Source organism: Nansenia antarctica (assembly GCF_963989245.1).
Source record: "Nansenia antarctica genome assembly, chromosome: 4".
Taxonomy (NCBI): domain Eukaryota; kingdom Metazoa; phylum Chordata; class Actinopteri; order Argentiniformes; family Microstomatidae; genus Nansenia; species Nansenia antarctica.
The window spans coordinates 19710809-19770367 of NC_137689.1; the positions used below are offsets into that span (position 1 = coordinate 19710809).

At 42.9% G+C, this 59559-nt stretch overlaps 5 protein-coding genes across 7 annotated transcripts; 2 read left to right on the forward strand and 3 right to left on the reverse strand.

Annotated features, from left to right (window-relative positions):
- Positions 1–6170: 6170 nt before the first annotated feature.
- LOC308155852 (fibroblast growth factor 18-like) lies at positions 6171–9244 on the forward strand (the record flags this gene model as incomplete). The annotated part of the gene is made up of 7 exons (XM_080529222.1): positions 6171–6317; positions 6751–6847; positions 7203–7296; positions 7934–7973; positions 8078–8255; positions 8738–8844; positions 8957–9244. 7 exons carry the CDS (start codon positions 6171–6173, stop codon positions 9242–9244), a joined length of 951 nt encoding a protein of 316 aa, XP_080385348.1.
- Positions 9245–11658: 2414 nt separating this feature from the next.
- Positions 11659–22469, reverse strand: fbxw11b (F-box and WD repeat domain containing 11b). Its single transcript, XM_080528623.1, has 13 exons — positions 22416–22469; positions 20673–20735; positions 19804–20023; positions 18886–19072; positions 18597–18687; positions 16555–16692; positions 16357–16475; positions 15897–16146; positions 14112–14230; positions 13784–13894; positions 13445–13523; positions 13147–13311; positions 11659–12671 (listed from the first exon to the last, which is right to left on the reverse strand). The coding sequence occupies exons 1-12, from the start codon at positions 22452–22454 to the stop codon at positions 13150–13152; spliced, it is 1578 nt and encodes a 525-aa protein (XP_080384749.1). The 5' UTR covers positions 22455–22469; the 3' UTR covers positions 11659–12671; positions 13147–13149.
- Positions 22470–22989: 520 nt separating this feature from the next.
- Positions 22990–29379, reverse strand: etf1b (eukaryotic translation termination factor 1b). 3 transcript variants are annotated; one of them, XM_080528698.1, is made up of 11 exons: positions 29230–29379; positions 28710–28832; positions 27494–27669; positions 26774–26913; positions 26372–26510; positions 26092–26282; positions 25860–25989; positions 25570–25743; positions 25071–25135; positions 24641–24788; positions 22990–24439 (listed from the first exon to the last, which is right to left on the reverse strand). In XM_080528698.1, exons 2-11 carry the CDS (start codon positions 28793–28795, stop codon positions 24357–24359), a joined length of 1332 nt encoding a protein of 443 aa, XP_080384824.1. In that variant the 5' UTR covers positions 28796–28832; positions 29230–29379; the 3' UTR covers positions 22990–24356. The 3 variants fall into 3 exon arrangements, with proteins under 3 accessions (XP_080384824.1, XP_080384822.1, XP_080384823.1); XM_080528696.1 differs by having other exon boundaries at positions 25564–25743; XM_080528697.1 differs by having other exon boundaries at positions 25564–25743; positions 28710–28828; positions 29230–29371.
- A 1237-nt stretch (positions 29380–30616) lies between these two features.
- Positions 30617–40373, reverse strand: LOC308155086 (short transient receptor potential channel 7-like; the record flags this gene model as incomplete). The annotated part of the gene is made up of 12 exons (XM_080528329.1): positions 30617–30747; positions 32726–32801; positions 32892–32972; positions 33109–33330; positions 33698–33893; positions 34003–34267; positions 34475–34708; positions 34873–35089; positions 35292–35456; positions 35827–36009; positions 37555–38317; positions 39982–40373. The coding sequence occupies 12 exons, from the start codon at positions 40371–40373 to the stop codon at positions 30617–30619; spliced, it is 2925 nt and encodes a 974-aa protein (XP_080384455.1).
- A 2734-nt stretch (positions 40374–43107) lies between these two features.
- Positions 43108–48622, forward strand: avd (avidin; the record flags this gene model as incomplete). The annotated part of the gene is made up of 4 exons (XM_080529223.1): positions 43108–43146; positions 45352–45565; positions 45997–46117; positions 48541–48622. 4 exons carry the CDS (start codon positions 43108–43110, stop codon positions 48620–48622), a joined length of 456 nt encoding a protein of 151 aa, XP_080385349.1.
- Between the last annotated feature and the right edge of the window lie 10937 nt (positions 48623–59559).

Consider the following 59559-nt stretch of genomic DNA (forward strand, 5'->3'; position numbering starts at 1 on the left):
TCGGTATCGGGACAAACACATTTACGGATAAAAAATAATAATACAAAGGGCTTAGTCTACACCCCCCCCCCCCCCCATCCCCTTCACTCACACACACACACACACACACACACACACACACACACACACACACACACACACAGTTGTGATCTTTAATTACTGCAAAGCTCTAAAGCTGCAGTTGTAAATGCAGTTTAAGTAGGAGTATATATAGTAGGCGTGTTTAATATCAGAGTGTATCTGTTTTCGAAGTAAAACTTCAGACATCTGTAAGAAATGAGGCCTACTATGAAATGCCCCATGTCAAATGAAACGAATAGGCCTAGTTTTCTGTCACTTATATAAGTTGTCAATAATGATTCCAACTGTTGTCGTGCATCGTGTCTGTGTCACCTGCTAATACCAGTGAAAAAAATATATTGTGGGAATTGGGAAATGCGAGGGGGCTGGAAATCATATCCCTGCGCCACCTGGCGTATCAAAGCAAAGAAGCACGTTTACCTTTCATGAAACCTGCGGTGCTCAGTGGTACTCGCAGTTGGGTGTAGGCCAAGCGGTAACTGTGAAATTATTCTGTGGGCCAGTAGAGGGAGGCAGAGACTTTCGATTAGCTTGATTAATCTGAATCTATGGGAAACTCTCTCTCCCTCTCTTGGGGTGTGGAGATGGGGCAGGGTGCCACAGACAGGGAATGTCAGGAATGCCAATGGAATTTGGGCACTGCCCCCCCCCCCACACACACACACACACACACAACACACACACACACACACACACACACACACACACACACACACACACACACCACATACACACCACACATACACAGAGCACATGTACAAACAATTCTGAGATCAAGCAAGCATACATGTAGTGTTAGGACTACGCCCACTATCAATCAAGATAATGCCTGAACAAACTTGTTTGTGAACTTTATGAGGTGTGTGTGTGTGTGTGTGTGTGTATCTGAGAGAGAGAGAGAGAGAGAGAGAGAGGGAGAGGGAGAGAGAGAGAGAGAGAGAGAGAGAGAGAGAGAGAGAGAGAGGGAGAGAGAGAGAGGGAGAGAGACAGAGACAAGGACAGTGAAAGGGACTTAGGATTCATAGGACTTAGGGCTCTTCATTATTTCAATAAGTAAAACCTTCATTTTAGAGGAGGGTTGTCTTACGGAGAGGAGGCGAGGAAGAGCAAGGAGGGGGAGAGGCAGCAGGACCAGGGCAAGAGAAGGACAGTGAATGATGGTGGGAGAAAGGGGTAGATAACGACCAAAGGGCCAGATTATGGGAGAGGGAGTGGGAAAATGAAAGGTGGGGGTTGAGGTGGATGAGGGTAGAGGACGATACAAGCAGCCACAGCACCTGTTACTCAGCTGTGTAAACGTGTGGATTCCCACCGAAAAAAGGACAGACACATAAATAGGAAACTGGTTGAGCGCAGCTATCTGTCTCACCCCCTGACACAGCCAAGTCTTACATACTATGATGACAGAGAGCATGATGGTGGATGCATTCAAAACCCATATGTGTTACACATATGTTGAACACATATGTTAAACAATGTCCTTAAATACACTCTGGTAAAGATACAATACAAATACAACGAAAGGTAAGAGTATGATATTTAAACAGTATAATATTTTTAAAGGGGTGTGTATTTAAAAATGGTGCAGCTTGCAGCATTACAGTCGATTTAATGGTAACACTTGCAATTCAGTGTGCAATTCCACCGTGTCCCTCATAGTGGCAGCACTAATACCTGATTCATTGTAGTATTGAATGTTCAATTGTTTGTGCGTACAACACTCCAATGCAGGTCCTGTAATGCCTCTAGAGCAACACAGCCAGTCTTTGACACTAAGATATTCACAAGAACTCTGTTCAAGGCCGAATACAATCCAAGGCCAAATGCTCACCTGTCATCTGGTGTCCTGACCCCCCCCCCTCCCCCCCGTGTGTGTAAGTATGTGAGCAGTACAAAATGGCTCTTAATCTTTTTTTATGATATGGCACTTGTATACCAACACAGAGCATACAGTAGGAGGACATGGTCTCCCACTATGTATGGCACGAAACTCAAAGTCCTGTGTTCCTCCGCAGACAATGTCTTCATAGATGTCGACATATTTCCCACTGTGATCTCACAGTGTGCCAGAAGTCTCTCAGTGCTATTAGTTTATTTTAATTTGTTAGTTTTGTCAGACCATAAAAAAGTAGTTTCATCTACCATCCTACGCAAGGATCTGTTGATTTTATCTATCTTGAGTCCATTTGAGTCCACACAGTCACATGATTTACTATCTTGAAGGTTGAAACAACCTTGAAACAACCAAAGCAGTAAATCATAGCATTGTGTTACTCTGGCGTGTGTGTGTGTGTGTGTGTGTGTGTATGTGTGTGTGTATGTGTGTGTGTGTGTGTGTGTGTGTGTGTGTGTGTGTGTGTGTGTGCGTGCATGCGTGCATGCCTATGTGTGTGTGTGTGTGTGTGTGTGTGTGTGTGCACGTGTGATGTGTTTCTCTGAAGACCTGCATTCTACTATATCTATGCATTTATTTTGCGTATGTTCCCCTCCTATTACCTACTTGGATGTGTCGTCCTATAAAAGGCTTTGTTCTACCAAAGAACACATGCAGCACTGGCTACAGAACAGCTCAACTCGGCCCAACAACTCCAGAGCCCAGCATCAGAATACCTTTCCTCAGTAGAACGAAGGACCACAACACCAATAAAAAGCACAAGGCGAAACCTTACTCCACAACAAAGGTCCTTACGGTAACCTCACAGAGCAGTGCAGTTCCACAACACAACCCTACATCCCAGCAGCATGGCACAACTTCCTTTATGAAGGTGGGAGCCAATAGCTCTTGGCCAATCATGTCGTGGCTCTAATAAGACATGACTGACAGGAGCCTTCCTTGCCAAGACCCGACAGAGTCAAGGAATTCAAGCTGCCAGAGTACGTGCCTGTCTGAATGTTAAACACATTTTCCGCAAAGCTGAAAGAAACCTCTACCATTTATTACCAATTCATAAAATGCTTCTTTTCCTTTGCCTTTTCGTTTGAACTTAGTCCAACAGATAAATAGCAAACATGTGAAATGGGTCCAGTGTATAGGGTTCTGGTTCCTGTCTTCAAGGGTGTTTTTGATCAGTGGAGCTTATTCCTGTTGTCATGGTCATGCAGAGACAAACGCACAATTCACCACACATGGTCGACCAACGCATTTCATATCTCACAATATCTTACAATTTATCATCCATATGCTGCCTGTTTGACTCTTAAGGCCTAGTCCAAAGTTCCAAGTGTGTGTGTGTGTGTGTGTGTGTGTGTGTGTGAGAGAGAGAGAGAGTGTGTGTGTGTGTGTGTGTGTGTGTGTGTGTGTGTGTGTGTGTGTGTGTGTGTGTGTGAGAGAGTGTGCATGTGTGTGGTGACCCTGAGGACAGGTCTGTTAAAAGATGATTGATAAGCCAATTGACAAGTCTGTGTTTCAGGACAAGAAAGAGGTGTTCAGGACTTGAGTCAATTGATGCATCGGGTACTTTTAGTCCATCTCTTTCAGCTCTCGCAAGACCCTGTTTCCCTGTACCTCATTATGTCTATCTCTCTCTTACTTGTTCAGCTCACCCCGTCACTCTCGGCTGCTAATCTATTCCAGAGAAAAGGCTGCCATGGAAAATGCATAACAAGTGCACATACTTCTCCTTGAGCCAAGAGTGAAATAACAAGGGGAAGGGAAAATGGGAGTGGGGGACAGACAGAAGGGGTGGAAGAGAGAGAAATTGTTTATTCTAACTCAAAGTTTGGTCTTTTGTTGTGGTGGGGACCTGTCTTATATTAGAAGTCTGAACTGCCTTCAAAGTCTGGAAAGACAGAGGATGAGCCAAGACAGACTGTCTGAGAGTCTGAGAGTCTGAGAGAGAGAGAGAGAGAGAGAGAGAGAGAGAGAGAGAGAGAGAGAGAGAGAGAGAGAGAGAGAGAGAGAGAGAGAGAGAGAAGAGAGAGAGAGAGCGAGAGCGAGAGCGAGGGAGGGAGACAGAGAGACAGACAGAGAGAGAGACTGGTCAATGTATCCCAAAAGCTACCCTGAAACACTGCTTTGGCACACTGATAAACTCAGCAAGGTAATATGTAGATTTAAAAATAGGTTACAGTCCTGAGATGATAGACTTCTAACATCACAATACCTTTTCGAAAACATTTGTAAGACATACAACTCTACTTTGAGACGTAGAGGCTTGTAACACAGTGAGGAAGCTTACACACATTCACCTTAAAAAGCACATTCATCACTCTTTACACAGTGGAATTGGAGCTTGTTTAAAATGGGTCCAGTTTTCCATTGTTTTTTCATATTTCAACATTTCAAAAATAACAATGTCTGGGGCGGGGGACCTCTAGTGAACAGACACAGAGACAAACAGAGCAGGCGAGACAAGGGGGAGACGTATCATTTGTTCGCTGGGACAAAAGGTTGTCCAACCACAGCACAGGTGTCAGGTAGAAGCATGACAACCCAAATGAAAGAAGACAGAACGCGGGTAGATGGTGCCAGGCTCAGTACCATGAATCAGGTCAGTTCAGCCAGGCCCAGCAGCCTCATATGGAACCTGTTAAGCCCATGAATCTCACAATGCTCACTGTTCTGCTGCTGTTCCTGGTGGTTATGGTGGTGTGGAGGGTATGCGATTATACACATGCCATTATTTAATCTTACTCACATTACTGAGCATAACTTATGGTCTCATTTAAACAAAGATCATACATGGATCATACAAACATACCAGTTAGTTATTTACTGTATAAGGGTAATGGCTTTATGTTTATCACATTATAGAGAAACCTGTTAGAACATGACATGTACATTTATCTAAGTCTTATAATACATTATGACATGAGATGTGTATGAGGTCAACACATTATGTTTTACTTTTTAAACGCATTATAGTACGGACTTTGAAAAAGACACCCTTGTCCTTTTTCTCACCTCAAACTCTAAATGGAGTGTTATCACAAACTCAGCTATGTTAAAACAAAAACAAAAAAAACTGCTACCATAGTGACCCTGATTTAGTGTCATATAGCTGCCAGCTATAATAGTTTATTACTTTATTATCACCAAAATAACAAATATATGTGTGTGTGTGTGTGTGTGTGTGTGTGTGTGTGTGTGTGTGTGTGTGTGTGTGTGTGAGAGAGAGAGAGAGAGAGAGAGAGAGAGAGAGAGAGAGAGAGAGAGAGAGAGAGAGAGAGAGAGAGAGGGAGGGAGGGAGAGAGAGAGATCGATAGAGATAGAGAGAGAGAGACAGAGAGGGAGAGAGGGAGAGAGAGAGAGAGGAGGGGGGAGGGAGAGAGTGAGGGGAGGTGGGGGGCTATGGTTGGCTGACCATTAGTCTGCGGTTCTACAGCGGTGAGGGAGTGAGGAGCTGGCGGTGTAGTTAAATCCCTGAGAAATGTTCATTTTGGATCCCCTTCTTTGCTTACATACCTTATGCACACCCTCCCCCTCATTTCCAATTTTCTCATTCTCTTGACTTTTCCATTATGTATTTCATAATTTAAATGGAACTTACATGAGAGGCCAGCCTTATATGGTCCAACTCTGCACATGATGAAATGAGCAACACGTTTTTTTGTTATAGCATTTTGGTGCCATGTGGGGCAGGGGGGTGTCTGAGAGAGAGAGAGAGAGAGAGAGAGAGAGAGAGAGAGAGAGAGAGAGAGAGAGAGAGAGAGAGAGAGAGAGAGAGAGAGAGAGAGAGAGAGAGAGAGAGAGAGAGAGAGAGAGAGAGAGAGAGAGAGAGAGAGAGAGAGAGAGAGAGAGAGAGAGAGAGAGAGAGAGGGAGAGAGAATGCAGGTGCATGGTATCCGAACTGGAAGGGAGTCCTCACTTTCTGTAACACTTGTAAGCAAATGCAAAACCAAAGTAGACTGTCTGATAGCTTATCTAGGATAGTGCATGTTCAAGGGGGCGTTTGTTTCGCACCGTGACGGTGCGGTCAGCCAGCAGTGTCACTGCTGTCAAATCATTTTCACCCCAGCATTATAGTCATCTCTGCAGACTGCAGTCCATGGAGTACCGGGAATTCTGAAGCTCTCTATGGGATGCTGCTGTTGCCTCCTTTGCACGTTCATATGACATAATCCATCGCCTTTCTACAGGGCTAATTGCAATGACGGAACTACTCGGGACCACCTATATCATCACGGGGGTCCCACCAGGCGCCTGCTACCTACACCTACCCCGCCTGCACTCCCCACGTGCCCGTCTCTCACTCCCTCAGCGCAGCAGACGCCCGGCCGTCCCACTGGAGATGGACGTTTGAACGACCGTGACAGCTCACTTGACCATGACCTCTCATAAAAGGAAAAAGTGACATGATAGAGGGAAAAGAAGATCATAGGAGCATGCATATGTGGGCAATGGCAATAATAGTTGACAAGTTCAACTGAGTTGAGCATCTTCATTGGAATGTAGCCTTGCCTACAGATTATCTGTTCAGAATGCAACATCTGTAGCCTATTACCTGTCTTCGTATAGGCTATTTAACAGGTAGAGTTAGTAGGTCAAACCTGCGAAAAGATCATGTCATCCTTTGGAGAATAGAGGTGCTGCCTGGCCAGGACATTATAGGCTGCAGCAAGCGCGCGCTGGCTGTATAACGGTAACATCATCTTTGCATAGCAAACCCATTCACCTCCGCCAGCGTTCAAACCCGATGTGCCCGGTGTGCGCTGCCGATGCCCCCGCAGGAGTTGTTGACGTCTCCCGATCCCTCTTCCAACGGACGGATTACAGTCAGCGCCGGCGAGACCCCCGGTAACGGTGAGACCCCCGGCGAGACCCCCGGTAACGGTGCCTGACTTTCCCTGGCCCGGATAGCTGCTCGGGACGGCGGCGGTGGGATGAGAACCCTCCTCCTCTCTACACTGGTCGTGTTGTAAGTGAAATGTGCCTTAAACTCTGCAGCTTTCTGGAGTGAAACGAATGGAGTTTACGTTAGCCTTCGGACTTAATATCCCCTGACAACGGCAGTTGTCTTTGACATACACTATGTGTGCCTCAGCTCAGACCCCCCTCTCCCACCTCCCTGTCAGTCTGTCTTTTAACCAATTCTATTAATCGTCTACACTACTAAGCCTTTGTCGTGCAACACACTTCTGTTTCTGCTTGCAAACTATCCCTGGCTGTCACTCCCCATTAGGATCCTGCATCTTTCATACTTACTGTCGGATTCGCAAACAGGCAGAGATCACCTCTGATTTGACCCCCACGGTTTCTTCAGAGGTAACACAGAGGTAAAACTAAAAGTGGTGCAGAGAGCATAAGTGGAGCAAACATCTGTGTCTGCTTTGGGCCAGCTGTAGGCTGCGTTCCAGGCATCTCTACTACATCTGGACAGCACAGGGGGTAAGGGGGTCCCCTAATGAGCACACGGCCGGGCCGGGGGGCATGTGGTGGAGATGAAACACTTTTCTATTGCTAACGTCTCTCAGTCTCTCCTGCTTCTCTCCCCCCTCTTAAATTAGAGTGGAAATCACCATTATTTATTTATGGATGTAACCGTGTTCGTACTGTAGTTATACAGAGAGGGATGAGTGCATAGTATTACAATCTTAGATGGATAGATGGATAAATGGATAGATAATTGTATACATAAGTGAATGTTGATATTTGTCTACCACATAGATAAGAGCATTGCTTTAGCTGCTCTCCCTAGATAGGGCAGAGACAGTCTGGCTGCTGTGTTTGTTGGAGTCAGGGTCTAATAATTGTTTTCCTTTTATAAGTATTATAGGGGTTGAGGAGGCTGACAATAGGCAGGAGCCAACTAAATCTAGTAGCCATTAGCCAGACTGCATTTTTAAGATGAAAAATATGAATCATCTAATCATGTAATGATCTCAATCCAGTTCCATTTCTCCTTGTTCTCAGATCTGTCCAGGCTTTACTGGTGGTCTGCAGCCCTCTACAGGTAAATATGTGTACATGCTGAGCAGTATTTAATCAATTTGCCATTCATCCTTTGAATAAAGTAATTCTAACCCTATGCCCCTTTTTTGTGTTATGGTGATGTAGGTGTTAGCTGTAGACAATGTTAATTTTGGTGTTCATGTGGAGAATCAGACACACTTTCGAGATGCAATGAGTCGACGGCATCACCGAGTGTACCAGCTGTATAGCAGGACGAGTGGCAAACACGTGCAGGTGATGGGGAAACGAATCAGTGCCAAGGGAGATGATGGGGACAAATATGGTAAGATATTTCTGCTTCTCGCATCTACACAAAATGACACTAATCCAAAAATGTCCAACTCCTAGACAACCAAACAATATTCCTCTTATGTTTTCTAACATACATGAATTCTCTAAATGGTCCTCAAAAACATGGTCTTCAAAATCTAACTTAGTAGCAAACGTGCTTTGGTGTAATGATGAACAGACTCCAGAAAATGAGACATAGTGAGGGAGGAATGAGAGTTATTGATGAGGTCATTGATTTTCCAAGTGCCCTGCTTTGTGTTCCTGTGGTTGAAAATGAAATAGGTGGCAGTTTTAGAGGGACGGGTCATGGGGGGGGGGCGGGGAAGGGGGGGGACATCATGTTATTGATTCAGTTTGACCCTTGCAGTGGGTAGGGTGATCTATTGGCATTTAAAGAGGCACAGTCTGATGTTTTACAGCAACTCCATAACCCCTCTTACAATCTGTCTCTTTGTGCTTCTGTCTCTTCACAAGCCCAGCTTGTTGCAGAGGCTGACACCTTTGGGAGTCAGGTCAGGATCCGTGGTAAAGAGACCAACTTTTACCTCTGCATGAACCGCAGAGGCAAGCTCGTGGGCAAGGTGAGACAATGTGTGAAACTAATTCAGACTCTCATTACACTTAACACACCTGGCCAAAATTAACATGAAATATTCCAAATTATATATATTTTTGTGTGTGTCTGTATTCCAGAAGGCTAGCAATCGTAGTGCAGACTGTGTTTTCGTTGAGATGGTTTTGGAGAACCACTACACGGCACTGATGTCGGCGCGCTATTCCGGGTGGTATGTCGGCTTCACCAAGAGAGGGCGCCCTCGCCGAGGCTCCCAAACGCTACCCAACCAGCAGGACGTCCACTTCATGAAGCGCCCCCTCCCTGGGGAACAACTGGACCTGCAGCCGTTTCGTTTCACCACAGTCAGCAAGAGGAGCAAGAGAGTGAGAGGGACCAGACCCACAGGGACTAAAGCCCCTTCATAGTCAATCCCTCTCCCACACCACAGACCTTACCCAGACCTCCCCTCCGATAGTTAAACTGTTGGGATTTTGCTGGACGGAGCCAAGGTGAAAAGCTAATTCAGTGGTGCATGTGCACTTAAAGACTTTGAGGTAAACAATCTGACCACATTATGTCAGTTAGCTTGTGATGTGGTGTGGTTAGTGCCGTGGAAGTGACCCAGGACGATCTAGTCCTTGTTTATTCCTCCCCCATTCAGGCCCATACCAAACAACAAGCTTTTACAAAGACTGATGAACTACAGAGCAGTGCTGAACATTTAACATACACAAAACAGCTTAACTCTATGTTCCGTACCAAAAGGACTGAAGTTCGGGAACTTCTAAAGACGAATGGACAACAGCTTTAAGTTTCATTTTCTCAAGCTTCCAAAGACTAATTACAGCGTTCAAAACCAACAACTTTATTCACTTTTTTTTTAGCTTCCAAAGACAACTGGTTATTCAACTCAGTGACGAACACTATTGACAACTGGACTAGTGTTCATTACAGAACACAGGGGCACATCAAGGACACATCACTGTCTCTCACTTTTTGTTTTTATAACTGACTCTGGAGCTCTGTTCCTGCCTGTTCACTCAATACATGATGCTCTAGTCAGCACAATATCTGCAGTATATCTCATGCAAATATATTTAAAAATTATTAAAATTATTTATTTAACATGTTGTAGCCATGTAGCCATTCGATGCTTACCGTAACTACTGTTGCTATGTTTGATGTCTGACACACACACACACACACACACACACACACACACACTACATGTCTGTCAAACTATACCACAAAACAACTGACATGTCAAGCACCATGGTCACACATGGTTCCATGTTACCCAAGAATAGAGAACAAGTGCCATCTGGTGGTCACTGGAAAAGGGGGCGTCTGCGCAGAATCTGAAATACTGTAAATCCATTCATCCTTGACTAGATCATTCTTCTTTCAATAGGGCCTACACAGCATCACCAATAGTATCTCAAGGCAGACGGGTTGAAACCCACCATGTTATTTTGGGTTGATAACCGAGGGGTCAAAGAGCTAAGCCTCTCAACACTGTTGAGACTCATGGCTTAATCAATCTTTACTAACTCCTCTGAGTGTAATAGATTGAGTATGCGAGAGGTAGAGAGAAATGTGAACTTCATCACAGGCCCGTCCAGAGCCAAGCAGGGCCACAGGCTAGAATAAGAGACTCAAAAGAGGTTCCACACTTTTATTTTTCAAATAAATAACAATGGACCCTCCAGATTCCCATACAAAATAAAAAACAGGTTACAGCAAAAAGAATGAAGAACAGCAAAGAAGTGACCAGCTGATGGCCTTGCTGTTGCATATCTGTGCTGGATCTCCTCCTTTGCGAGCTTTGCAGCCCTTCCATAACTGGGTGGTGGTCTCCAGTCTTCGACAGCCCCACCCATAATCATGTCATTTCCTGCGGCCAGAACATGTTCCTCTGCCTGCATGTCTCAGGCATGTGGGCCCTGCGGAGGGGGGAGCAGCGGGCGGGGACTAGGGGTATAACCTCTCACTGCAGAACAACTCTGTGGAAAGTTTCCTTGAACTGAAAATGTGTGTGTGAGAGAGTGGGTGTACATGTACTGCGTATGTGTGGAGAGGAATCTGGGTTTCAGAGCACTGTTGCATTCCTGATCACACTCTGGGCTCCAGCAACAGCATTCCCTGTCTGCACACCCACTTTGATCCTCCCTTCATAACATTACACACACACACACACATACTCTCTCTCACTCTTTCCCTACAACAGTCACACAGGCAGACACCCATTCTGACTGAACAATAAATCATGCCATAAGTACCTTCTAACTGTCACAGCTACACACACACACACACACACACACACACACACACACACACGTATTAATCAGACCCATATATACATAATTTGGCAAACTATCCTCAATCTTGGCACCAAATATTCCATAAGCTTGATATTCTAACATCATGGAAATTGTAAATGTCAAACAGAGCTTGTTAAAATGAATATCCATGGGTCAAGTATTCAACATAAAATACACACCTCCACTCCCACACAGTGATGTACATGTCTCTATGATAAATATCTCCCTTTCTGCTTCCCTATTTTGGACACGCACGCACTCACTCACTCACTCACATACTTCTTTAATAGACTGGCCATTTGAGGACTTAAGTGATGGTACTAGCATCATAGATAAATGTGGCACATAGAACAAGGAACAAACACACTGCTCATACAAGCTGGTTAACACTCCTTCACAGTCAAGTACTTTATTCTTAATAATAATAATAATAATAATGTTTTTTTTTCTTTAAAAAATCATTTCAATATACAACACCATTTTAGACGAGACAATTCTGTTTACAACTAATTTCAGCTCAGTTAGGGGTCATTCAGAACCTAGACAGGCAGACAGCAAGAGGGGGGGGGACAGAACAAGACAGAGGGAGAGAAAGTGAGGGGTAAGAAGGGGAAGGGAACCAGGGATGAGAGCAATAATTTGAGAGGGGTTTGGAGAGAGAATAAACTACAATTCTTAGTACGATGTAACAAAGAAAGCTAAATGAATTAAAAAGACCCAAATAAAAAAAGGAAATAAAAAGAAATTAAAAAAAGAAAAGAAAAGAAAATAGAAAAACAGATATAGGTCTGGGAGGGTTTTCCGGCTACAGTTTGATGAGTTCCAGATCATCAGCCGTTCTCACGCACACTATTGTCCCATCATTCATCCATGCAGTACAGTCTTCTGGGAAGAAATATACACTTCAGCTTTCTCTCTTCCACAAAGTCTCTCTCTTTTTTTTTTTTTCTTCCACCAAACAAAGAATGAGAAAAGAACAGGATTGATACAGAGTCCTTCGGCCCTGTGGGGGCCCGGCCTGGGGGGCATCTGTCACTCAGTCTGGTTGAGAAGGGTTGAGCCTCGGCCCTTCCTCCTTCCGTTCCTCCCAAAGGGGGCATTTCTGACAGAACGACTTGATCCCCCCTGTCTCCACCTCTTCTGCCTTCAGCTTATATTCCTTCATGACCATGTCTCTGCCTCTGCCTTAGGTGAGCAGAGTAAGGGGAGGTGGGGGCTTTAGAGTGGGACCAAAAGGACTCTGCTCTGTGTGTGTGTGTGTATGTGTGTGTATGTGTTTGTGTGTGTGTGTTTGTGTTTTTTGTGGGGTGGGGCAAAGGGCAGTGTGTTTGAGCACTGAAGATCAACTCAAAATGAACACCAGGAGGACAGAGATGAAGAGATGGTGCGAGGAGGAGGATGGAGGAGTGGGGAGAGGGGAGAATGGGTCCGTTCTTCGACCTGGCATCGACCTGTGACCCTGACACATTGACACAGAGACTTGGCCATCAGGACTGTCCCCGCACACACACCACATTCCAACGGGCCTGCCCTGAAGAGAGAGAGAGAGAGAGACCAATTTAGTATACTAGAATCTTGTGTATGTGTCAGTAAATGTGTGTATGGAACAGAGGGTGTATGTGTGTGGGCGCTATGACTGTTGGGAAACAGGCTTATCAGGCCAACCATTTGGAACTGCGTTTCACCACACCCAGTGAAGGTGAGTGATGAATGTTGGATGTGGCAAGAACTATCAAAACAATTAACATACAGGTTTGTATGACATGGAGATATTCATGCTTTTTATACTGCTGCAGACTAGGGGATAGATCAAAGGGTTAAAACACTACAACGGCTCTCCCTCTACTCAGTCCTTGGAATATGGACTGGCTCTGCTGCCTGATTATACCGAATAAAAGATTCCTTAAAAACACGTTTAGTAAGTTGTCACTGTGCTTTATTTTCTTACACACTACAGTGTAGGAGCATGGAGGAGATCCCTCCAGAGTGTGAGGGCATGCGTGTACCTGCTATCTGGAGATGTAGGTGTACGTCCGGGAGGGCGACCGGCCCTCTGTCTGTCCATTGGTTGACACGTTCAGGAAGTCCCAGATGAGGATGGTGTCATCATGAGAACTGCTGATGATCTGGAACTCGTCAAACTGTAGCCGGAAAACCCTCCCAGAGTGCTCCTGAAAGACAGCGCCCATCGTTAGCATCGGCATCTTCACCATTACCACCGATGTGGTCTCCTCTTTATATAAAAAAAAATTAAAAATGAAAAGAAAAAAAGACATCTGTTTTCACAACCCAGACTACACTCACCACTAGTGTGCGCAGACAGAGAGTGCTGGCAGGGGCGCGAGGGTCCAGGGCTGCTTGCAGGTCCCATACCTTGATTTTGCTACAAAGGAACAGCACAGGGTTACCATCTGGTGCGTCAACGACAACAAACACAGCTAACAGTGTTCGAGTCACATTATTGGATAAACTGAGGCTATATCTCTTACCATGGCCTAAAAAACCGAAACAATTAAAGGTCAGGGGATTAACAGTGGGTAAATGCAGGATTAATGGACCAAAATAAACACATTAACAGACCCCATTAGTAGTGAGGATCAGCTCAGACTAACGCCCGTCACAGAAGGATAAACCCACTCTTACCCATCATAGGCTCCGCTAACAATCCTTTTGTTGTCAAACCGGATGCAGCGGACTAACTCTTCATGTCCCTCCAGTACTCGCAAACACGCTCCACACTCAATGTCCCACAACCTAGAGGGGGAGAGAATGTGTTGAGAAAACAACCAATCATAATTCAAAACCCAATTGGTGGTAATTGATCAATGGTGATTTTTGCATATTTCACACCACATGTATACACAAACGCATTCACTCACACATACACACACACACACACACACACACACACACACACACACACACACACACACACACACACACACACACACACACACACACACACACTCACCGGATAGTGTTGTCAGAGGAGCCACTGACTACTAGCCTGTCCCGGTACTGCAGACAGGCAATTCCTCTCTTATGGCCGTTCAGCGTGCGCACAAACTCACACGTGCTGGTGCTCCACACCTGCAGGGGACACCATGAAAAACATGAGCAAAAACACCATGCAGACAGATCTACACGCTGTAGACAAGAGAAGAACATTTATATATAAATCAACCATTTTCAACAGCCTTTCCTTTTCTGAAACCCAGTCTTTCCTTCCCCCCCCCCCCCCCCCCCATCTACTACTAATCACTGTGGACTCGGCAACGCGGCGACTAAGATTAAGAGAACATCTTTGTGGGCCAGAGGAATACTCCAGTCACACTCACACAAGTATGTGTGTTTGAAGGAGTGATATTGTGCAGATGCATCAACACATGAATGTAAACACATGAGTAAAGACATACATAACAGATGTACTGTATGTAGGTCCACAATGACACACACACACACACACACACACACACACACGTCTGCCGTCCCTCCCTTATTACTTTGGGAATGTTTTCAGAGAGCTGGGGCGTAGAGTGCGGGAGACGGCTCGGTGCGGAATGCTTTGGCCCGCCTCCCAGGGCGATGGGTGGGCTAGCCAGGGTCTCTTTGTTCCTGGAATCCTGGCTGCCCACAAATCCACCGTCTGGAAGACAGGGGGGAGGCGCAGCGCCGGGGCCGAGGTGAGGAGACAGGCCAGCCAGCAGTTTGGCCCGAGGAGGAGTGACGCCAGCGGTGAACTCAAGAGTTCACGGCTTCCCACAGCAGGCCTTACTATCGGAGCAAAACTGCTCTATGCTGCTCTCTACTGGATGCTTCATATAACATCCCAAGTACCAAGGTGAGTGGGGGAGCTGGTCGTCTCCCAAGTCAGACCTGCTGCCTCCCACAAATGACATAGCTTGCGTCTATTCAGTTTCGGTGTACTTTTGATGGAAGAGGATGGACATGCAGACGCAGGAAGTCGGGCTGTCATTATTCCTCCGAACCTCTGATTACTCCATTCCTTCTGAACCCTGCCTCCACACGTGTGATTTGTCAGGAGAGGTCAGTTGTCAAAAAAGTGACTCATGCCTGGAGACTCGGGACATGGGAGACTGGGTCGCTTTGGAACTAGCCGTCTTTCATTTCACGGTTTTGGGAATGAATAATGAGAGGCAGCGATGGGGAAACAAAACCAGTTCCTCGTTTAAACAACTCTGGTTGTACGGAGTAGAGGAGGGCAGGGTCTCAGTTCCATGTCTGTCTACTGCTAACACCACACACACAGGCGCACACACACCCAGGGTTGGGTGGTATCCAATTTTTGACACCGTAAAACTGCCCCCCATATTTTACTGGGAAATGTCAAATCTGTACGGTATTACCGCAGGATTTAAAAATCACATTGTAGGGCCTTGAGGGAGCCGCCAATTTCAAATAATTAATTTGTGACAGTGGCTGGTGAAAGGTGGACCAAAGCCCTAGCTCCGGCCTTTCCGTGAACATGCTCCAACACTTTCCGCAAGCAGCGCCGGAAAATGCACCAAAACCCCCCCCAAAACAGATACTCTTACGCCGTTTATTATATATATGCACATATTGCGCAGCCAACACATTTTTATGACGGTATTTAAAACGGACACCGTTGCTATTTTTCTAATACGGTATTACCACCCAGCCCTGCCCTACCCTAACACACACACACACACACTTCTTGGCACGTAAGTCATAACTGAACCACCAAACATCTACTAAGCAATCCACAAAGACTTGCCTTGATGGTGCGGTCCCCGGACGCAGACACAATGTACTTGTCGTCAAAGTCCACTACGTTGACCGCCGCTCGGTGGCCCACCAGGACGCGGCGCAGACTGATGTCAGTGGGAGAGGCCATGTCCCACACGGCGATGGAGCGGTCCTTGGAGCACGTCACCATCAGACCGTTACAGAACCGCAAATGGAGGACCGCCTCGTTGTGATGGATCAGAGTGTTCAGCACCTCACCAGTGTTCACATCCCACACCCTGAGAGAGAGAGAGAGAGAGAGAGAGAGAGAGAGAAAGAGAGGAAGACAGAGAGAGAGACAGCCAGAGAGAGAGATACTCAATACCAGAAGAGAAACTCAATATAATAAAAAAAAAGAAAAACTGAAAAATACTCTCAATGGACGCTTAAAAGCTTCTGTTAGCACTGCTAAGTGACGTTGGTAGAGAGGAGGGAGGGGAGGTGCTGACCTGACGGTCGAGTCTGAGGAGCCGGTGACAATGACCCTCTCATCATACTGCAGACACAGCACTGATCCCGTGTGACCCGTGAGGATCTTCAGACACTCCAGAGACTGTTTATCCCAGATCTGCACACATACGAGAGGATGAGACACAAACACACAGACACATACACACACACGAACGCGCGCACGCACGCAAACTCACCTTGATTGAGTTGTCTCTGAGACCGCTGATGATTTTGTCATCGTCGTACTGCAGGCAGTAAACCCCCTTACTGTTTTCTGAGCGACACTGGATCCGCTGGAGATTGTGCCGACCACACCTCCAGTTGGCCTCGATGGTCTGCAGGAAGAGGGGGGAGATGGTTAATGTAGGCAATATCAGTGAGAGAACGAGGGGTGTAGGGAAGACTAGTGAGAGGAGGGAGGAGGAGCAGCGGGTACACCTGTAGGCGGATTCGGTGGTGGTGCCAGCTATTTGATTTACATGTGTGATCAATAACCTATTTACAGTTGAATGAGCTTGCCTGGCGGACATCCTGAAGAAATCAAGCCTTATCATTTGTCATTTCCTTTGCCATTGTAATGTATCTCACACCTACGTCCTATTGTTGGGAATGGTATTTAAGGAAAAGGACAGCAATGTCCTTTGAGTTATTCTCCCTTGTTATCCTTGACACACATTAAACGTATGTTTAAAACTTAGGTCATATGTACCTTACAAACTGTTAAATTGGTTATTTTGTTGATACTCTATTCTAGGCGTGTACAGAGATGTCATTATGTGTATCTGTTCAATCTACAAAATTATCTGTATCTGTATTCGGACAGAAGACCTGAAGTGGGCGTGGTTTATACCGTCACGTTTCATCTTTAAATTAATTATAATACAATTAATTGTCTTGGCATATAATTAATTATGAAATATATTTCCACATTCTCATACTGTACGGTTCACTGTTCGCTAGGTCAACGTGATTTACTACTTGCGATGCAAGAGTTTTGCATCGAGGCAGCATTCTTGAATACATTCTTCCTATGGGCATTTATTCTTATCCCGTCCTCTATCCTTGTGTGATTTTATTTCCAATTCTCCAGTTGGATGAACCCCGACGTGATCTTTTGCAGAGGTCCAACCATAGTTTGGGGCAGACACTCCTTCAGAAAACTGACACGATTCTTCATTCTTGTTATGGATATGAACAAAACTGAACTGTTTAGATTAAAGTTAATGATTATTTTAGTATGCATTGAATAACCTATAGACACATTGCTTTATGTATCAGTAATTATGTTATTATTTGTAAACGTGAAACAGATTCATTCCCTGGCAGGGATGGACACGCTCACCGACGCACACTCGATAGCCCAGATCCTCATTCATTTGCGTGAAAATGGATCCAGATTTAAATCTAGCGCAGAAAATGTTGGGTTGCATCACAAGATGTAGTGATATTCATACACCAAGTTTCAATCTTAGGAATAACCTGTAATGTTTGTGTAATGTTGTCTTAATTACGTTCTGATTACTATAAGCTTCGCTGCTTGGTGCGGTCATGGATTCATGCTTCTTGTCAGTGTAATGTGTCGTGTTTAGAATCTGTAAGATGGTACTAGCAGTTTAGTGTTGCCGCTCAGTATTTGTACAAGTGTGAGTTTACGTCCACGTGTGGTTATGTCTCACAAATTATTGGGAATGTTCCCTGCGCCGATGCTGGATAAGTGATTTTATTTCCAGTTGTTATAGACCGTGGCCTATCTGTCAGATGTAATTTGTCCAGCATTGCTGATTCTATCGTTTTCCTTTTATTTTGAGTTTCAAGTAGAGCTGGGCGATAAATCAATTTGATCAATTAATTCAAATTCATGGTTTAGGACAATGTTTAAAAATGAACATCGATTTTCACTTCAACTTGGGTAAATATGGTACAGATTAAAAATCATAAATCGAGTGTGGTGTGAAGAAAAAAACTGATTTTATCTTTAGGCCATATCGCCCAGCTCTAGATTCAAGTATTTTGTTATGATCGATCGTCTGTCACACAGGGATGAGCAAAACATTATCAATCACTATTAATCATGAAACATCTTTTGGAGTCAGGTATAACGTAAAGTTAACATGTGACCACTCGTATCTCTTCATGTCCATAACTGTCTGAAGTTGAACTTGGGAATACATGTGTGTCTTTATTCTTAACCCGTCCTCTATTCTTCAGTGTGATTTTATTTCCAATTATTTACACCCACCTCTATGTCCTGGATGATTTTGGGGTACAGGGAGCGATAATAGGAGTTTGGTGGGACTTCTGTGGTTCGATTCTTGAACAGATACTTTTCCCTGGGAGAAGAAACACATCCACTTTAACAAACAATATCAACCATCTCTCATAGGTAGAAACAGTGAGTGTGATTAGATGCCATCCATCATGTGGGTTCTTGAGAGCAAAGTGAGAGTCAGTGATCCTCAATTAAACAAGTGATAGGAATGAAACCCATTGGGCATTGTGGCACAGTGCTCCCATTCGGCACTACTCACCACTGGTGCCTCTCAGACAAGCCCTTCCAGAGTGGGTCTGTGCGGACCATGCGTTCAATGAGCTTCTTCCACAGCATGCCCTCTGAGATGACCCTCTGCCACTCCTTACACACCAGTTCTGCCGAGCACAGCGAGCGTGCGTCCAGGAACGACAGGATGTTCTCCGCTATGTGGTCCAAACCCTGAGCTGCAACGTCAAGGACACAGGATTGTAAATCCAACCTTTCCGTTTGATCACCAGTGAGCACAGTACGAAGTACAGTACAGGCCAAAAGTTTGGACACACCTTCTCATTCAATGCGTTTCCTTTATTTTCATGACTATTTGGTACATTGTAGATTCTCACTGAAGGCATCAAAACTATGAATGAACACATAGGAATTATGTATTTAACAATAAAGTGTGAAATAACTCTAAATATGTCTTATATTTTAGATTCCTCAAAGTAGCCACCCTTTGCTTTTTTGTTGTTAATAAAATATATAAGAATAATATTAAATATAATATGTGTTAATAATAATATGTTATTATATATATATAATATTATTATTATATATTTTATTAACAACAACAACAAATATATTTTATTAACAACAAAAAAAGCAAAGGGTGGCTACTTTGAGGAATCTAAAATATAAGACATATTTAGAGTTATTTCACACTTTTTTGTTAAGTACATCATTCCACATGTGTTCATTCATAGTTTTGATGCCTTCAGTGAGAATCAACAATGTAAATAGTCATGAAAATAAAGGAAACACATTGAATGAGAAGGTGTGTCCAAACTTTTGGCCTGTACTGTATGTGTGGGGATGAACTGTGTCTGGCCATCCAGACATGTAGTGGTGGATTTGGTATGTCGTAGGTTTGCTTCTTACAATCACACAAAGCCCTTTCAAACTGTGGTGTGTACAATACCTGGCAGTGCAGTGATGAAGTCCCTTTGGAGCATGGGTTTGAGGTAGGAGTTGATGTGGCCATGTTGGTAGTGGCACATGCGTGAGATCAGGTGTTCCACAAACTCCACCTGGTCAGCTTCAGACCACTGGTCAAACAGCTGGATGCAGACGTCCTTCTCCTTCTCGTAGTTCCCTTCCGACGGCCGCTTCCTCGAACCTGTCATCGGACCGTTAGTGATCTAACAGCAGAGAGGGAAAGATGGTCAAGAACACCTGAAATTTGGAATTATAAAACAGCTCTCCACAACAAATATGGTAGTCCACATATCAGGGAATTAGGAACACTAACACTATCTGGGAGAGACACAAAAGTTGCAGCGAAGAAATCCTTTCTAGATTGTTTTTTTTCCCCATTGCTGCAAGAGAAGTGTAAAACGGTTTTCGATAAAAAGACTTCTGCTAAATGACAAAAACGTAATGCTAATGTAGAAGCTTTTGACATTGAGGCCTAAAAATAAATAAATAAAATAAGTAGGCTAAGGTTGAAAACTGAATCCGAATCTCTATGTGAAATCTTCTTGGCAGATCAACAAACAATATATCTACATCCCACTGATAGTATATAAATTATCACCAGAATAGACAAGTCAGTGTATTGAATAACAAACAGAAATACATTGTGCTTTGGATTGGCTTTTCATTTTGCCAACTGTTGTTGTTGTTGATCTCTTACCAAAAAAAGACAAATGCGATTGTCTGGAATTCAACAACAGAACCACTTTAAAATGTGCTGTGTGAGAAGGATAACGACATAAAAGGAGAGAGAACCTCTTGGTGTGAAAATTCATTCAATTTCAGTGACTGGCTATTCAACTGTGGCTGGCTCACCTTGAACACTGTGGTTTTCTTTGATGAGAGGTCATCTGTCTGTGAATCCATGACTGAGGTGTTCTGATGGGACGAGGGAGAATCCATCAGTACATCAAAAGACACATCGGCTCATTTGTCAATAGAACACGGGCACAAAATGACACTTCCTGACCCAAACGACCCCACAACATCGAGTTTACTTTGAGGATCAAAGTACAATGTCAGGATAGAGGACTTCACATCCATAAACACCGTCAGTAAAGGTAAACAAATTGTTTGAGTGTGAATTGTTGGGGGGGTACATCAAATTGTATAACCACTGTCCTATGGCTAATAAGGAAAGACACAGACCATAATGTGCTCACCAGTTCCAGCATAAAACTAGTAGGACGCCTGTGAGTAAGACCATGTCCATTAAAGATAGACCTATATTGAGATATTAGGACCGGGCAGTGCAACAGTTGTTAGCTATACTTTGGAGTGGTCTCAGTGCCACCACCTTAATATAGGGCAGCCCATAGCAGGTGCAAGACACATCAAGCTGTGTGTAGCAGACTGGACTGGGGTACTCTCCCAAGAGTTGTGCCATTACTGTTCATGTATGCACAATACACATTAAGGAGCCATGGCATGATTGACCAAAGTCATGCACACTATTGTGTCTGTTAAGCCAGACTGTGTGAGACAGTGGACAAATAATACACGTTAGAACACATGCCACAAGGTGGGCCTGCTGGCTAGCTATGATTTGGAGGTTAGAGAAACAGGGGGAACAAAATTCATCAATCGAGAAGAATGATTGACAACCCCTGAGAACACTGGCAAGTACCGTTAGGCGTAAGTACATAGCGAACAGATCTAGCCCCAAATATCAACTTTAATACTTTAGTGACATCACCGCTAAATACACACTTCTTGCTAACATTTGAAGTATGAGTTATGTTTAGCGCAGCATAATATTAGCCTATTTCGTTTTCTCCAACATGATAACGAGCTTATTAGCCACAGCGATCGAGCTCGTTCCCCACTTCCTTCTACGCAGCTTGAAATCAGCCTTCACAGAAAAATCAACTCATCGCTCGGACATAACGCTTATGTGGGTGTCTCCTTTCATAGTTATCTTAGCGATTTCTTTCGGATCGACGCTGTCAGGGGGGGTAGTTAGCGGCTAGCCTCGACACCGGTTAGGGCTTGTATTCATCGGGATACTTTTTTGGAGTACACGGGTGGGATAGGTCGCCAGTTGTGTTGTACTAGCCGGAGAAATGGCGCAGCGGCGACGCAGTGAGTGAGATCGCACAGACCCGCTGTCCTGGCTGTAGCCTTTAGCTATGCTAAGCTAAGTATGACGGGACCACACCACGGCCCTTTCAGTCCCTCACTGCTAGTGACTCGTTTAGCGATCCGAACAGCAAATCTGGGGGGACCTCTACCCCCCTGGCATTGATGACACGAAAACGTTCTGGAATCATTTCCGAACAAAGCATCCAATGGGGTGTTGGAGCGATCGCAACCACGCGCCGTGGGGGCAATGTTAGCTCGCTAACTATATCATGGACATTAAGGCCCTCTACCTTTAAGTTAGCTGGCTACGTTAAAGTTAGCTAGCGGCTAACTTAGCTAGCAGACCCTCCTTTTTTTCCCTGTCCCTTCTTTGCGATCGGTCTTTCGTTCGACCGACACGATCGCGATGATCGCATCCGCTGAATCCCTACATCGAGACCAGGGGACGTGGAGGTGTACATCGAATCCGACACTCACCATCAGCTCGATCGTTTTGTCCTCCATCTCCGGCTCCATATTGTTGTTCCGCGAAACTCGCTCTGCGAAAATGGAAACCCAACCCTGCGTCGGCGGTGGCGGCGGCCCGCAGCTGATGTGACGTCACGGAGGCACAACTGGGAGTGGGGTGGGTGTGGGGGAGGGGTACGTCTCTGCATAGACGCACTCGGTTGGTCAAGAGATGACAAAGAAGGTGTTGTTGTCATCCTCGTACTATTTCGTGGTTGGCTGTTTTCTGCTGCTAAGGCAAAGATGTTCGGTTTGGTGAGTTTTTGCTCAATGGATCTCGAGTACCTGGACCTGGAGCGAAATAACCATGTAGTGGCATCACCCAATCAAAATCAATTAATCAATTAATGGTTCAATCAATTAAAAATACATTGATGTCCAATTGCTGCATATTGTTTTGACATTGCCTCTGATCGTTAGTGTTTACTTAATGCCTCCAGTTATAGATAGAACAAACTCAATATATATATATACACAACAATTATACAAAATAAGCCACTACTGAGAAAAGTGTCCACACCTGATTTGCAAACAATGAGGGCATTTAATACATCTCATACAAAATTGTGATGGATGAAAAATAAAATGTACTGATTATAAAGAAAAACGTTAAAAATAGTATGGGGTTTGCTGTTGCACTTCCATCTTGGCTTAATATTCATACTGCCCCCCCCCCCCCCCCAAAAAAAAGAGCAATAAGGACAATGTCACTTCACATCTTTGATATGCTTCTGCTTTAACTCATATTCAGACTGACAAATGCAGAGGCTGAGCTGTTCTTGGGGGGGAGAAGAGCTGTGCGATCACAGGACACACTTGCATAAATCATATCAGTTATTCCAGTAGTAAATTCATACTCAAACATTTAGCTGGACTGGTTTTGACCGGTGAAGACTGAGCCGACACCTTCACGCCTACACACAAACCAGTAGTATGCTTGGAGGACACAAAGGCTTCCTAGCAACAAGCACACTCACTCTAAGATTGGTCAGTTTCTGTCACCAGGCAATCCAGAGAATCAATCAGTTAACATTGGACACATACGTCTCTGGGGAACATATGAAAGTATGCATGGTGCACAACACTGAGGGGATGGTTTATTATGCAGGAGTCTGATAGAGGCTACACTATCTTGACACAGATATACCTCTAACAATAGGGTACTGTGAGTGTGAGAGATGTGTATGCAAGGCAATAGGAAAGCAGAGGATTTAAACCTAAATCTTGGCTCAGAGAAATATGTTTATGGGTAGGGCAGGAAGGTGGTCCTCAAAATATAAGTTACTGTGGATGCAATTCAATTACAAGAGGGAATATGTCGGCAAAAAACACAATGCTGGAATAAGGAAAGGCAATGAGATGTAAGGCAGGCACAGGATGTAAGATAGTCAAGCAGTTCAAATTTAATTGTTCTTTCCTGCCCTCTACATAAATTTGATTTAACATCAATTTGATTTTAAAAATCAAAACAAAAATAATTCATCATTATCAAATTGTCATAAAATACAGCAGCAGGAACCAGTAAAAAAAAAAAAAAAAAAAAGAAACAAATGAGAAATGGTGGTGGAGGGGGGGGGACTTTGGGAGTGAAGTGGAGAAAAATATATTTGTTTAACCTATCAGTTTGGCCTGGATAGGGCCGAGCAGGCAGGAGGAACGTGGCCTTGATGTCAGTCACATTGAACACGTCATTTATGTAGAGTAAAGGACAGATCTCCATCCAGCCAGGAGATGGAGTCACTGCTCCAAGTCAGGGATACATTTGTATGGTATCACGTCTGTGTCTCTTGTTTGTACTGGGTCTCCTCGCTTCACCTAATTCGTTCCTTCCACCAGTCTCCCTTGTTGGCCGAGTGAGGGAAAGCCTTTCATTGGATTCATTTCTTTCTTCCTCATGTCAGTCTCGACTACCTAGTAGTCATCCAAATCAAATAACTCATCATCTTCCCCTTCATAGTCCATGCCCTGGAAATCCACTCTGTACCGCAAGACCCCTAAAAAATAAAGGCAGTCTGTGTCAGTCATTTTACAATGCTATTTTCCTGGGCCATTATAAATGTAGCATCTCCAGCAGCATTATATATTATTGTACAATTTATCACTCATCACTACACATCTTTTCTTGAAATATATTCACATGAATCCAAAATAGTAAAAGTCGACTGCCCAGGTATTCATGTATAATAAACACTTACCACCAATTCCACCAAAGCCTTTAACAAACTGGGACCCCTCTTGACTCTTGTCCGTGACTATCTCCAGGGTGGCTCCAAACTTTTTATAGTTGTTGGCAAACCACTCAAGCAATGGCATGCTCTCGATCAGCTCATGCTCTTGGCCAGTCTGTGGAAACAGACCCGTACCCAAATGAATAAAGTAGAGTTACCCCAGCACATGGAACATTTATGATTAATGACACTACTGACATTGTCATCAGTTTACAACATTGACATGTAACTTGATGTCATCCTTTGACACATTTCTACAAGCAACACAAAGGCACAAAAGCGGGAAACATCAGAAACCCACAATTGCAACAATTGACAACGTCCACTACACAATCTGGGTAGATTTTCTTCCTCCCTTCACTGTCAATGGTTTTGAAAATGATAACTTCTCACACACCTCTTTGTCTGTGAAGTGAGACTTGTCTTTCTCCTGCTCCGGTGTCAGATACAGAGTCTTCTCATCTGAACAAGTGGAGGAAGAAGAGGTTGAACAGAGCACACAGAAAGTAATAGAACAGGCATGTGAAGTCACTCAACTCAAAGTGGGGAAGAGGGAGAGGTGTGGGGTGTTTTGAGTTGTATTTTATTTACGTTTTACCCAAGATAACTGGGTGTGAAAGTAGTGGTCAATGCTCATCTGGTGAATGTGTGTGTCAGTACAGGCAGGGGACTATACAAGAAGGATTGGGTCATTCGTAGCCCTAGTTTTGGTTAGCTAATGTCCCAAAACAATTTCGTTTATTTTGTTCTCAAGCCCTGTGTCTGTCGATGGTTCTTATTGGCAAGTTTTACTTACTATGATCGATGTATAGTTGATTCACTTACTTAGATGTAAAAAGTTGTTGTAAGACTTAAATACAAAATGTAAAAACTCTGCTTGAGACACGTACCCGTACCGTTCTCCATTGCAAGTCCCTCTGCTCCATGGCATCGCAGGATGTATCGCATGGTATCTAGATTCTCATAGACAATGAGAATCTCAACAGCACCCATTTCAAGGGCTTTCAGCGTGTCTTCCACCCCAAAGCAGTACTTCCCTGTGTCCTGACTGATCTCATCAAAGTATCTTCCTAAGAGGAAAAGCAGGACATGGCTCTGGCTCACTATCAACATGACAACACAACAGATCGCAGAGAAAGAGGCTTGCAAATATTCATGACAGATTTTGACATTCATGAGCCAGTACCTATTAGTTTCTTCTCCTGAATGAATTTCACATTGGACAGCACTTCTGCAGACAGCTCAATGGCCTGGTTGAAACCATTCTCCCCACCGTATGAGATGTCAACCAGCTTCAGAACCTTTGCTTGTAACCTCTGCATGGACACACAAGACAGAAAATAATTAAGTCATTGGGGAGATCAGCTTTTCTACAATGCTCACAACAGGACAACCTGACAATGTTAAAAGGTACTGACCGGGTCAAACATGTCCGACTGGCTGAGCTCGGTCTTGAAGTCAGCTGAACCAGCCAGGACCATTCCTGCTACGTTGACCTTGTCGTTGGACACAAAGAGCTGGCACGCTGTCTCTGCCACCTTCCTCACATAGTTGTGTCTCTTCTCCATCCGCAAACGAGCGAAACGCAGAGCAGACTGACCTCCTCTGCCTGGGTGAAAGAGCAAATTTGTGAAGTGTGGCTGTGTCTGGTCAGGCCAGGTGTATTGCATAAGCAGCTGTACGTGCTGATTTATTTACCATGCTTTTTGGGTAGGTCCACTGTGAACTTATGCAGCACCTCTCTAGTGTTGCCCTGCAGAGTTCCGAAGAGGGCACCACTACCATCAATCACAATGAAACCGAACTTGCTGTCGTCAGAGAGCAAAGCTGTAAGAGCCTGGCGGAGAGATGCAAAAAGAGGAAAACATTTTTAGGTTTTTCTGAAAGGTAGATATATTATTAATACTTTAGACTAGACACCCTCCAGCTTGGACTGTCCTGCAAAAAAGCAGAGGGATCTCTGAGTTCAATAAAAGACCTGTTGGATTGGAATCTACGAGTACAGATGTCAGCAATGCAGTCCCCTATCCCACATTATCAAGCCATACACCAAACATTTTACCAACAATATGAGAAGGAGAAAGGTGCTCCTGCTCTTACCTCTGTATGGAACTTGTTGTCACAGAGGTACAGAGAGGTGTTGATGGGTTTAAATGGCTCAAAGTCAATATTGACTTTCTTCTCCTTGCCCTCATCAGTCACAATAGTGCCACAGTAGACAACCAAGCCGTTGGGAGGCACTACAGGGTAAAAGGGACAATCAGATTGACAAGTTAAATACTCAATCCAGTATCACTTCAAATACACTTCCCCTTGCCATTGATTCAGGGATAGAAGGTAGGGATGCACTGATACCACCGTTTCATTGCCGATACTGATCAGATAAAAGGTTATTTTGGGGAAATGTGGAATGCTACTGCCATCCCTCAACACTCGCCTTGCAAACTTTGCAACAAGCCGTTTTACTGGTGTAGATCTGCAATTCCAAACGGCAGACATGGTTGTTATTGTTACCGCACTCGCGGGTCATCTCAGTTGCCAATCGATGACGCAAGTTTTTACGACTGTTTGCATCATGACATCGGAAGCATTCCCTCTCTTTGATTCCCGATCCAGCATTTTAGGCCAATATCTTTCCGATACCAAGGATCGGTGCATCTCTAATAGGAAGCAACTAGACTATTACCTTGAATGGAAAAGTTAAATGGGTTTCGATTAACATTTTCTGGGAGGGGGACATCCCACATGAATTTCTTAGTTTCATAGTGTGCAGCAAAAGAAACCAGATCCTCAACTTAGCAAAAACACATTTACACACACCCTTATTGTACAGTTTGAGTCTCTGCTGTACAGAAGTGATGGCTCCAAGAACAGAGAGACGGTTGACTCTGCTTTTGATGTTGGATGCTGTTCCAAACTCATCTGCCAGCATCTTGGCCACTCTGGAGATCTGGTCTTTAGGAGGGATGATCAATGAGATCATACTCGTGCCATTTCTGAAAACAGATGCATTTGATTAACAAATAACAATCAAATGTGCATAACAGATGGCCCTGCCAATTCCCCAGACCTCTTCAATAAAAGCAAGTTACACTAAAACGTACATTTAAGCACACCATTTATCTAATTTATACATAGTTTCCATGATGCCAGGATCTCTTTGTCACAGCTTGACAAACCTGCCCTACTTGTACCCATGTCATGTTCTGTTTACCCAAACAAGCCAGGTGTGTCCTTTTCATCCAAATATAGCATCACATCTAGTATTAGAAGAACTTTCAGGACATATTGTCATATGAGGACTAAGTGGCCTACATATTTCAAAATATGTGCTTAAAACTATGACAAATGGCATTTTCCAAACAAATGTTAACTTGTTTCTGTCCCTAGATAGGGGACTGAAGGTCATATTGAGTTTGTAAACTTGAAAAATACATAAGTACAAAACCTGACAGTGCAGATATATCACCAATTTGGGAGAATAGTGTGTAGCTGCTATAGTATTGAGGATGTATGGGGTGGATACTGGGAAGTAGACAGACTGGCTTAATAGACATTTTGTTGGTGGATAGATGATGTATATGGATAGCTCATGCCAAATTAAGAGAAGTGGATGCAAATATGCTTAAAAACCAGCTTCACTCAGCAGCAGGTCTTTGTGCCACCCAAAGCATAGGCCTATGTGATGTGACAAGCCATTCATAGTATAATGGCTTACTGTAAAAGCTGTCATCCTTGCCAGGATTAAAATAACATGTTGCTTTAAATCACAAGTCAACATACATTAAATGACAGATCACGTCGTTGAGCAGGACTAACTTGGTGCTAGCTGGCTGGCACTGTGTGTGGATGATCAGCTAGAAATCTACTTTGATTGCCAGTAGGGAGGGCGCTAGCAAAGGCCTGCCCTACACAATATGGCACAGCCAACTAGCCAACTAGCTAGCTACATAGAAACCCTCCCGTGTATTACTCCGGTTAGCAGAAAACCAAGTAGGTTTCATGTCATCTCTCACGGCCTAACACACACGCTTACCCCCGAGCAGCTTCCAGACTTTTGATCAACTTCTTTATCTTCCATATCTCCACGTTCCTGTCCGCTGCGCTCGGGTCGTCCGCCATCTTTCCCCGTGTCTATTCAGGACCTGGAAGCAGCTAGCTGTTAGCACCGCCGGCACCAGGGAGAGATGGACAGCGATAAACGCGTTAACAACATTCACAACTTGCGCTAAACAAATAGCACCGAAGCTAGCTAGTTGTTAAGCTAACAATTTCCCCCCAAAAAACACCGGCAAAGATGATATATCGTTAACATTGTCAGTTAACAGTCCCAGCTGGTCTCGCCTAGCCAACCTGAAGTGGAGAGTTTCTCTACTGGGAGTCGAGGCTTTAAAGTCCCTCCCAGGCCTCGACACTCAAACCCTATCGAATAATGTCAAGACGAATTTGATTCTCGTCTCGTGACTCACACAACATGGCTAGATTAGCTAATGAAAATGCGTTTTGGGGGGGAAAAGTCAATTTCTACACGACAATGGTTGGGTAACCAGTCTTACTTGCTTAGGGACGTCCCGGCGGTCTTCTAAATGTCCAACTGTATCAAATGAAACTGACCGACTTTCTCGTCAGCCCGGGCAGAACGCAATGACACGGGCTTCTCTCGAGCCGGTTGGTTCTCGCTAGTCGCTAGCTACGCGTGGTGCGATTCGGCCTGACGGGCTCATGTTGGGGAGGTTGGAGAGCACTTCCTGGAAACAGCCACAGCGATGATTGGAAGCTTTTTCATTGGGCAAAATAACACGGGGGAGGCGGAGCTGAGAACAAAAATGCATTGTGGAACAAAACCCATGCCTTGATTCAAAATGCATGTAAAAAAATGTATAAAATACTGAACTCGTATTTTGAGAAAAACTGAATTGTATTTTGAGAACTGAGTTGTATTTTGAGTAAAACTGAATTGTATTTTGAGTAAAACTGAATTGTATTTTGAGAACTGAATTGTATTTTGAGTAAAACTGAATTGTATTTAGAGAAACTGAATTTGAAAACTGAATGAAAATAATAAAAACTGAATTGAATACAATTCAATCTGTCGAATACAATTCAGTTTGTGCTCAGATTCAATTCAATCTGTCGAATACAATTCAGTTTGTGCTCAGATTCAATTCAATCTGTCAAATACAATTCAGATCTGTGAAATACAATTCAATTTATGCTCATATTCAATTCAATCTGTCAAATACAATTCAATTTCTCATGGCACTAAAATAGCTCCATAATGTTTCACTTATTCTCATTGCAATGGTTGACTACTTTTTAAAAAAAGACAAATTTCTATAGTAGCATGTTGTTCATTCGTTTTAATTTCCTCATTTGTAATGACATCAATAATATACGAACTACAATGACAGCGAATGTGAAGAAACTATGATTCGTAGTCCAGACTAACATAGAACCAAGAAACACTCAAACAAGACAATGTACATAAAACATACATAAAGCTGGGGTAGGCCTATTCAACTTATTTGAGGAATTCAATAAGTGGCTAATTTGTTTATGGCCAAAGAGAGCTTACTAAAAAGGAGTTTACAAAACTTTACAACTGGGGTACATAAGGAAACTCCTCCCCAAACCAGACAATATTAACCTGACTCTTCTTTATTTCTCCTGTTTTACTACTTTGGACGCAACAACAAAGCAACAACATTCGTACAGAAAGTCTAAAATAAACTCTCTCTTTACAATTGAACATAGTCATGCTCTGTCATGATCTATTACATTCTAATTTACAGTCACCAAAGATTTGAATATTTTTGACTATAGTGAAAATAGAGGCAAGGCCCTTGTATACAGTGGAGTGGAGTGCAAACCATTAATCAACCAAAACAGAAAATACATCTATCAAAATACATTTGAAACACAATTTGCACCGCTTAATTCCACTCAGGGTTTCTTGCTGAGCTTGTCACCAAGTTGTTGGATCAAGTCAGATAGTTCCTCAGTGGCCTGAGATTTCTCCTCCAGGAGCTCATAACGTAGGCTGGAAATATCCTGTTTTATCTCCTTCAGCTCACCTGCAGAGGATGCAATGTATGTTATTGATCACTAATTTCATTACAAATTGTGACACAGTCTTGTCAAAAGGTCTGCATGTTGGCAATTTCCAAGTCGGGCAAATGACCAAAAAGCTTACTAAATAACAAACAGCAGTTTTAGGATCACTAAATACTTGATTTGAATAATATGTGATACATGGCTTGTAAACAAACTTATGTTTTAGGATGTGTTCAAAAGGACTGTGTGACCATCTAATTATGTGTAGTTATGTGTTTTTAGCATGTTGATTTTCTATAAGCATGTTGAGATGTGCTAAACATGCAGTTAGATGTTCATAGCGATGTTCATTCTTAGCTGCTAGCTAGCTACCAATGCGATGGTAGCAAATGCGTCTGTTTTGATTCAGTGCGAGTTTCTCCGGTATTTGGTTTGAGGTGTACCAACATTCAAATAAGCATATCGTCTTCAACTATTTTCTGATTTCAATGTAGGACACATCATAACACAAACAACAATCTGCACTTTCATAATCTGTAAAAAAATAAATAATAAATAAATAAAATAAAAGACCTTGCCCTACTTGGGGACTTTTTCATCAGAATGAAGTCACAGCCTGGCACAGTGACCTGCATTAGGGCCCAGAGTCATATTCTTGATAAGATCTCAAGCACTGAGTCTCAACAATATAAACTGATACTAATATATACTAATACCTGAATGTTACATTTCTAAATTAAATTTAAATAAGGATTAATACCAGGTCATTAGATGTTCAAAAATGTACAAAGCGCGCGAAGGAATTTTGGGTTATGTTTGACACATGACGTGCGTAACGTTACGTGCGCCCACATTCTGCACAGAAGAAGAAGGCATCTAGCTAGCGAACAATCACGGAGAGAGAAACAATGATGCCCAAGCACTAAAGTGATTTTCAGAAAAGCAAGGCAAAAGAAGAAACTGAGAAAAGAAAAAAAACTAAAATAGCAAGTTTCTTTAGCAAGAAAAACACAGCTGAGGAAAAGGCGCCGACGACTGTTGTCAATGTGCAGGTGGTGCGCAGATTAATCAGTAGATACAGCCTAGTGTTCGAGTTATGTGGGAGTCAATGGGAGCTGAGCTGTGTGGCTGAGGTGTGTGTGTGAAAGTGTTGGACCACGTAACAGTCTCTCTCTCTCACAGAAAGTGCACCCTTTACTAGGCTATTATTTATTTTGGCTAATGAAAACTTGTTGTAAGCTAGGCATGAATTGTGCAAAAAGTAAAAAAAAATTGCGTGCTACTGTAGGATCTCCATGGGGTTTTCTAGAACATATATGCTTATGTCACTCAGACACACACATAACACATACCCACACACTTACACACACACATTCTGCTTCTTCCATTCTAGTCTTCAGGTCAGCCTGATCTTCACGGTTAGCAAGGACGCCACAATAGACAGATTCGGGGGTTGTTATCTTAAGACCTTGGGGGGTGTTAGGCGCCAGGGCACAGACAGATGGTGGTCAAAGGTAGATGGGTTAAGTTGCTGCCGAGGAGTCAATCTGTCCTTGGCAGAGAGGGTGAGCTCATTCACAAACGTAACATCTGAGATAACATGGAGAGTATTTAAACCTGTCTGTATTTTCACAATGATGGTCGTCATCGTCGAATGTCGAATGCTGGTACTGTGCTGATGAACCATTTGCTGCTGTCTTATTAAATCTTAAAGTACAGAGATTCCGACCCGTGTTGAACGTTCTATTACTTGTCAAAATCGTGTATGCTGCACACCTGATCTATCTGAGATGACACAACGCATGTAAGATCACGAATCCTCAATAGATCGATCCATTCCATCTAATTACCGACAAGAAGATTCTACACTACCTAGGGCCCACTCTGGCCATCTTGCATTAGGACCCAGTGCAGACTCGTTACTGGCCTGGCAGTTAAAAATGGTTTGGCTGTTTAGAACAACCTCTGGACTTTATGTGACTCATATGAAACACTCACCTTCATTAATCTCGTCGTTTTCACTGTCAACCTGAGCCTTAAGCACATATCGCTTAATTAGTCGCTTCATGAGTTTCTTATGAAAAAGAAAGAAGACAGGAAATTTAGAATCTACACTTCTGGGTATGGCATATGCGTAGTATTGACCATTGTGGAGAAAAGGTACCTGGTATCGAGTAGGATGATTGATGGGTTTCCTAATGGTGAGATCTTCCAATGCCCTAGTTTGGGTATTGTACTGATGGAGCTGAAACAGAATCAAGATCATAGCCATTTTTGCTGTTAGAAGCCAGTGTAGCACAGCGCAGCACACACATCAGAATCAGGGGAAAGACAACATCTAATGAGGTAGATGTACAACGCCCAACCCCAACCTTTCTGACCTTAAATCGCACATTTATCATGCCAGTCTCCCGCTGGTTGTCATGGTGATGGGCTTTGGCCTTGCACAGCTCCACCAGGCAGGCCCGTGTACGTAGGGCTACGTAGTAGAAGGACTTGGGACTGGGAACCAGGTTAAATGGTGGAGGCAGTGTCCGCCCTTCATCAAAGTAGGAGAGCCACAGTTTGGCACGGGCAAACTTCCACTCTACGTCAGCATCCTCCTATTGATATAGACAACCATGTTGAGTAATATTACAAAGTCATAATATATGGAGATGGAAGAGGACAGGTAATTAATTACTTGTTCACTACACAAACAATATCAGTCACACATCTGGACAGACACAAATTGAACCGTCTCTAACAACATTAGGGCTAATTTCCCCCTACATAGTATAATCTTAGATGAAAAAGCACCTTCACATGAGAGTTTCCATTGAAAGTGTGATTTAGGACTAGAGTTAATTTTGTCTGTGACACAGCCCCCTATGTGTTTTTCCATTTCTACTCTGACCTCCAAATACTATAGTAATGATTAACTATTGATTTGTCATTAATCTAGTGGTGTTCATTGGTTCCTGGTCTCACCTCAATCTCCTGATAGGAGTGGTTGATCATTGCAATCAGCATGTTGAGCAGTACGATTACCATGGTTACGTTGTAGACGCCAAACAGAATATAACCAATGTTCTCTATGAACTTATGGTCATACTTCAAGACCACAGAGATAACCTCAGATAAGCCGAAGATGGACCAGAATAGAGTCTTAAAGCTCTCCTCCACCCTATGGACACACACACATACAGACAATATCTCAGAATACATATAGAAATATCTCAGAATACATCATTCTACAGAATGTTTAATTGTCGATGAACACAGAGTGCACTTACGTGGTGAAAGCTGGGTTGTACTTTGCTCCAAGGTAGTAGGAATACAGATTAAACATGCCAATCATAAAAGCTAGGAAGACCATAATGAAGATGACCATGAACTTGAAGATGTCTTTAACGGTCCGGCCCAGGGAGATTTGGAGTGGGCCAAAGCTCTCATTGGCTGGCAAGATGTAAGCAATGCGAGAGAAACTGAGCACCACTGCGATAGAGTACAAACCCTCAGAGATGAGCTGAGGGTCAGATGGTAGCCACCTGTTCCTAGCTGAGAGAGACAGACAGGCAGACATACAGGCAGACATGGGCAGACAGACAGACAGAGAGAGTGACCAACAGTTAGACAGATGGACAGTGACAGACACACATGTTCATAAAAAGGTGGGAAACGATATCCACCGCCCCCCCCCCCCCCCCCCCCCCCCCACAAAACAAAAAGCTGTCTGGGGCAGTCAGAGCATATCACAGTACTTACCGTAGGTGAAATATGCTACATCTGCAGGCAAGACAGCGTTGCTCAGATCCACGTTGGGCACATGCAGGTCCACATAAACCTGAGCCTGAGAGGCCTTCAGGAAGGCCATGAGCCGTGCTGTGAATGATGCCACGAAGATAGACAGCATGCCAAAGTCCAGAACGTTCCACAGGTGCATGGCATACTCCCGTGGTCCGTCCACCCAGATCTCCTTACACTCTGACCAGATCATCCCTAAGAACGAGAACCAAGCTTTTTAAACACCTTCGTGTTACAGTCAGGTTATACTTAGTTAGCATCATTCCAACACAGATACTCAGCTATCTAGCTAGCTATTGGCTAGAAAGCAATATCTCTCCCCTCAAAAAATGACAACAATGAACAATACAGTGACTCACCCAGAACCCAGTTCATGATGAGCATTTCTGTCCAGGAGAACTGAGTGGTTTTGACCCTAAAGACCTGATGGGGGTGGTCCGTTACCGTCTCGTTAGGAAGGTTCTTGACACCTTCAAAGCGGTCCGAAGCGTTAAGTACCAAGAGGCCAAGAAAGATGGTGAACGACACAGCATGGGCCACAAACTTCATGAAGGGACTGCGGAGAATCCGACTCAACTGATGAAGAGGAAATCGATCACAAAGACACAACCGTCAACCTACAACCATTATAAATCACACTTTCAATTACACATATTTATTGAGGATGCTATAGTCTAAGACTAGGCTTAATCTGTGTCCTGGAAACCAGACCTGTAACTTTTGCTTTAGTAATAGTGTGTTGAGTGATTCTGAAAAGACACAAAAAAATACTGTGTACCTTGCTACAGGGCATGATCCAGTATGCAATGGCGAGGAAAGGCAGACCAAAAGTCACTCCCAGGACTATCCAGCATTTGACCCCAATAGACTGCTGCCTGAGACCAGCTAGGTTCTCATACCATAGGGTCAGGAGCTGCTGCTGGCAGTTAGGATGGGCCACAAACTGGACAGATATGACGAGAATAAAACAAACAACAAATATTACAATTTGACAACCAAAAGTGACTAAGGTAACTGACTTTTAGCATGGCATATTTTAGTTTTATGGAATCCCTCATTTCCATCGATGGGTATAAAACATTGCTTTTTCATACACGTTTTAAAAATGTCCATCCCATTTCAGGCCGCCTCATAAAACATTTTCAGCATTGGGGCAATGTCAACATAGTCATTGAAAGCGTTTTTGTAATGCTGTGTTGCTATTTAAATCTGGACATTTCAAATCACACAAACACACTGACAAAGACACTTACTGTATGTAGCATAAAGGGAAAAAAAGCATGTTTGGTATTAAGTTGAAAGGTTCAGCTAACCTTCTTGACCTCATACTTTATTGCCAATTTGACCCGGCTGAGACAGGGTCGATTGCTATCACCAATCGGAGTTTGGTCCACATCCCCATTCAGAATGGCCTCCACTTCCTCTGTGTCTCTGCATAAGTCAAGCACTCCCACCACAAAGTCCTTACACTGCATGGACAGCTTCCTGTAGTCATTCTACACACATAAATGGAGAAAATTAATAATGTGTGATGAGAGAGAGACCCAAAAGGCACTCAACATTTTTAACTGATAATATTACTCTCTCACATTTTGGTCCAGAGGAGGTACAGTATTCAAATTCCATTATACAACTGCAAAACCTCAGGCCAACCATTACTCCATTGACACAGCCAATGTGACATAATTTCATTAATTCTCAAGCCATGCAAAAAGCTTTAAAATATTACAAAAGTTTAAGTGTTGAAGTGCCCACTCGATTTAACAAACAACAGTTTTAGGATCACTAAATACTTATTATTTGTGAATTGGATTTACTGTATCATCTGCCATAAGCTACTGGGTAAGTGATACATGGCTTGTAAACAAACTCAAAAGCAAGGACTGTGTGATCATCTAATTATGTGTAGTTATGTGTTTTTATCTGTTTTATCATTTTATTCTGTTTTATCATCATGTTGTGATGTGCTAAACATGCAGTTTAGATGTTCCTTTTTAACTACTAGCTACAAGCAGCTCTTTTGTGTGTGTTTTGATTCAGAGTGAGTTTCTCCGGTATTTGGTTTGAGGTGTACCAATATTCAGATAATCATATCTTCTTCTATTTTCAGATTTCAATGCACACTTTCATAAGAAAAAAGAAAAATGACCTTGCCCTACTTGAAGACGTTTTCACCAGACCCTGTCACATATGTTAATGAGGGTGTGTATGAATGTGAGTATTCATGTGTAATATGTTTGTGATACATGGTCATTATTGAAGTGATTATAAATCACTAAATTGTTAGTGAGTGTTTTATATGTCTCTCTATGAGTTTCTCTCTATGTTTTAGAAAACAAAGATGATATTGTACATGTTCCTGTGAGTGTGTGTATCTGTGCACCTGTGCTCAAATAACAAACCACCAAATGGTTGCAAAGGTCAGTAATCAGAACATAATGAAAAACAGATTAGAGAAAGCTCTCTGAGGGGCATTTTCAATTAACAGCTCATCCGAAACAACACCAGAAGTCAACAGACTGTGTATGGAAATCCCTGATTAGACATGTCCGCCTCACTGTGATTCTCAGAATTAAATTCGCCCTGAGCATCGGTGGCTTATCCTGCATGGTCGAGCAAATTGAATGGTAATACCTGTGAATGGTAATGCCTGGACACAATTCTATTGCATTTCCAAAACATGCACTGAGAAGCATGAGTTTTTGAAAATATGTATGAATATGTTGCCAGGTGTATTGGCAATTCTTGACATGCACTCTCAATCATTTCTTGTGACAAACCTATCACAACAGGTTATTGACAGATTGTAACATGTTACCTATCTCTCATTTCATCACAGCATGTTCCAATATCATTAGTGTGTCGTTTGGGAGAGTGTGCATGCACTGATTGGAATTTTCTGGTGTGTGTGTGTGTGTGTGTGGGGCAGGGGGGTCTTCTGGTCATGAGTGTATTTCTCTCAACATAAGACACCACTCCCCACCACACCATGTTATAAAGCGTGGTCCTGACTTGTGTGTCTCATGTGTGAAGTGTCTCACCTTGAATTCAGTCTCAATGTTTGCCAGTCGGGCCAGCTCGTTGCTAAGCTCCAGAGCTGTGAGCACAGGGTCCTCACTAGACAGGGATAGATAAGCAGCGCTGGCCAGGCCTTTGTAAGCATTCATGCGGGAGCGGGAGTGGCTAAAGGAGTCACGGCACTGCTTCTCTGCACACTCGTTGCACTTACAGAAGTAGTCATGGGGCTTCTCAATGCGTGCTCCCTTCATCAACAGAGTGTGCACTATCTCATACTCCTGACAGTGTGCAGCCAGGATCACAGGGGTCACATCATGTGAGAAACGTGTGCCATCTTCATCATACGCATAAAAGTCATCGTCTCGTAGCTCCTGCTCCAAGGGGCTAAGGGTGAGGCGGAGTCCACAGCCGAACGCTGGGTGGGCCAGGATGGCCTCAACAATGCGTACATACCCCTTACTGATGGCCAAGAGGAGGGCATCGCCCACACGCGCCAGCCCCTCCTTCTTCAGCAGCTGCTCTGTTACCTCCAAGTGCTCATTACCCACAGCCAACTGCAATGCATTCTGGCCCATGTAGTCCACACAGTTGACATTGAGGGTCTTGGACTCCTCTAGCATCTTGCGCACCACTGGGATGTTCCCATACTCGGCAGCATCCAGAAAACGCTCCTCCTCTGCTGTAAGACTGGTGCCCCGCTCGCTGAACATGTACGCAGGGCCACGGATAGCTTGCCGACGACCCTTCTCTCGCAGTGTGGTGTGTCTACGGTGCGTCGTCTCAATTCTGGATGGAAGGATGCATTGAGAGAAAAAGAAAGACAACTAAAACTGTTCAGAGCTTTTAAAGGTCACATATTATCCTATTTTTCAACAAGTTAATATAGGTCTCTGGGGTCCCCAAAACATGTCCTTGAAGAGTTTTTGCAGAAAATACCACTCCGATTTTAATCTAAAGCAGATGATCAGATTATCAGATCTAGCATGCCTCTGTTTCAGTCATGTTCATGATGGGCTGTTTCTGTGTGTTCATCTTTAATGCACATAATATGGTATAATTCTAAAGAGACCCCACTAGGTTGGGGTGGCAAATCTGAATGGCTTTATTCACATGTTTTCTGAAATAGGCAGCCCACAAAAACTGACTGGGTTGTTTTATTACACAGTTTTTGTGTTAGTAAAGACACAAATGTATGTGCCAGAGGGATGTAACCGAATATTAATAGGTTATTCGGAAAAGTACAAATATTGCGATGGAAACAGATACAGATTCTACCCAAAGTTGCCTGTTATTATTCGGAAAATAAAACCATGATTGACATGTCTGTGTGACAGCCATTATGTTTCTTCAAATTGATTCAGATAAAAATGAGCATTATGTTTGCAACATAGGACTTTGATTTCACTAACTAGTCGTTTCATTTATTACACATTTTTAAAAAGTGATCGCTATTCAGTAGTCATCCCCACCGAGTAGTAATTCACGTTTAGGAACTGCAGTAAGGTTAACTCATCAAGAAAAACGAACGCAGCATCATTGGAATTTAAAATTATTCCATTCAACTGAAGGATATTTTTCTATATCGCCTATCTTAATAGTTTTTATTACTTAACTTACTTACTAAGTTAATCGTTTTTATTTCCAATGCAAAACAGAATCTTTCAATTCATGAGAGAGAGAGTTGAACCCTACAGTATGAGGATGTGGAAATATATTTCATAATTCATTATATGCCAATATAATGTTGTATTATAATTAATTTAACGACTTCCGGTATAAACCACACCCACTTCATGTGTTCTATCTGAATACAAATACAGATAATTTTGTAGGTTGAACAGATACAGATACAGATACAGATGATGACATAAGACATCTCTGTGCACCCCTAGTGCACAAGCGCTGAGAAAGTGAATTTTCATAATATGGGACCCGTAATGCCATGTACAGTATACAGCCACCTCATGATGATGACAACACCACCAAGTTATATGATAGTTTTTTTTTTTTTTTTACATTTAAATGATTGTTGATTAAAATCCATTCATTGATTAAAAGGCATCGATCTGCATCATGCATCGATCACATTGAGGGCACATCATCAGTGGTCATTGATGCACTCACAGGAGGTGTATTATTGGAGAAGTTCTAACCCAACTTGTACCCCTTTGAGCAAAATGTACTTGCGTGCCCAATTGTACCCATATCAAATTTCTTAGGCCAAATTATTTGCTGAATTATCAATTAAAAAATTACGAAGTCACCCACGAATACAACTAGAAGAAAACATAGTCTGTTTATTCCAAATGCATTCAGATTTTGTGTGGAAAAAAAATGCTATATTTAATTTCAGCAATCCCAATCCCTATGATCATTGTGAATTCTCCATCTCCACTAGGCCAACCTATAACGGAGGCTATTTCCTTATCATAAATAGATGTCGCACTTACGTCTTCTGAGGCGAATTGCTGGGTTGGGACTCTGAATGTACCCACTCACTGCTGTTGAAGTCGGGAACCCCGTCATCTATAGTCCAGGGAATATGCTCCACTTCAGACTGATACGCACCGTTGTGAACACCGTGAACACTCATTGAGACGATTCGGTGGCCGCGATGGTCGGCGCGGTACACTGTGCGGTCATACTGTGCCTCTTCTGTCGAATTCGTCCGTCGTTGTCGATACAAAGCATCAGGGAGCGTCATGCATCGGGTTAACGTCGGTGGTTTAAAAAACGGGCTGTTGTCGAAGTCAGGGGATGGTAATGGTTGGTGATCTCTATCCCACTGCTCAGGTGCGCTCTCATGACGTCTTGGCCGAGAGGAGACGGTGGCTGTTCTCATCGTGAGTGTGTGCGTCTTTTTCTTCCCGTTTTTTTCAGGGCGAAATATTTTTTTACCGAAAACTAATCGTCCGGTTAGAACAATCTCGTTTCTGAAACAATAATAGCATGATAAGCAAAAGCAACAAGTCTCTCTCTCTCTCTCTCTCTCTCTCTCTCTCTCTCTCTCTCTCTCTCTCTCTCTCTCTCTCTCTCTCTCTCTCTCTCTCTCTCTCTCTCTCTCTCTCTCTCTCTCTCTCTCTCTCTCTCTCTCTCTCTCTCTCTCTCTCTCTCTGATTTACGCAACTGATAATCCGCCTCTTCAGGACAGGACCCTTTGTCCTTGTCAAACAGCTAGTGGTTACACAGATGATTTTTCCATAAGTCTTCTCTAACAAGGTAAACTGTAACTGCTGCTGTGTTTTCTGTGATCTGCAGTAGGACAGGTACACTTGAAACATGTCATGCCCAATTGCCATGTACAGCCTGTGAACTCTGATGAAGTGGGCTGTCATGTCCCCACATCCTGTGTTGGGGCTTTGATCCACTTCAAAGGCACACACAGGGACATCAAGACGGATGTATTCTGCGTTGCAGGTTGAACAAATTATGCAAATCTAATGTGACTGCACCCGTCCAATCTTCTTACAAACACATTTAGTTCTGCCAGATAACATAACTCAATGGCCACAACTGCTAGCCCATCAGCATTGAGAGTAGGGAGAGACATCATTGCTGAAGGTTATGTTTTATTTATGCTACCATACACTCATTAATATCAGTGTTTTCTGTTCAATTCTGGGAGACTCAATTCAATCAATTAATCATGCACCCACCCACACCCACACACCCACACACACACACACACACACCACACACACACACACACACACACACACACACACACACACACACACACACACACACACACACACACACACACACACACACACACACACACACACACACACACACACACACACACACCTCTATCAAACTTCAAGGAGAGCCAATATGCCTTCACATGATGAATGGCTTGCAGTAAAGAAAATAAGTAATTATAGGACAGGATACATTATCTGTGAGTAACAACAACAGTCCAGATCATCTGAGAGTCCAGGTTATTTTGGAAACACCTCTGGTTTAGCCTAATCAATGGCCTTGAATAAGAAATTACATCCTTGGATCAATGGCTTTGATTAAGGCACAAAGGAACAGCAGAGTGGAGACTGCCCACACCATTCAACGCAGAGAGCTCAATTATTGAGAGCCCTGTGGCCACTGTGGCCACTCAGTTTCATAAAATTGGAGTGAAAAAGAGGTGGACGATGGAGATGGAGAGAAATGTGCCCATATAGTACCATAAATGGAAGCCAAAACAAGTGCTACATCTCTTGGTTGGATTTAATGTGTAACAGTAGGCCTACTATTATGTATTTAAAAGGTGACCATATACCCGAACATGTTTAGTACAGTAAATACATTGAAGTTTGTTTAAGCACTAGTTTAAGGCTAGAGCCTGCATTAGAGCACCTTTAGCTGCTGCATTTGTTTGTGTGTCTAGTACTAGACCTATATGAAAAATATGAACACATTTCAGTCAGTATTTGCATGGGGTGCCTCTTTTGATATGATACAATAGAGAGTCAAACAAGAGAAGCCCAATCTACCAGCACTACTTGCTCCTGTAATAACTGATATATTTAATGATGTTTTTGACTATCCGAGAGGAACAGGTTTGAAAGGCCTGGCATCTTCAGTCATAAACATATATTGAGGCTTTATCAGCATGATCATAAAGTCCTGGTGTTTAATTTCCGTCATTTACATTTAGACAGGATATTGTATGTCTGTGTAAATAACCAATGAAGGCCCAGCAAGTCTACACAAAATCACCGAACCGAAATCTATTTAGAAGAACATGGTGGATATTGGTTGAGGTGGGCCAACCTCTCTAAATGCATGGTGTAAAGAAAGAAAAAATGAAATTTTCTAAAGGAGAGCTATAGGTGATCAGTGTTCAGCGATGCAACATTTAAATCCTTTTCCCATTATTTTGAAATGGGATAAGCAGCCATAAAATGGTTCACCGCACATTATTGAATTGAATTGAATTGATGGGACAATTGACGCAATCGTGGAATTTAATCTGGTCTGAACCTCCCCTCACCTCGGTTAGAACTGCTAGGCTAAAGGTCATTGAAGGGTTTGATTGACATAGGTGGGGAAGATATGTCTCAAAATCAATACTTATTTTAGAACCATTTGTTCATAGACAGGGCCATTGAGGACACAACTGGCATTTCAAGGTTTTCCCAGTGGATTGTGAATGACTAGCCCCTACTATTGCAATTAAGATTTTGGGACACATTGGATTTTGCCCCAAATTCAATATGGTGGCCTAAATTCAATATGGCTGCAATTATACCATTTAATGGAGGTTTAATCACCTATAGTACACGTGTAAACATTTTATGAGAAAAGCCAATTTCGTAGTTGTGTGATCATTTGATCAAATAATGGCACATCATTTGAAAGCTTAAAATCTGCACTTTCATAATCTGAAAAAACTGAAAAATGACCTTGCCCTACTTGAGGACCTTTTCACCAGACCCTGTCACATTTGCCTAAGTAAGGGAATGAACTATCCAACAGTCAATGTAAGTTAAACCTTCGATAAGAACAAGTGCCAAGTGCCAAGACAAGCCGTGAGAAGAGCCGTGACTGAGCAGAGTGACTACTATGTCCTTGTAAATATGGCAGTGCCAAGGGGCCAGCAGAGGTGGAAGAATGGAGTGAGTGGGCCATGGTTAAGGGACTGACCATCGAGCTGTTTCCTTTACCGCTCTGTAGGCGAGCACCAGAGTCTTGAATGAATGAATGAATGAATGAATGGTCTTTATTGTCATTGATATAGTACAGGTACCAAACAACGAAATTTGGGAGGGGGGGCTCCCCTGGTGCTAGGAAAGAAAACTAAAAACAAGAAGGGAAAAGAGCTGGTTTACATAAATAAAGGCTATGTACACTGTCCACTATACTATACTATACAAATAAACACTGTGCTGTACTCTATGCTATGCTATACCTATTCTAACATTTCCTATCTCTGAACCTTATGTACCCGAGGGTTGTCATATTGCACATATTGTTATTGCGCATTCATTTAAAGTGTCGCAGTTTGCAGGTTTGAAATGTTCACAGTTGTGTTTCAGTATTGCACTTGATTTCAATCTAGTAGCTGCCATCAAATGTCTAGATTGTCCAGGGCCTAGAACCTAGGTCTTTGCTGTGTTCAGGGCCTGAATGTCCCTGGGGTAGAAGCTGGGCTTCAGTCTGTTTGTCCTTGCGAACATGGTCCTGAACCGCCTGTCCGAGGGCAGCCGAGCAAAGTGTTCGTTCCCAGGGTGGGATGGGTCTCTGGAGATCTTGGAGGCCTTCCTGAGGCAGCGTGTGTTGTTGAATCTGATGCGAGCTGCTACTGGGAGCCAGTGAAAGGTATGGAAGAGAGGGGTGACGTGGAAGAATTTGGGAAGATTGAACACCAGACCGGCTGAGCATTCTGGATGAGTTGCAGAGGTCTGATGGCGGAGGCAGGGATCCCAGACACAAGTGAGTTGCAGTAGTCTAGGTGGGAAGTGCCTGGATCAGGCGTTGTGCTCCTTCTCTTGTGAAGAATGGGTGTATCCTTTGAATGTTGTAGAGGACGAATCTACAGGAACAGTCATTGCTGCGATGTTAGCCGCACAGGACAGTTGGTTGTCTGGGATCACCCCAAGAGAGAGACACGTGTTGCCACCAAATGACCTTTTCACTAATAACATCTATTCATTCTTGTCACAAGAACCATATAGAAAATGTTTCAGGAGATGAGAAGCCAGTCTTGAACACACAAAACCAATTTGTACTCAGGCAGAAATGAACTAAAAAATGTGTTTTTATCAAATATTATATACGTTTGTAGGTGATTAAACCTCCATTCAATGGGATTATTGCAGCCATAATGGACTTCAACATTTTTAATTAGGGGCAAAATCCAGTGTGGTCCAAAAGCTTAATTGCAAGAGATGGGGCTAGACATTCACAATCCACTGAGAAAACTTTGACTGGGCGAAATGCCAGTTTTGTCCTGACTGGGCACAGTCTATTATTGTTCTATATCTCAAGCTCCCCATGGTTTTCAGCTCTCATATCGGCCTAGGGAATCTCTAAGCAACTGCGTTATTAAACCTCCTTCACATCCTCTCCCCTCCTCAGGCTCACGTCCTTGTATGAAAAGACCGCATTAGCACCCCCACCATTGACACAATGATTGAATTGAAGATGGTTTTACTGCCAGTATGGAATTTGTCCCAAAGTTGTGTGGTGATTGTGGACAGTGGACACAACAAACATCACCATCACAGCTGCTGCTAGTTTGCAAATTAGGTTAGGGTCGTTAACAAGGTCTGCTGCTGATTGGCTTAATGCTTAGAAAACTGTATTCACTCAGTAACCGAGCAAAGTGAATGAGATTTGAGAACGTCTAGAGCAGGTTTAATCATGCGGTGCATCATAAAATGTATTTACTATGCTTTTATTTTGGTTGCTCTACTACTACTACCTCACGTAAGTATCAGTTGATTACAGTGGTCACATAGGTAGCATACACTATTGTAATGTGATGTATAGAAGTCAAGAAGTATGTGGTTGAATCTAGGCCCATTATTGTTGTCCTCTCTATCTTGTGTATCTCTGTTCTGGGGAAGTGCTATTATTATTTCCACATTGGAAAACTGCAGATTCCCAGTTTTATCTCATTGCTACTGCAGATGGATTGTCTGTGGAATTCACATGGGAGAATGTGTCCTTGTATTGCAATGATTTAAACTATGGATGTCATATTATACTTGCACTGTGGCATCCATGAGCATTTAATTTAGTTCCTGTTTTAAACATGCCCATGTATACCACATAGAATACAATGTGTGGAAAGTGAGCGTGTCATATTGTTCCTTCAGGCCGTCTGCTGCAATGTCACAGGGCTGTGGAGAAACGATCTGGGCTCTGTGCTGCAGATACAGGCGGTTGGCTCTGAGCTCAGAGGGACCGTTCAGAGTGAAGTGGAAATCATGTCAGGGGCCACAGGTCCAGCCAAACCAGGCAAGCTCCTTGGTGTGGTCAGCAGTCCAGGTCCTCTGACCTCCATTGCTTTCTCTGTGTTATGGGAGACAGGTGAGTGTGTGTCTGACTCTTTCCTCCCAGATGAATGTGATCTTGATTGTTAAAGGTCCAGCATTTAGATTTGAGCTTTAACATGTATTAAATGGCCATGAGGCAGGAATGATGACATTAAGACAAAGAATAATCAGTGATGCACTGGTCCAATCAAAGCACTTAACTGGTGTGGAGGTTGCCTTTACATACTTATTTTACTTTTTCTTTGTTTTCAAGGATACGCATATGTTTGCCACTATTAGTAAACTTGGTGTATGTACGTTTTCAGTTATTCAGTGTGGTCAGAGTGGACAGCAAGGTGTGGTAAGAGAGGATGGCAATGTGTGGTCAAAGAGCGCAGCAACGTGCAAAATGAAATGCTTCACCTATAATGGTACTGTTCAAAAGCTCATAGTGTGATTTTTTAATTGCGTATGACTTTCCCTCAGGCTCCTGTAGCTCCTGGGTTGGCCAGTGTTTCCCCCTGCCAGATGGGAAGCGAGTGCTGAAGACACTCTGGATGCTGCGATCTGTGGCTCCGAGCCCTGCTGACAACTGGAAGAGCACCAGGTATTTCACACTTAGAGGGGGGCACTCAGTCACTGAGACACCATTCGATTTGCCAGCTGCAGGAGTAAAATAATGTTTTATAGTTTTTTCCTGTTTCCAAAATGGACATTCAGTACCTCAAAATCGATTTGTTACTACTTTTTAATGCTTGGTTTCTTTATAACCCTCAGGATTGGAGAAGACATATTCATTTCGGATCACTGAAAAAACAAAACGATGCTCTGGAGTCTGTGCTGCATTCTGTTGAATGGTATATGCACTCTTCATAGTAAAACATTGATTGAATCTATCTGGAGGTGTGTGTGATAATAATAATGATAATAAGTGTTAGATAGGAGACCTCTGCTGGTTAAATGTTGTACTGTAAATGTATGCCTGTGCTAACCTGCAGGGCTGAATGAAGTAAGATTATTTTGATTTGATTTTCAGATTTGATTTTTTTGTGTTTATGGATGTAGACTTATGTTCAGACAATAAGAAACAGTCTTAATACATGTACAACAATTATGTTTTCATTTCATCTCATTAAAACACCCCTTCTTGAAGTACATTCTGTATGATGTGTTTATTGACAGAAAGCCCTTTAATGGTAAGAGACAATTTGCAAATTGTCAGCTGTTTTCCTCATAATGAAATTCTGCATATGGGAAAGGGCAAGAAGCCACCAAATGAGTCACTATCATCAGACTTGATAGTTGGCAGCCATCTGCAAATAAACCTTGTCTCCTCTCCACTCTAAATGCAAAAAAGTGCTTTTGAAAAGTATGCTAAGTTTTTGCTCTTCAGTTCAGCTTTCAGCTTCACTCCCTCTGTCCTCTGCTGTTGCACTGTGTTCTCTGTGTTGTTTGACTCCTCCAGTTCCAAGGACTCTAAGAGAAAAACTTTAATAATATACTAATTCCCATGACAACCAAACAACCTGTTTTCCTCAACAGTAGAACAGCATTCAGGGTGTGAATTAATGAGGACCCAGGGGGAATGAGACATGAGCCTCCCCCAAAAACATCAAAAGTCAAATGTTTGAGGGGGCTGGTCTGTAAATATTGATACCTACTTACACCAACTACTTTGGTGTGTTGGATTGCTGTGTCTATCGTCAGGGCCGGCCGCTGGCATAAGCAGTCTATGCGGTTGCTTAGGGCCACAACAGTGGTGTTTGACCTGACAATAAGGTCCTCCAGTTCCAGGGATCGAGCTGAAATCATGAGGAAAGCAGACTCAGAGTTTCTCTGGGATGTAATGGCTTTCTTACCTGCATTCTCCCTTCTCAGTTGGAGTACCTCAGCTTTCAGCAACACCACCTCTGCCCTCTGTTTCTCCCACCTGGGTCTCAGTTGCATTTGACCTTGTGACAAGAGCACCCAGTTCCACTGATTGAGTTTCGAATAGTATCTATTATAGCAAACACACTGGGCAAGAACAGAAATTGGATGGCCCTGAGGCGATTCAATAAATGCAGTCCTAGATCCACTTTTTTCCTGACCTTCCAATGTTCAGTATAGTGAGTGCTGGCTAAGATTAACAACAAAATGCACCTTCACTCTTAGCCTTCAGCTCCTCAACCTCATCTATTAGCACCAACACCTCCATCCCCTGCTACTTGACCTGCATGTCAGTGGTATTTGACCTGACACGAAGGCCCTCCCGTTTCAAGGATTGAGCTGTAACCAGGTTCATGAAAACCATCACTCTGCTGTTGCTAAAATAGTGTGAAAGAACAGTTCTCTTTTTCAAATGCTTTTGATTACCTTTGTTTTCTGACGTTCCCTGTTCTGTCTCCACAGCAATCGCACTGTCTTGAAGTCTGGACTTCAAGGGCCGGTTTCACAGACAAGGCTTAAGCCTAATCCTGGACTAAAAAGCATCTTCAATGGAGATTTTACATTGAAAGTGTGATTTAGTCCAGGACTAGGCTTAAGCCTTGTCTGTGAAACCGGCCCCAAGTGTCTCAGTTCGACAGCTTGTCCTAGACATGATCGCTATTGATTCAGTTTATTAGCAGGCCCTACACTGTGCTCCAGGACTCCTACCGTGTGTCCTTCTGTACATTCACACCTTCAGTCAGCCTTTTCAATCCATTCACCTGCCTCTCAGTAGCCGCTACCATGGCTCGAATTGAACAGTGCCAAAAATGTTATGTTCACACTACTCACACAGTTTCAGTATTAACTGAGTTACTCAAACATTTTGTAGTGCTGTTGTACCACATAGAAAGGACATGTAAGTGAATAATTTGTGGCAGGATCAAACAGTAATGATGAAGTATCACAAAAATAAAAAATAAATACGGCAAGGATAAACAAATAAGAACACCTGAATGGTCCTGCTGTAGCTCCTCAATTTACTTAATGCAATGCTCAGTTTAATTTCTAACCCAGCCATGCTGGTGCTGTGTTCCCATAACACTGTCTCACCTGACTCAGCCTGGCTCCCAGAGCCTTCACCTCAGAATGGGTGAGCCTCACCGCCTGCTCTGTCAGCATGGCCTTCTGGCACTCCATCTGACTCTCCCTCCCTCTCAGTCTCGCCTCCAGGGCTGTCACTTTCGACCTAAGGCTGTCAAGTCCATTTTGTGCTCCACTGCCGCAGACCCTAGTTTCTTCACTACTGCTCTCAGTTCTCTCAACTCGGTCTATGTCAGACTTGGCTTGCCTGTCTGTTTGTCAGTGGAAATTGCAGCTTCAGTTTTTTGGGTTTCAGTCAGATCTTTCTTTATCCGCCTGCCTCTGTCCCTCTCCACTGAACCTGTCTGAGGGACGTCATTCAGCCTGACTTTCTCACCATTCCATTCCACACAGATAAAAGCAATACCAGCAAGACTACAAGAGCCCTTATAAGCTCACCTTCAGAGCAGTTAGAGTGACTGGTGTACACCATGCTTCTTTTGATATACACACCCACTAGTTAACCATTGATCTCACACAATGGTAGAACTAGGATTTATTTTCCTATTTTGTTTCAGTAATTTAGCAGACACTTTTTTTCAAAGCAACTTATAATAAGTATGTTTATCTATGTAGATTAATCAACTATAACAAGTGCCTTCGGCAGTAATTTTTTATTTATTTTTCATAATGAATGAATGAATGAATGAATGAATGAATGGTCTTTATTGTCATTGATATAGTACATGTACCAAACAACGACATTTGGGAGGGGGGGCTCCCCTGGTGCTAGGAAAGAGAAAAAAAAACTAAAAAAACAAGAAGGGAAAGGAGCTGGTTTACATAAATAAAGGCTATGTACACTATCCATTATACTATACTGTACAGATAAAACACTGTGCTGTACTCTATGCTAATGCTATACCTATTCTAACATTTCCTATTTCTCTGCAACCTTATGTACCCTAGGGTTGTCATATTGCACATAGTGTTATTGCACATTCAACTGGGGAGTCGTGACACCAGTGGCAACCCTCTCCACGTTACCTGGTATGAGCGTTCGTCCAGGTAGGATACAAACCGGGAGAGTGCAGAGCCTGAGATGGCCGTCTCTGAAAGGGTGGAGAGAAGGATCCAGTGGTTCACTGTGTCAAATGTGACAGAAGAAGAAAGTCCAGAAGAATGAGAACAGACTCTGGCAGTGTGGAGGGCCTCCGTTACAGCCCAGAGAGCAGTCTCGGTAGAGCGGTCAGGGAGAAATTCATGAGGTAGGTAAGGAAAGGAAGGGTGTCGTTCGAGATTGATTGGAGAAGGGGTGAGAGGGATGGGATCAAGAGGGCAGGTGGTTGCCCAGTTGGATGAGACACTTTTTAGGACATCATCAGGGGAGAGAGGGGAAAGTGATGATAAACCACGGCCAAATCTACTTGAAGGTAGTAGTGATCGCACAAGGTTGTGTGAATGAGCTGCTAATGTCATCATCCTTTTTTTTTACAAAGTAGGTGACAAACAGCTACTTCTCCCAGGCGATCAGGCTCATAAACAAGCCTATTGAAGACGAATTACTATTATCCCCAAGCACATCCCATGTACTACGGACTACCTAACCTTAAGCACAGAGTCACTTTATTCAATATTACCTCTCACACCCACTGCCACCGTGTGCAATACTCATGACATTTCTACTATTTTATTTTTTACGATTTGTACGGCTAATTGTATCCTGTCTTATTTCGTGAGCTTAGAATTATAAGGTTCTATCTCCGTTTATTGTAGTTCAGAGATATTGAGCGTCAAAGTTTTTACATTCCATTATGTTCTGTGAGATGGAACCTTTGTGTTTTATGAATTACTAACTCAAAAATGTCAACATTTTAAAAATAACACCACACAGGCATTAATAAACACCTAATGGATCAGATTATGTAAAAAACTCAATTTTGACAAAAATGGAGATGGAACCTTATAATTCTAACGTCACGATTTGTCTCCCACAACTTGTCACTTGTCCAATTGTCTCACTTATGTGTCGTACTATTGTCACTTTCTTTATCTTGACTTATCTTTACCTTATTGCCTTATTGTCTTTGTGCTGCAATGTCAGGAACCGAAGCCTAAGAATGTTACTCTCTTACACTTGTATAATGACGTAACAATAAAACGTTTAACTTGAACGTTTCTAGAATTAAAATCTGCTGTTTGGATAGGTTTCTGTGACTATCACTGTCCTCTAAGGTGCACATTTTTCAAACAGGAAAACACAGATACAAGCAGTGATAATATGCGTATGAAGTGAGGCAAAATTGTACATTATACCTTGTGGAATAGTAGAATATATGGTGTATATTGTGCTTAACTCAACAGAAAAGTAAGTAGCAATTACACCACTAGAGGTCAGGTTCTGCCTATTCTTAATATATCTAGGAGGTGATGTGATAGCTTTTTAAAATGCATACTCTTTGTTCAAAATCGGTATCAGTTATTAATGTACATAGACAGCAATACAACAACTACAAAAGTTCAACTGATAGTAACACGATCAAAAGAGTCATTGATCAAACTTTTATTAAAACATAACAATCTACTCATGTTATAGTAGAATGGGGAAAATTAGGCTACTCAAACAGGCTAGATCAGCAGAGGAACCGGTAATTTCTAGTAACCAGGAGATTAACTGATTTACATATCATCAGAAAAAATATTGGGATTTTGACAGCAGACAGCTTCCCCTACTTCCCCATTCAGTGTCTCGAATGCACAGAAATAGTCCTCTTTCAATGTTTTTAGTAGGATGAATGAAATGTAGGGTGCGGCCAAATAGAGGCTCAGAATCAAAACTGTGATTTATCTTGCAGTGACATATGCTTCATATATATATGGACAGATGAGTTCTGGGCTCTGATGGCTCTATAAAAGAGATTAGGATTCAGACTCTTACCATCCTCATTCCAGATAACACTCTCGGAGAATTCTAAGTATCTCTTTTGTAGGATTCAAAGTTTTAAATACCATACCAGAGATGGGGACAACTCATAAATCACTGTTAGAGCTTAAATGTCACAGTTGGAGAGAGAGCGCAAACGAGTGTGCATGTGAGCATGTGTGTTAGTGAGTTTGTCAGTTATCACAGTGATTGCTGTTATCATTATCCCATAAGCGTACTAGTGTAGGAGACAATGAAATATGGAATATTAAACATTGTATCTACATCTGTGGTTTAATTTGATAGGTTGGTGTAGTAGCCTGTCACACACACACACACACACACACACACACACACACACACACACACACACGCACACACACACGCACACACACACACCTTTTAGCCTCCTTTATCTTGTGGATATATAGCTCTATAGTTTGTATTGTACAACCTAATGGCATCTGAATTATAGGTATTAATAAAGTCTTACCTTCTCTCTTGACCCTAATGGGACAAATCAGACAGAGGGTAAAGTGCTGAATCAATCCAATGCACTTATCATTATTGGGCTCTATTACAGAAATGACAGTGTGAAAGCAGGTTACATGGCTAGCTCAATTCCTCTCATTCTGCCAGTGCCAGTCAACTCCCATGATGTTATTCTAGCTATATCTTTTCCCATTCAGAATGAATGAGCTATCCCTGCAACATCAATGCATTCATGCCCACTGTGTCTCCGACACGTAGGCTCATAAACACATACTACAAGCAGAATATTAAACACAGGCATATACACACTCACACATTGGTGTTTCAATAACTCTTGGAATACGGTTCTTACTGTACAATACTAGAGTGGGATTGATTCCCCAAGGGTCACAAATGTGTTATCTGTGAGTCGTTTGTGACAAATGTTTTGCAAAATGACTACATCATAACAACACATCCTCCAGAACAACCACACACTTTTCCGCCATGTCTGTATGTGTGGAAAGTGCTATTACTCTCCTCATCAGCGACAGCAGTAGAACCCCTGGCATATCAGCTCCTCATCAATAATTCAGGCTCTGATATTACTAATGCACCAGTAATTCATTACAACCATCCCATTTCTCAATAAGACTGACTATAGTGAGGAGTACATTATTATGGCAAATTAATAGTTGAATATTAAACCAGCAATTTGAAACACAAAGGAACTCATCTAGTGTGGGTGATTCACCGTAGCCACCTCGAGACACAGAGGAGGAGGGTGAACTCTTTGCCAGTTAATAACACTCATTTTACAGAGATGCTTGTGAAAGTTTTAAAGTGGTTCTTCAGTTTTATGAGAAGTGGTTGGAAAAACATAACAATGGGTAAGAGAGACTGTCGGAGGTTCAAACGTTGCTCTCGAGTAGCTCTCCATTCAATGGCAATTCAGAACTATGTCAAGAACAGAACAGAACAGAGAGTGTCTACTTACAATTCATTTGGTGGAGCCAGAAATACCAATATCCAGTTGAGAAAAGAGAAACAAAGATAAATTACTTAGAGGTGACGTAACTCTACTTAAAAATAGACTCTGGGATATGACGTCATAGTAACGCTATGAAAAACGCGACCAGAGACTTTCAAAAATGGAGATGCAACACACTACAGCGTGTTAGAGTATGTTGAGATTGAATGTAATCCCATCTAAATGGACTGCACTTATATAATGTAGTGCCTTATTCCAAACCACTTTACAATGGCCTCTCATTCACAACGCAAGGCACTAGCCCGGTCATTGGGAGCAATTTGGAGTACAGTGTCTTTCCCACGGACACCTCGACACATGGCCAGCCAGGGATCGAACCGCCGACGTTGAGATCATTGGATGCTGGCTCTTTTTTTTTATTATCTTTTATTATAAAAATATTCTTTTAAATACAATCATAGCTATACATATTCATACATGTTCATTTTATAGCCTTCATTGTATTCTAATTCAAATAAAATAAATTAAAAACCAATAGATAAAAACAAAACACACCCATACCATTTTGGTATGAGATAAATCCATCTATTATTCAGTCAGTCCTTCATAACCAAAATAACCCTTTAATATAAATCAATAACAAATGAATGCAACAATAAAAACAAAACCATCTTCAAAAATCTAAATCAAACTCCAACCCTCCATCCACCCCCACCCTTATAAACCCACAATCCCTAATAAACAACTTCTCAAAATCTTTTTGCCCTGTCTTGTGCATCAGTCCCACATTCTTCCTGACCAATCCCTCAAAGACTTTCCACACCGTTATCCACTTTCCCTCAAATCTTGCTAAATTCCTCCTCAAATAAATTGCATACCTAGCCTGTGATAATACATAATTTAAACACCATATATTCACTCCCCTTCTCTTTCCCTCCACCCCAAAAACCACCATCCTCCTCCACTCCTGCATCCCCACCACCTCCACCCCCCAATGCTTCTTCACTAGTCCTTTCAACCTTTCTTCGAATCCCTTCATTTCTCTACATTCAAAAAGCATGTGCATTAAGTTCTCATCCTGTATCCCACACACATCACACTCCCTCGAAACTGTTCTGTCTACCTGATGCAACACCACCTTAGTATAAACCCTGTTATGCCTAAGCATAAAATCAAAATGAGTACATTCTAAACTATTATATTTTAAAAATAAATTCCTCCATATGTTCTTCACCTCCAATCCTGGGAACACCTGCCTCCACACCTTCTCTGCCGCAGGCTCCTTCACTCTGCTCTCCAACAGTGCCCAGTAGCACTCCTTCACCTTAACCGCTGAGAAGTCCCGCACTGTTTCCCCTTTCCCTAGTCTTAACTTAGGTAACTCTGTTTGCTCCTTCCCTTTTAACTCCCTATCTAACCTACTCACCCACTCCCCTGGTATACTCTGCTTTATTTTATTATACATGCTCACTATTTCTCCCCTTCTCGTCTCCTCATCTGTTTCCCTAACAACTTCTATAATTGCCTGCTCTGATAGGAACCCTGGCACTACCTCATACCTAAAATCCCTTACTCTAATCAGTCCTGCCCTCCAGAAACTCCTAGATTCTAACATTTTCCCCTCTCTTCTTATTACAGGGTTCAATAAAACTGGAACATTTAGTATCTCCCCTCTCTTCTCACACTCATATCCTACCTGAGGCAAAAAACTACCCCAGGCTTTAAACACCTCTTTATAGAATTCCGGCACCCTATCATACATCCGTACTTTAAAGCACATCAACAACCCATAATCCCCCCCCCCCCCACATCTATGTACCCATTCCCTAAAGTATCCTTTCCATCCATGTCCTTCCTCCCCATACAAAAACCTTTTGACTGTTCTGACTCTCATTGCCCTCATCTTTACTTCCAAATCTACCAGTTTCAACCCTCCTTTATCATAATCTGCTACTAATACATCATACGCTATTTTAACCCCCTTTCCTCTCCACAAAAAATCTGACACTAACATCCTGGTTTCTTTTAGAACCCACTCTGGTACATTCAATACTCCTAATACATAAACATATTTTGACATTAACAGTGCATTAACAATTACAACTTTTCCCTTCAGTTTCATGTTCCTTTGCTTCCAATAATTCAATGTTGTTCTTATTTTATTCAAAACCCCTGTCCATGTGTAATCAACAGCCTCCCTGTCATCCTCTCCAAGATATATCCCCAACACTTTTATCATCCCCTTTACAATTTTCAAATCAAAAACACAATTGTCTGTATTCACTCCCCCTATACACAACATTTCAGACTTGTCAACATTCACTTTTGCACCAGAAGCCTTTCCATATATGTTTACACACCCCATTATTTTGTTCACACTATTTACATCCCTGACAGTACATGTCGTGTCATCTGCATATTGATGGATTATGCTAACTCCTCCCCCCGGCATATTTATTCCCTTAATTTCTTTCTCCTGCTTAATATACGCTGCCAATGGCTCCACAGATATGCTATATAGCAATGCTGACAGTGGACACCCTTGTCTTATTGATCTCCCCAAAGGGAAGGAGTCAGTCAATAATCCATCTATCTTTACTTTACTTCTTGCATTCTTATATAATAGTTCAATCCAATCCCTCATAACAGTCCCAATCCCAAAATGTTCCATTGTTTTCAATAAAAAAACATGTTCCACCCTGTCAAAAGCCTTATTTAAATCCAAAGATAACAATAAACCCCCTTCCTCCCTCATGTCCTTCACAACATCCCTTAATGTGCACATATTCTCTGCCACATCCCTCCCTGGGACTCCATAGGCCTGGGTAGGTGCAATCATGTTTTTCATTACTTTATTCAATCTATTTGCTAATACTTTTGCTATGGTTTTATAATCACAATTAAGTAATGATAATGCTCTGTAATTCTGTAATTTGTTCCTGTCCCCTTTACCCTTATACAATAACGTGAGCACCCCCAAACCCATAGAGTCCGGAACAACCCTTTTATTCCCCATACACGTATACACTCTGCACAATATAGGGGCCAGGATGTCAACAAAAGCTTTATAAAATTCAGCCGTCAACCCATCCGAACCCGGACTCTTATTTGGGTTTAACCCCATGATGGCTGTCTTAACCTCCTCCACCCTTAGGTCTGCATCACACATTTTCCCTTCTTCTTCTGTCACCCTAGCTTCCACTGCTTCTAATACTTTATTCATACATTCCTCATTCACACCCCCGGATGTATATAGGTCTGTATAAAATGACTGCACAGTATCCATTATTCCCACTAAGTCTGTTATTATTTCACCTTTATCATTCTCTAATTCCTTAATTTTCCCTTTCTCTTTCTGTCTCTTCTCTAAACCTAAAAAGAATGCTGTACTCCTTTCTCCCTCAACCACATACCTTGCCCTACTCCTTACTAAAGCACCTTCACACTTTCTCTTCTCTAGCTCCCTCAAATCTTCCCTCACTCTCAAATACTCTGCTAAATCATGCCCTGGAATATTATCAACTCTCTCCTGTTCTATTGCTAACCTTTTCTGCAAATCTCTTTCCTCCCTCACCCTCTCTTTCCCTCTCAGTTTTGCGAATGCTATTATTACAGCTTTTAATTTATCCTTCATCCCTTCCCACCACACACACACATCACTCTCATACATCTGGTCTTCCATAGCAACACTCACACACTCTCTTACTATCACCCCAAAACGTATATCTTTCAGTAAACTTGCATTAAAGCACCATGTCCCTCCTCTTCCCCCTACGTTCCTCGCACCTATCTGGAAAGACTGAGCATCGTGGTCGCTAAAGGCCATAAACCGATACTCAACCCTTCCAACCAGGTGCCTCACCTCCCTCTTCACTAAACATAAATCGATCCTTGATTGTCTCAAAACCCCCATCACCATTTGTCTCCTTGAAAAAACCTGTGCATCAGGGTGCCCCTCCCTCCATATATCCACCATTCCTCTTGTGCGCATCATTTCTAATAATACTGGGCGTGACGGATCATTCCTAAATTTCACCCCCCTTGTTACATCTAACCTGTCCACCACCACATTATAATCCCCAACCATAATACAATTCCCAACACATTTCTCTTTCAAAGATTCAAAAAAAACTTTCCTATATTTGTCCACATTTGGTGCATATATACAATATAGTGCATACTCTATCCCTTGATATTCGAACCCCACTCCCACCACTCTTCCCTCATTGTCATTCATTATATTCCTTACATTTTTCACTACCCCATTCTTTACCAAAATAGCCACCCCACAAGCATACACAGTTCCATTACTCACATAAACTTGTCCATTCCACCTCCTTCTTACATCCTCCATTATGTCCTCTGTCCAATGCGTCTCCTGGAGGCATATAATCTCCTCTCTGTATGCTGCCAACACAAGCTCCATCTTCTTCCTATCCCTGAGTCCATTTGTGTTGACAGCAACAACCCTGACCATCGTCAAGATTACAAAGAAAAAGATCATGTACACCGCCATGTCATTTTCCTACCTTAGTCTTCTTCCCTTGTGCACCTTTTGCACCCCTTCCCGATCTTGTCCTCACCCTCTGTACATCCGCATATAGTCCTTCATCGGAACCTTTTCTTTTCCCCACGCCCTCTGTTGAAGGCCCTGCCTCATCCATCTCTCCATCCCTTACTGCGTTGTCTAGGCTGGCTCCAATCTCCTCTCTCTCTTTACCCTCCATTTCCACCGGACCAGGCCCCTCCGCTCCTCTCTCCACTTCCGGCTCCATCTGGGTCTCCTCCACCACCTCAGCTTGTCCTCCTCCCTCCGTCACGTCTTCATGGCTCCTTTCCCCACCTTCTCCTTGTGTCTCCACCACTTCCTCCTCCACCACCTCCTCCTCCTCTCCCTCCATCTCCTCTTCTTCGTCCCCCTCCTCCTCCTCCTCCTCCACCACCTCCTCCTCCTCCTTCTCCTCCTCCTTCTCCTCCTCCTTCTCCCCCTCCTCCTCCTCCTCATCACTGCTCACTCTCTCTCCTCCATCATATCTCCTTCCCATGCATTCACGTGCATAATGTCCTTGTTTATTGCATTTGTAGCATACGAACTCCGGGCATTCTCGGATTACATGTCCTGGTTTGATACATAGCCTACATACCCTCACCTGCTTATCATGAATCACCCTAAAGTGATCCACTCCAACCAGGGTCTCAAACTTGGTAGAATAGGGCAAAGACCTCACCTCTTCGGTGAACTTCACCTTCATGTATCTCGTCCCATCTGCAATGTCAGTTCCCGGCCACGTCTTTCTTTTGATAGGTGATACCGCTTTCACCCCCCACGACTCCAGCCTGTACCTGATCACGTCGTCCTTCAGATATACCGGGAGATGCAAAAACGAGACCACCATTTCATCCACCGCCAAGTCCCTTCCCATTATTCTCACGTCTTTTATCATGAACCCATCCGTGAGCTTGTCCTTCCCTCTCCTCGATGCCAGCGTGATCTCATATTTCCTGTCTCCTTTATCCCGACAGCCCTCCACATTTCCACACACCTCCTTTATGCCTCGTAACATTTCCATCATGGTTATATTACTTCCCTGCTCCAGCCGCACTTCCACCGTTAAACTTGCGTCATACCGTTTGTCCGTGTTGCTATTCTCGTCGTCCATTCCATTCGCGTTGTTCGTTGCCATGTCGTCCGTCCTTAGAAGCCCCCGATCAGCACGAAGCTGTCGGGGTACTCAAAATCCTTAACTCGCTTAAATAAAGATGTTATTATGATGTTCGTTTGTTTTTTTCAAAGACACGTTCAAACTTTTCCTCAGTCCAAACACACCTGTTCAACTTCCGCTCATGCGCATAGACGGCGGCTCTACCTCCTGCGCCACAGCCGCCCTACCTTATGTCAGAGGGCAGTGAAACGAGTGGACACTCTCTTTTGCTCTTGTTCCCTACAATATCTTTGATGATAGTTGCCCTGTTTTCACAGGGGTGACATCATATCCCAGAGTCTACATTTAAAATAAACATTATCACCATGGATCCATTACTGTATACAGTATCTTTCATCAGCCAACTTCATTTGTAATGTTATCGCCCCTGGTGATCATTTAGTAATGCAAAGAATCTCTGCCTTGCAAAAGATGACAGGAAAGGGCCTTTCGAAAGTTATATGTCTGTTTTCGTCTTGTGTTGTCCATCAAAACCTGTTTTTCAATGTAACGCCAACACTTTGAAGACACTGGGGGTGTTTGTAGACTGAGTGGCAGACTTTATGACCCTGGGAGTGGGTGTATCCAATTGTCTGTGCTAGTGTTGTTCCTGCTGCTTTCATAGTCCATCAGTCAGACTTGTTCTGAGGGCTTCAAGGCCGTCGTCTTTAGTAAGAAAATCCTTTCTCTTTAAAAGCTGTTTTTGTGCCTTGTGCCTTTTCAGAGACTGCAGCCTCTTCTTGCTCTTATCTCTCTCTCTTGTATTGCTCTTTCACTTGTACTTTCTCTCTCATTCCTGTTCCTTCTCAGTGGGTGGCTCTCCTCATTATACCATGAAAGTTAATTGAAAATTGATTTACAAAACGAGGGGGTTTCTAAATAAGATGCTAGGAAGCTATTCAAGAGCTGTAGAATTTGTTGGCATTACACTGGACACCCATAGAGGGAATTTTCAGATCTGTCAGTGGGAT

What these genes read in the sequence shown, in the direction of transcription:
- etf1b (XM_080528696.1), bottom strand. Translation starts at nt 28,795, where the DNA reads ATGGCGGACGACCCGAGCGCAGCGGACAGGAACGTGGAGATATGGAAG. An exon ending in AGTCTGGAAGCTGCTCGGGG is followed by an intron (nt 27,670 to 28,709) that starts GTAAGCGTGTGT and finishes ATCTGTTTTCAG; the next exon opens with AAATGGCACGAGTATGATCT. An exon ending in TCAGGAGAAGAAACTAATAG is followed by an intron (nt 25,744 to 25,859) that starts GTACTGGCTCAT and finishes TTTTCCTCTTAG; the next exon opens with GAAGATACTTTGATGAGATC.
- fbxw11b (XM_080528623.1), bottom strand. Translation starts at nt 22,454, where the DNA reads ATGGAGCCGGAGATGGAGGACAAAACGATCGAGCTGATG. An exon ending in CCGGGGACCGCACCATCAAG is followed by an intron (nt 14,231 to 15,896) that starts GCAAGTCTTTGT and finishes TGTCCCCTGCAG; the next exon opens with GTGTGGAGCACCAGCACGTG. An exon ending in TCCTCTGACAACACTATCCG is followed by an intron (nt 13,895 to 14,111) that starts GTGAGTGTGTGT and finishes CTCCCCCTCTAG; the next exon opens with GTTGTGGGACATTGAGTGTG.